The 70658-nt window shown below is 51.3% G+C and overlaps 1 protein-coding gene across 2 annotated transcripts; it reads right to left on the bottom strand.

The window, feature by feature from the left end:
* Positions 1–28546: 28546 nt before the first annotated feature.
* On the bottom strand, positions 28547–54966 carry PLEKHO2 (pleckstrin homology domain containing O2). Of its 2 annotated transcripts, XM_025390699.1 has the most exons (6): positions 54827–54966; positions 47915–48064; positions 41368–41484; positions 36196–36300; positions 34630–34728; positions 28547–31005 (listed from the first exon to the last, which is right to left on the bottom strand). In XM_025390699.1, exons 1-6 carry the CDS (start codon positions 54836–54838, stop codon positions 30016–30018), a joined length of 1473 nt encoding a protein of 490 aa, XP_025246484.1. In that variant the 5' UTR covers positions 54839–54966; the 3' UTR covers positions 28547–30015. The 2 variants fall into 2 exon arrangements, with proteins under 2 accessions (XP_025246484.1, XP_025246485.1); XM_025390700.1 differs by lacking the exon at positions 47915–48064 and having other exon boundaries at positions 54827–54950.
* Between the last annotated feature and the right edge of the window lie 15692 nt (positions 54967–70658).

The following is a 70658-nucleotide window of genomic DNA, read 5'->3' as shown; positions in this document are numbered from 1 at the left end:
AGGAGGCTCCTATCATCATGGGAGATACAAAGATGAATTAAACAGTTTCAGCCACTCAAAGGGCTGCCAGTCTGGAACTGGGAGCCACGGCGCTGGGAACAGAGTCTATCCCTACACAGAGGACCCAGCAAGCCTCAAGGGAGGGGCAGCATCTGGATTCCCAGTACACAATTGGCTCGTTGAATCAAAAAGTTCACAAGAGCCGGGCATGGTGGCTCAAGCCTGTAATCCTAGCACTTTGGGAGGCTGAGGCGGGTGGATCACGAGGTCAGGAGATCGAGACTATCCTGGCTAACATGGTGAAACCCCGTCTCTACTAAAAATACAAAAAACTAGCTGGGCGTGGTGGTGGGTGCCTGTAGTCCCACCTGCTTGGGAGGCTGAGGCGGGAGAATGGCGTGAACCCGGGAGGCGGAGCTTGCAGTGAGCCGAGATCACACCACTGCACTCCAGCCTGGGAGACACAGCGAGACTCCGTCTCAAAAAAAAAAAAAAAAAAAAAAAAAAGTTCACAAGAAATAGTGGGCACACAATATGAATTTTAAAAGACAAGTCCAGTTTACAAATATTTTGTCCCATTGTTTTATAACAGAGTATGAAGTGCCCCCAAAGAATCCATTCTTGTGGCACCTAAATGACCTCTCACAGCCAGGTGGATCACAAAAATCTATGTTAAGGCCGGGCGCAGTGGCTCACGCCTGTAATCCCAGCGCTTTGGGAGGCCGAGGCGGGCGGATCACGAGGTCAGGAGATCGAGACCACCCTGGCTAACACGGTGAAACCCCGTCTCTACTAAAAATACAAAAAATTAGCCAGGTGTGGTGGCGGGCGCCTGTAGTCCCAGCTACTCGGGAGGCTGAGGCAGGAGAATGGCGTGAACCCAGGAGGCGGAGCTTGCAGTGAGCCGAGATTGTGCCACTGCACTCCAGTCTGGGTGACAGAGCGAGACTCTGTCCCCCCCTCCCAAAAAAAAAAAAAAAAAAAAAATCTATGTTATACCAAACATCCTAAGCTTGACTTGGGGAAAGAGGATCCCCATTATGCTAGACACACAGATGCCAGCTGCCCCCAGCCTCAGCCTCATGGACATGGCACGTCCACACAGACTAATGTCAGCCAAGACAAAGGGTTACCCACTCTTGGGCTACTAGATTACTTGGTGACTTGAGTTAGTGCTCCCCTCCCCTTTACAGCAATGATCCTAACACCAGTGCTGGGCACTGTAAGGTCTGGAGGGGACTCTGGTATCCCTGGAGAAAAGAGACTCTGCTTTTGCATGCTTCTTGTCAGCATGAGAGGCAAGGCCTGGTCTAAGTGACACCAAGGTTGCAGCCAGGACGTCTCTGACAGGGCTGCTGTCCTCAGATGTGAAGGCTTTGCTTCTCAGCCTCTTGCTACAGACCTCCCTCTCACATTAACTCCTGCCAGGACTTTTGGTTTCGGTTTCTGAGAGCAGAAATAAGTTCTACCCTCCCCCTCCTCCTACCCTACTTCCTTCACCCTTCTTTCTCCCACCCTGGTAGGAAATCCATCCCCCTCCTCCCTACCCCCAGTCCCCACCCCCAGTCCCAGTCTGAGAGGGACAAAGAAGAAGAGAGGGATAGAGAAGGGAGGGAGAAAGGGAGCTGCCAGAGACCTCACTCCATCTTCAGGGCTGAGTGATCACTCACAAATCTGCAAATTGTGCCCTGTGCAACTCTAGAGTACCCTCAAGTCACCAAAATTTGCATATTTATTGGCACACTTTTCAGACAGATCGCAGTAAAGTGTCTTCAGAAGGAATAGTCTGAAGCTCTGGAGTGGGATTAAAAGGCTGAATGCCTTTCCGCTCTGATCTCCTAGAAGCCCCAAAGCACCCCCAGTACTTGAGCTGTAACCCACTTATCCCTCTTTGCTCAACTTCCCAGCTGGGCTAGAACCCCAGCTCAAAAGAGGCTCACCAGTCACCTCTAGGTCCATTTGTGGGGCCCCAAGCAAGTCTCTTCCTTTCTAGGCCTCAGTTTCCCCATCTGTAATATGTAAAGACAACAAAATCTGTATTTAACAGCTGAGTCTGTGCAGAGGGTGCTTGGAGGCAGACGATTACATTTGGGTTGCAGTCTCAGGGTCCTTCTGAAGGAAGGAGGTTGTTGGTTGTTCCCTTGACTGACAGCAGGGCTCAGAGAGGATTCTTTTGTTGAAGAATATCAAGAGGGACTGTGTGACCTGGGGCGGCTCCTCTAACCTCTCTAAACCTGTTACCTCCCCCATGAAATGGAGGTGGTAATATTCACCTTGCAGGTGGCTGTGACGACTGAAGGGAGTACTGTATGCAAAAGTGCTGGCGTGGAGGAGGCGGTAGAGGAGGGTGGCGGCGGGGCACTGCAGCCACTGCCTGAGCTCAGGCTCCAGGGCAGGAAACCCACCTGACAGGCCACTCCTTCCGCTCGCCTCCCGCGGTGGGCTCCCTCCCCTCTCTCTGCAGGGCCACACCTCTGGGAGGATGCCCAGGGCCTGCAAAGCGCTGAGGGAACCCCAAGGAGCCCACACCCCTTAGCCTGTCATGCCAGGCCCTCCCCTACCTACGCCCCCCGGCCACTCCCCACCCAGCCCCCTAACCTGCTCGACACCCCCAAACAAGCCATGCACACTTCCCTGCCTTTGCCCAGGCTGCGTCCTTTCCGGGTCACATGCCCTTCCCTCTCTCCCTCCTCAAGACAGCTAAATCCTGCTCATTGTTTAGGGCCCAGCTCAAATGTCACCTTCTGAGGGAAACCTTTCCCTGCCCTTCCAGTAAAGAAAATACTCATTCTTCCTGTTGCCTCCCTCAGTCCCGCACCCAGTCCCATCAGGAGTGCAGCGAGACTCCAGTCCGCCACATCCCCTCGCGGAGCCCCCGGTGCCTTATCTAGAAAATGGAGGTAAATCGTCCCTACTTGGGGGGCAGGACGAGTTCAATGGGACACGTCGGGCATCTAAACACAGCATGGGGCGCACACTAGAGACCGACGAGTCCAGCCAGTCAGCCCCACTGAGAAGGAAGCACGCGCCAGGCCCCCTTTCCAGCCTCCTCTAGTTCCTCCCGGAGGAGCAGCTCACAGCTCATTGGAAGATCAACCAGGATTGACAGGTTCCCAGCCCAGTGGCTGGCTGGAGCAAGTGGTCGGCCCCTTCCCCTCTCTGGGGCCTCTACCTGCGGAAGGCAGGGCCGGGGGCCTAGTCTCCACACGCTGCTTGTGTCGGTCTGTGGGGCCGACTGCCCCACTGATGACTCAGGTCTCCTCCCCGCCCTTCCCCTTCAGGAAGAGGCCCTGTCATAATCGCAGTTGTACTACATAAAAATAGCTTCGTTTCACAGCGACATGAGCACAGCCTTTTCCACTGAAGGAAGAGGAAGGCAGTTTCCCCCTACGCATCCCCCGGGTCCCTCTTCAAAAGCGGATCCTCTGGGGTGGGGTCTTCACACTTCTCAGCAATAGCCTCATCAGCGGCTTCCTCCCCGGCTTCGGCGCTGAAGGCTTTTTTTACTGCTTTGCGACCAGCTTCTCACCTTTTCTCATTTGGCCTTCGCGTCAGAGATGCCAGGCAGCTGAGGTTGCTGTACCCATTGTGCAGGTCTGGAAACCCAGGCCAGGAGAGGGGAGGTGACTGGTCTGAGGTCACACAGCAAGCTCGCGAGAGCCAAGTTGGGGGTCCCTGACTCCTTCACCGAGTTCCTTCCGCGCCAGCATCGGCCTCCTCCTAGGAAAGTACTGTGGCCACAGCCAGGGCAGCAAGAAAAAGGAGAGGCGAGGAAGGTTGAACGGAGCACAGATGTGAGGGGCAAGACGTTCATGCAACAAACATTCGTCTGGCCGGGTGAGGTGGCTCAGCGCTGTAATCCCAGCATTTTGGGAGACCAAGGCGCCAGATCACCTGAGGTCAGGAGTTCGAGACCAGCCTGGCCAACATGGTGAAACCCCATCTCTACTAAAAATACAAAACAAATTAGCCGGGCGTGGTGGTGCACGCCTGTAATCCCAGCTACTTGGGATTGGAGCCCAATGACAAACGGTTTCCCTGTCAGTCAGGCCTGCTGGACCGAGAGCAGCCTCTCCAGGCCTGAGACTGATGAGTCTCAGCCATGAGGCCCAGCCTAGGGTGTGATGGCCCTTGCTTCCCATTGAATCCCTGCAGTGAAGTCACTGAGGAGACACCTGCCTGGTCTTGTGGTCTCTGCTCTTCCCCCTCAAATCCACCCTCTGTTGTCAAAATGTAAGGCAGGTCAGAGGGCACAAGCTGGAAGCCTCCAAATAGGTATCTCATGGCACTAGAAAGAAAGGCACACTGTGTTCCCACCTGGGTGCCTGAATGCGTAGGAGTACGGGCAGGTGACTGTATGTGTGCACATGGTTGTGTACAAACTTCGGGTGTGTGTATCTTAGTCTGTTTTCTGTTATTTGTAACAGAATACCTGAAACTGGGTAATTTATAAAGAAAAGGAATTCTTTCTTACAGTGGTGGAGGCTGAGAAGTCCAAGGCTGAAGGGCGGCACCCTGTGAGGTCCTTCTTGGTGATGGGGACTCTGCAGAGTCCTGAGGCCCTGCAGGGCATCACGTGATGAGGGGGTTGAGCATGTTAGCTCACATCTCTCTTCCTCTTATTATAAAGCCACCAGTCCCATTCCCGTGATAACCCATTAATCCATGAACCCATTAATCCATTAATCCATGAATGAATGAATCTGTTCATGAGGGCAGAGTCCTCTGGCCCAATCACCTCTTGAAGGTCCCGATTTTCACTACTGCCATATTGGGGATTAAGTTTCAACATGAGTTTCAGAGGGGACAGATCTTTAAACCTTAACTGTGTGTGTGTGTGTGTGTGTGTGTGTGTGTGTGTGTGTGTGTAGCTGCTGTGGTTGTCAATTCAGAGTGAAAAAGCTCTCACTTCCTGTTAAGAATCAATTAGAGCATTTTTTATAGAAGCTCTAGCTCTCCCTGTGAGGATCACAGGAGCCTGGAAGGAGAGGTGGGAAGGTAGAGCGGGAAGAATGTCTTTCCTGAGCAGTGTTGGGAGCAAGGTCAGGACTGCACATCCGAGACTCCAAGTTCATGTCCCACTGTGCTGTCAAATGAACTTCTAAAGGTCTTTTTTTTTTTTTTTTTTTTTTTTTTGAGACTGAGTCTGGCTCTGTCGCCCAGGCTGGAGTGCGGTGGCCGGATCTCAGCTCACTGCAAGCTCCGCCTCCCGGGTTCACGCCATTCTCCTGCCTCAGCCTCCCGAGTAGCTGGGACCACAGGCGCCCGCCACTTCGCCCGGCTAGTTTTTGTATTTTTTAGTAGAGACGGGGTTTCACCGTGTTAGCCAGGATGGTCTCGATCTCCTGTAAAGGTCTTTTTTTTTTTGAGACGGAATCTTGCTCTGTCACCCAGGCTGAAGTGCAGTGGCATGATCTTGGCTCACTGCAACCTCCGGGTTCAAGCAATTCTCCTGCCTCAACCTCCTAAGTAGCTGGAATTACAGGCACCTGCCACCATACCTGGCTAATTTTTGTATTTTCAGTAGAGCCGGGGTTTTGCCATGTTAGCCAGGCAGGTCTCGAACTCCTGACCTCAAGTGATCCGCCCTCCTTGGCCTCCCAAAGTACCTAGATTATGGGCATGAGCCACCACACCTGGCCTGTTTTTTTTTTTCTTTTTTTGAGACAGAGTCTCGCTTTGTCTCCCAGGCTGGAGTGCAGTGGCCGAATCTCAGCTCACTGCAAGCTCCACCTCCCGGGTTTACGCCATTCTCCTGCCTCAGCCTCCCAAGTAGCTGGGACTACAGGCGCCTGCCACCTCACCCGGCTAGTTTTTTTTTTATTTTTTATTTTTTAGTAGAGACGGGGTTTCACCGTGTTAGCCAGGATGGTCTTGATCTCCTGACCTCGTGATCTACCCGTCTGGCCTCCCAAAGTGCTGGGATTACAGGTTTGAGCCACCGCGCCCGGCCCTGTTGGTTTTCTAATTTTTAAATTTTTTTTTTTTTGAGACAGGGTCTTGTTCTGTTACTTAAGCTGGGGTGTAATGGTGCAATCACAGCTCATGGCAGCCTCAACTTCCCAGGCTCCAGTGATCCTCCTACTTCAGCCTCCCAAGTAGCTAGGACCACAGGCATGCATCACCACACCCAGTTAATTTTTATATTTTTGGTAAAGACTGGGTTTTGCCATGTTACCCAGGTTGGTCTCAAACTCCTGAGCTCAAGCAATCCACCCACCTCCGCCTCCCAAAGTGCTGGGATTATAGATGTCAGCTACCATGTCTGGATGTGACTAGGCTAAGTTTTAAAAGGACTTGATTTAAAGGAAAATATTAAATGGATAATAGTTTAAATAGCAAAAATCTGGAAAGTGATGTATGAATGGCTGAAACTTTAGAAACAGGACTGGAAGACCCTTGGTCAGCGGCAGTAAATAGTGGTCTCTGGCCACGTTGGTTTGCAACACAAGGTGATTCCTGAGGTGGCCCCTCCTATCTGGTCCCCCTAGGGCAGGGGTTCCCAAACCCTAGGTCGCAGGGCAGGAGGTGAGCGTCAAGCTAGCGATCACTATCGCCTGAGCTCTGCCTCCTCTCAAATCAGCAACCGCATTAGATTCTCATAGGAGCAAGAACCCTATTGTGAACTCCGCTTGTGAGGGATCTAGGTTGTGCGCTCCTTATGAGAATCGAATGCCTGATGAAACTGTCCCCCAACCCCGATCCCCAGGTCCATGGAAAAGTGTTTTCCACAAATCTGGTCCCTGGTGCCAAAAAGGTTGGGGACCACTGCTCTAGGGGTCATGCAGCTCTGGGCCCTGGTGTGTGTGGTGTGTGTGGTGTGTGTGTGGTCTGTGTGTGTGTGTGTTAAGGAGGAAAGGCAGGCCTCAGAAGTGTGAGCTGCAGCCCCTGGAGTCAGCTCTGAGGTCTTGAAGCTCCCCCCCCTTGACCTGTGTGGGTGCCCTTCCTCTCTCAGTTTTCACTCCTTGTTTTAGGTCCCGGCTCCTATTCTCCTCTGTCCGGCTCAGTTTCAGCCTTGCTCATTGTCTGAGGAGCCATCTGACAGGAGGGAGACTCTGGGGCTCTCTGAGGAGGCGGCTGTACTCTGGGGCCCTTCCTCCTGGGCCTCCAGGCCTGGCCAAGGGGGCCAGTTCCATGCAGCTGAGCATCAGGCCTGGCAGTCGGTGAACTTCTTGGGCCCAAGGGACTGAAAGAGGTCACAAATCCCTGCCAAGGCTCTTGCCAGCTGACCCTGCGGTCTGGGGTCAGCTCCAGAAGAGGAGGCCATCATGGAGGTCGAGTACACACACTCTAAGGCCTGACTCAAAAGGGCCTTCTTCCTTCTCAGGGGGAAGCCCTGTGGTGCGGGAAGGGTTTGGAGGGGGTTCCATCTACCTGCAGCCCCCTTACTACAGTAGCCCTTGGCGCAGCCCAGCCCACCTTAATTACTCCATTCATTCACTCAGTAGGATTTGGATCCTGAATAATCATGATCATATATATAGATAAACTTTTTTGCTGTTTTGAGACAGGGTCTTGCTCTGTCACCCAGGCTGGGGTGTAGTTGGTGCAATCACAGGTCACTGTGGCCTCAACCTCCTGGGCTCAAGCCATCCTCCTACCTCAACCTCCTGAGTAGCTGGGACTATAGGCATGCACCACCGCACCTGGCTAATTTTTTTTACTTTTTGTAGAGATTGGAGTTGCCTAGGCCAGTTTCAAACTCCTAGGCTCAAGCAATCCTCTCGCCCCGGCCTCTCAAAGTGTTGGGATTACAGGCGTGAACCACCACACCTGGCCTAATAAACATTTTTGAGATGTTTCTTCCCATACCTCTGTGCTGAGTGCTCTTCACAGAGGATTTTATCTAATTTTCACAACAGCACTGGGGGTGCGTCCTGTTATTATCCCCACTTAACATATGATAAAGTAAGCCTCAAAGAAGTGGAACCATCTTGCTTAAGGCCAGATGTAGGGCATGGGGGAGCCAGGATTTAATCCCAGCAGTGTTTGATTCTGAACCTGTGCTATTTCTCCCATCCACGTAAAGGGAAGGGGGAGTTCACCACTGGAAAAGAAAGTCGGTCCTTTGACCTAGACTTGATCCCCAGTTTACATAGAAATAGTTATTTCTGGCTGGGCGTGATGGCTCTTGCCTGTAATCCCAACACTTTGGGAGGCCAAGGCAGGCGGATCACGAGGTCAGGAGATTGAGACCATCCTGGCCAACATGGTGAAGCCAGGCATGGTGGCGGGCGCCTGTAGTCCCAGCTACTGGGGAGGCTGAGGCAGGGGAATCGCTTGAAACTGGGAGGTGGAGGTTGCAGTGAGCTAAGATCACACCACTGCACTCCAGCCTGGCAACAGAGCAAGACTCTGTCTCCAAAAAAAAGAAAAGAAAAAGAAAAACAGAAATAGTTATTTATATTTACATGGCTTAGCCTACTCCGAAAAGCTATTCTTGAAGGATTATCAGTCACCTATACCTGAGTGTGAGTGAGTTTTTGATCCTTGTGACCTTGTACCACAAATACTTTCCCATTTACCATCTCATTTAGTGCCTGCCAACTAAGAGCAGCTATCATTGTCCCCATTTTACAGCTGGGGAGACTGAGACTCAGGGAGGTGTGGCGATGGGTCCTCAGCCACACCGGTGGGCAGTGCCCTGGCCAGCATCCCAACCAGCTCCGCTTTGGGTCAGCCACTCTGTCCTTAACACCAGCTTCTTTCTCATGGCCTTTCTCCCAGAGCACATTTCCATAGGAGGGAGGGGAGCCAGCAGGAGGACCCACGGTCCCGGGAGAAGTGGCTGAAAGAGAGAAGAGAGGCTATATGGACATACTGCCTGGAGTCCTGATTTCAAACCATGAGTCCTTGTCGGACTTCCAGATCTGCACACAGGAATGTAAGGTCCGCCCTTCGTAAGAACAAGACAGCTGTCTTGTGTCCTCTCCCTCAGCCCTCTACCGCCAGCCTTTTTTCTGGCCAAAAGACCCTTGGCCAGAATAGTCCTTTAACCATTCTTCTTACGACATTGTCTAATTATGATGATTAGACATAAGTATGAAGAAAAACATGCAGTTTTGTTTTTTTTTTTTGAGACGAAGTCTCGCTCTTGTCCCCCAGGCTGGAGTGCAATGGCACAATCTCAGCTCACTGCAACCTCTGCCTCCTGGGTTCAAGCGATTCTCCTGCCTCAGCTTCCCAAGTAGCTGGGATTACAGGTGCCTGCCACCACGCCCAGCTAATTTTTGTATTTTTAGTAGAGACAGGGTTTCACCATGTTGTCCCAGATGTTCTCAAACTCCTGACCTTGTGATCCACACACCTTGGCCTCCCAAAGTGCTGGGATTACAGGAGTGAGGCACCGCGCCTGGCCAACATGCAGCTTTTAAGTTAAACAATGTATATCCCTTTTGTGGGGGAAGACTTTTCAACTGAGGAGCTGTGGATTGCTCACTGTCCAGGGATGTCACTGAGTTGAATTTTACGCAATTAAGTGAAATAATCAGATCGGCACTTAACTTTCTGATGTGACTGGAAGATGGTCTCTAAAAAATCAGAATCTTTTTTTTTATTACTTTTGAGACAGAGCCTTGCTCTGTCACACCCAGGCTGGAGTCTAGTGGTGCAATCTTGTCTCACTGCAACCTCCACCTCCCAGGTTCAAGCAATTCTTCTGCCTCAGCCTCCTGAGTAGTTGGGACTACAGGCACGTGCACACAATGCTCGGCTAATTTTTGTATTTTTAGTAGAAACGGGGTTTCACTATGTTGGCCAGGTTGGTCTCGAACTCCGACCTCAGGTGATCCACCCGCCTCAGCCTCCCAACGTGCTGGGATTACAGGCGTGAGCCACCGTGCCCGGCCTTTTTCCTTTGAGGCAGGGTCTCACTCTGTCACCCAGCAGGCTGGAGTGCAGTGGCACAATCATGGCCCACTGCAGCCTCAACCTCTTGGGCTCGAGGCAATCCTCTAACCCCAGTCTCCTGAGTAGCTGGGACTACGAGTGCATGCCACTGTGCCTGGCTAATTTTTTATAATTTTTGGAGAGATGAGGTTTTGCTATGTTGCCCAGGCTGGTCTCAAACTCCTGGGCTTAAGTGATCCACCTGCCTTGGCCTCCCAAAGTGCCGGGATTATAGGAGTGAGCCGCAGGACCCAGACAGAATCCATTTTTTAAATGTGGGTATGTCCCAAAATACTGCAGGGAAGACCTAGATTAGGGGTTCTTAACCTCTTTTGTGTGTGCCATGACCTCCTTTGTCATTTGGTAAAAACTTGCAGACCCCCTTCTCAGAATAATGTTCTGAAATGCACAAAATAAGCTAGCATAGGCTTACAAAGAAAACCAGTTGTATTAAAATGTAGTCATCAAACAATTTTAAAAAAATATTTTGACATGGTACTAGATAGTGCTTCCTAATTAATGCATGAAAGATCAAGAGCTAACAATAGGTCCAAGAACTGCTATAATTTTGAAATAGTGATGAGTGTAAAGTGTAAACCATATTTTGAAATATCTTCAAAAATCATTATATGATTTGAAAATATCTGTAATTGCTAGTGACATCATCACGAGTCCTGCTAATACGGCTGTGGTTTGTTGCCTACATTCATCATTGAAGAGAATGCTAAAATTCAGGTAGAAATTAGTGAAGATAAAGATATATTTTTTTCTCTTCCAAATTTTTAGACTCCTTTAACTCCATCCTTTGATCTTTAGGGTTCCCTTAGATGCCAGATTAAGAACCCTTGGTCTAGTTCTATCTTTTATTTTATAGCATGTATATGTAACTATATCCAACAATTACAACAAATACAACAATCCAAATGTGTCCAGATTTTGTGGTTTTCAAAATCTGATTAAATTTACCAATAAATAAAGTGCCTGGCAGGTAGTAGGTCTCGATAAAGGGGTGTCTCTGTGCCCAGGGCCTGGGACTCCTGCTTGTAGTTATGCTGCCCATTCTTCTAGGGACGCCCACAGCCTGCTTGGCACTGGGCCAGGCCTTTCCCCACTGTTAGCAGCTTTTATGCCCCAATGCCACACTGCTGCCACTTGGCAGGTGAGAAATAACATTAAGTTTGAGGATATTTTGACTGCCCCTCAATCCTGGGAGGAGAGTGGCTTCACAGCCCAGCCTTGAAGAGCCCCAGGCTCTTTCCCCTAGGGCCCCAAGCTGCCTGCATCCTGGGAATCCCCTGGAAGCCCTTTGCGCCTGCTTCCCCTCTTGACTCATCTGAGGTCGCATGAGGAGCAGTCATGAGCCGCGTGACAAGGTCAGTGCTGACAGGCTCACAAGATACCCTGAGTGCCTCCCAGGAGAGCTGGCAGGTCCTCAGAGAGGAAAGAGCAGATAGATCCTAGAGGAGAAGTCCCCTCCAGCCCCTCAGGCTTCAGGACAGGGCCCGAACAGAACTCAGGCCCTGGCTCCAAGAGTTCATCCTCTACCTCTCCCGGCTGCCAGGCTACCCTTTCCCCTGCCCAGATCCTCGATTCCCTGGGGACTCCTGCTCCCCTCTAGCCAAGCTCTGCCATCCACCTCCTTCTTTAGAACCTTTCCCCCTTATCCATCTGCCTTCCTATCGAAATCTGCCTGTTCTGTGTCCCATCAGCATCTGCTCCCAAGGCAACCCCCAGTTATCAGGGGTGCATGCAATGTGGAGCAGAAAGACCTGTATTCAAGTGTGGGCTCTATTCAAGTGTGGGCTCTGATTGGCTATGGAATTCCTCTGCCTCTCAGGGCCTCACTCAGTGTCCTCATCTATTCCATGGACACGTTTAAATTGCTGCCCTAACTTTCATAGCTGTGAAATGGGTTTGTGAGGAACAAACCCATTTCTCGCTGCGAAATCACTTTATAAACTGTAAAGCACTTTCATAGCTGTGATTTGGGACTCACGGCTGGCCAAGTTGTTTGGTGTTTCACAATTACCAAGATCCCTCTGAGGAAATGATACAAAGGAATGGTTTTAGTGGTGGGGTTTCCGGCAGATAGAGAGATCCGTATAGCCAGAGGGCCCTGCCACATATTCCTACCTCCTCCCCGAACCACATCCCAAGATGTGGCCTTACAGGCAGAGTTTTGTCTTGAATATGCTGAGAGTTTGAAGTGACCCCTCTGAACCCAACACAGGAAATTGACTGGGGAAGTGTTGGGGTTCATGCAGACTTGCTTCTGCTTTAGATGTGATTCACCCAGTTTGTCTTCGCAACAATTGTGGAGCCAGTCAAGAGAACGGTAGGAGGATGAAACATCTGTTTCTGAGGAAGAAAGCCAGGAAGACACCCCACTGCAAGGCAGAGCCTGTGGCCCACAGGGGGGCATTTTCCTTTTTGTTGTTGTTGTTGTTTTTTGAGACAGGGTCTCACTCTGTCACCCAGGCTGGAGTACAGTGGCATGATCTCAGCTCACTGCAACCTCCGCCTCCTGGGTTCAAGCAACTCTCGTGCCTCAGCCTCCTGAGTAACTGGGATTACAGTCATGTGCCACCACGCCCAGCTCATATTTTTTGTATTTTTAGTAGAGATGGGGTTTCACCATGTTGGCCAGGCTGTTCTCAAATTCCTGACCTCAAGTAATCCACCCATCTCGGCCTCCCAAAGTGCTGGGATTACAGGCGTGAGCCACCACGCCCGGACACGGGAAGGCATTTTTAAATGCTTGCTTGGCTTGGGAGCCTGGAATGTGACCTGCTACAATCCTGCAAGGTTTAGCACCAGAAAGCTTGGATTCCACACCCTGCTCTGCCACATCCAAGCTGTGTGCCCATGGGAGGTCACTGGCCATCTGTGGGCCTAGGTTTTCTGTCTGTTACAGCTCTGCAGTAATTCCCAACTCAACAGGGTCTTATGAGGATTCATGGGCTCACAAGACACAGAAATGCCTACATTTATGTTGGGGAGTAAAGTGCCCAGCTGTGGCACTGCCACCCAGCCCAGCACGTATCTAGGTCTCTGGGGTGTCTGTCTCCCCACTGGGCTGACTCTTACAGAAGAGAGTCACATGCTGAGACCTGTGGGTGTTCACTCTGCACAGTGGCTAAACGAAGGGAGGGAGGGCAGTGCACCCGCAATCATCATTCCAGAACTCACGCTGTGTCAGGGCCAGATGCCTGGTAAGTTCCCTTTCTTCCTGTGAGGCTGTGATAGTGTGTCTACGTTTGTGATGTTTTCAGATATTTCACTTAGTTTTCCCCTGTGGGGGTCACAGAACATTCCGGCCCTGGCCAGCTGTTGCCCCAATGTCTGGGAGTGTTTCATCAGTGTCCTTTGTCCTTCTTTGGTGCCAATTTGGTTCAAATCCCAGCTCCGAAATGCGCTAGCTATAAGCTTGGGCAAGTCACTCAACCACTCTAGTTAGATGTATGTTCAGCTTGACATGAACATGTCAAATTGTTTTCTAAAGTAGTTGTGCCAATTTTTACTCCCAACAACTAAGCAAAAGAGAGCTCATGGTCCATATCCTTTGTCCCCTTCGTACTGTCAAAGTGTTTAACTTTTTTTTTTTTGAGACAGATTTTTGCTCTTCTCACCCAGGCTAGAGTGCAATGGCACGATGTCAACCCACTGCAACCTCTCCCTCCCGGCTTCAAGCAATTCTCCCACCTCAGCCTCCTGAGTAGCTGGGATTACAGGTGCACACCACCACACCCAGCTAATTTTTGTATTTTTACTGGAGACGGGGTTTCACCATGTTGGCCAGGCTGGTCTCAAACTCCTGACCTGAGGTGACCCACCTGCCTCGGCCTCCCAAAGTGCTGGGATTACAGGCGTGAGCCACCACACCCAGTCCAAAGTGTTTAACTTTTGCCAACCAAATGGATGTAAAATGATATTCACTATGGGGCTTATCTGTATTTCTCTTAACATTAAGGAGGTTGAACATGTCTTCATGTTTATTAGCCAGACATGTTTTCTGTTCAGTGAAATGCCTATTTTTTATCTTTTTGTTAATTGATTTGTAAAGAGTTTGCTCTGTCACATAGGCAGGAGTACAGTGGTGAGATCATAGCTCACTGCAGCCTCCAACTCTCAGACTCAAGTGATCCTCCTGCCTTAGCTTTTCAAGTAGCTAGGACTGCAGGCTCAAACTACCAGGCCTGGGTTTTGGGGTTTTTTTTCTTTTTTTTTTTTTTGAGACAGGGAGTCTCTGTGGAGTACAATGGTACAATCATGGTTCAGTGCAGCCTCAACTTCCTGGGCTCAAGTGATCCTCCCTCAGCCTCCTGAGTAGCTGGAACCACAAGCATGTGCCATCACGCCCAGCTAATTTTTGTATTTATTGTAGAGATGAGGTTTTGCTGTGTTACCTAGGGTGGTCTTGAACTCCTGGCTTCAAATGATTCTCCCACTTCAGCCTCCCAAAGTTCTGGGATTACAGGCGTAGGCCACTGTGCCTGACCTAAAGGTTTTAACCTTTAACTTTTTGAGTTATTGATCCAGCTAGAGTTGATTTTTTGTGTATAGTGGGAGGTAAATATTTCTTTTTTCTTTTTCATATGGGTAACCAAATTTCTAGTTCCATTTATTGAATAGTCTAGGGCCACTTTTTAAAAATTTTCTGGAGCCAATTTTTTTTTTTTTTTTTTTTTGAGGCAGAGTCTCGCTCTGTCACCCAGGCTGGAGTGCAGTGGCGCCATCTCAGCTCACTGCAAGCTCCGCCTCCCAGGTTCATGCTATTCTGCTGCCTCAGCCTCCCAAGTAGCTAGGACTACAGGCGCCCGCCACCACACCCGGCTAATTTTTTTCGTATGTCTAGTAGAGACGGGGTTTCACCATGTTAGCCAGGATGGTCTTGATCTCCTGACCTCATGATCCACCCTGCCTCAGCCTCCCAAAGCGTTGAGATTACAGGTGTGAACCACTGCGCCCGGCCCATGGAGCCAATCTTAACTGGGTCTTGAGGGGACAGGAGAAGGGTCTAGCTGAAATTTGACTGACACAGAATTCCCTATTAGCTTGACCAAGGACTACCTGGGAGGGTCACATTCAACAAGGCTAGAGACAAAAGTAGCCCCTGCCTGCCTCCAAGCTCAGCACTATTTTTATTTATTTATTTATTTATTTGAGACGGAGTTTCACTCTTGTTGCCTAGGCTGGAGTGCAATGGCGCGATCTTGGCTCACCGCAACCTCCGCCTCCCGGGTTCAAGCAGTTCTCCTGCCTCAGCCTCCCAAGTAGCTTACAGGCGTAAGCCACCATGCCTGGCCTATTTTATTAACAGATGTAACATATGTGTATGGCAAATAATAATAATTCAAATAGTATTGAAAAGTATCCAATTGTTGGTTGGGCGAAGTCACTCACACCTGTAATCTCTGCACTTTGGGAGGCCAACGCAGGTAGATTGCTTGAACTCAGGAGTTTAAGACCAGCCTGGGCAACATGGCGAGACTCCATCTATACAAAAAATACAATAAATTAGATGGATGTGGTGGCATTTGCCTATTGTCCCACCTACTCAGGAGGCTGAGGTGGGAGGATCGATTGAGCCCAGGAAGTCAAGGCTGCAGTGAGCCATGAAGGTGCGCTGTACTCCAGCCTGGGCAACAGAGACCTTGTCTCAAAGAAAAAAGAAAAAAAGAAAGAAAAGTATCCAATTAAAAAGTAAATTATCCTACCTCTAGAACCACTACCCAGAAGTAACTATGTTAATAGTGAATGATTTTTATATCCATGTAGTGTAGGAAACTAAAAAAAAAAAGGAATAATTTTTCTCCCTGACTGCAAATAACACACTCATGCTCCATTTCTTGATTTATCATTTCTAGAGTAACTCTAGTTATTCTCTGCTGGAAAAGTTCGTTTCCTTACATCTACCCCATCTCTCCTCCCTCCTCACCTTATTCCCAATACTAGATCTTTTTAAAAATAATGTTAGGCCACGGCCGGGCGCGGTGGCTCAAGCCTGTAATCCCAGCACTTTGGGAGGCCGAGGCGGGCGGATCACGAGGTCAGGAGATCGAGACCATCCTGGCTAACACGGTGAAACCCCCGTCTCTACTAAAAAAATACAAAAAACTAGCCGGGCGAGGTGGCGGGCGCCTGTAGTCCCAGCTACTCCGGAGGCTGAGGCAGGAGAATGGCGTAAACCCGGGAGGCAGAGCTTGCAGTGAGCTGAGATCTGGCCACTGCACTCCAGCCCAGGTGACAGAGCGAGACTCCGTCTCAAAAAAAAAAAAAATGTTAGGCCAGGCGCGGTGGCTCACGCCTGTAATCCCAGCACTTTGGGAGGCCGAGGCAGGCAAATCACCTGAGGTCAGGAGTTCAAGACCAGCCTAGCCAACATGGCAAAACCCAGTCTCTATTAAAAACACAAAAATTGGCCAGGAGTGGTGGCACGCACCTGTAATCCCAGCTACTTGGGAGCCTGAGGCAGGTGACTCGCTTGAACCTGGGAGGCGGAGGTTGCAGTGAGCTGAGATCGCACCACTGTACTCCAGCCTGGGCAACACAGTGAGACTCTGTCTCAAAAATAATAATAATAATGTTAAATGTTCTGCCAAATCCTGAAGCTGCTGCCACAGCTGTATTTCAGGAAGCCCAGTCCTGTGAGGATGCCGTCCCCCCTCCGCAGGAAGACGTCAGACAGGACACTTTCCATCACCCTGCTTCCTGATTCCAGGCATCGATGCTGAGCTGGAGAGAAGGAAAACAGCCTTTTGGTGTCTGAGACAACAGCACAAATGACAGGACTGGCCTTGTTTCCTGAATGGGAAGGGGGTGGGGAGAAGAATGCTGCAGTGATCCAGGCTTGTTGATGCCCTGCCATAGGCACCCTGTGTGGCCTTGGGCAAGTCCCTTCTCTTGCCTCTCCACCTGTAAAGTGTAGGTTACTGGGGTTCCTCCACCTTAGACTTTCTTGGGTCAGAATTACAGAAAGAGGCGGCTGTAGGAAGAACTTTCCAAAAAAGAGTAGAAAAGCCTCTCCTTACTCAGGAGGCTGAGGCAGGAGAATCGCTTGAACCTGGGAGGTGGAGGTTGCAGTGAGCCAAGATCGCACCATTGTGCTCCAGCCTGGGCAACAAAAGCAAAACTCCATCTCAAAAAAAAAAAAGAAAGAAAGAAAGAAAAGAAAAGAAAGGAAGGAAAAGGCTCTTCTGAGAGACAGAGTGATGATACAATGATAGTAACAGCGGCGGCTTCCTGAGGGCCTCCCGTGGGCACTGTGTGGGTGTCGTCCAGGTGCCACGCATGCGCGATCCTATTTAATCCTCCAAGCTCTCAGGTGGGCACAATTCTCCTCGTTTAACTAATGAGGTAACTGAGGAGCAGAGGTTAGGCGACTTGTCAAAGCTCACAGAGCCGAAAGGTCTGTGCCACCAATCCAGTCCAATCTGCTGCCTAGTCTTGTTGAATATCGTGGATATTTCAAAATGCTGAAAAACTCCAGGGTCCCTCTGGCCCTCCAGAAACAGACTGGAAGATACTTCCTGCGTTCATGGAACCCTGCCTCCCAGATCCACTGTAGAGACTGACCTTGGCCCAAGCCTGAGGGGTGATTTTGAGACAAATTCCTCTCCAGGGGAACCTTTTCATAGACAGAGAAAAGGGGGCTGTTTAGTCTGGGGAGACTTTTGCTCACCCATAGCAGGGACCCCAAATGTTCAGAATGGCTTGGGAGCTGTTCCTCTCGCCTAGCCTTCCCCAGAGACAGGGCTGTTTGCACTCTCCTCATCACGGACCAGCACACTCTCACCCACACCACACCCTGGGCACTCTGGGGACCCACAGGCCTCAGCCTCAGCATGGCGTGGCGCTGGCCACAGCTGGGGCAGGGTTGCTTCCCTTCAGACCCAAGGCCACAGGCTGGAAGGAAATGGAGGTGGGAGGGGCCCAGAAAAGCTGACTAGGCTGGAAGGCTGGTTGGTGGGGAGGAAGCACAGAAAGGCCAGCCCAGCAATTTGGGCAAAGCTGCCAAAGCTGCCTTGGCATCTCTGCGGATTCAAGGCCACAAGGGCCTCACCTTGGCCACCCAGCCCCGGCTTGTGGCCAGGAGGCTGAGGGGAAGTCCTGATTGGGTCACACTGTGAGAGACTGAATCAGAACTTGGCCCTGACTGCCAAGACTACTGGACTCTTTCCCCTACCTGCAGCTCAGGGGTGTGGCTAGTGGGCAAAGAAATGCATATATATATATATATATATGTTTGTTAGTTTGTTTTGAGACAGAGTCTCACTTTGTTGCCCACGCTGGAGTGCATCGACATGATCATAGCCCACTGTAACCTGGGACTCATGGGCTCAAAGGATCCTCTCACTTCAGCGTCCTGAGCAGTTAGAACTACAAGCGCAAGCCACTGCACCTGGCTAATTATTTTGAAATATTTTGTAGTGACAGGGTCTTGCTACATTGCCCAGGCTGCTCTCAAACTCCTGGCCTCACGTGCTCCTCCTGCCTCGGCCTCCTGAAGTGCTAGGATTCGCCACTGAGCTCAGCCCGCCTATATCTTAAGCCTCTTCCTTGAGGCTCCAACCTGGGTCTCTGCTTCAGAGTTCAACATCAAGAAATGAATAAAACAAGGGCCCAGCCTAGGCAAAATGGTGAGACCCCATTCCTACAAAAAATAAAAATAATTTTTACAACAGAGATGAATCAAACAAAGAGACACGAACAAAACAAAGCCTCTTTGAGGGCAAGAGCCCCACCAAACTGGGACAAATGTGATAAAACCAGAGCCTAGGTCTGGGCTGCTGCTGACCTCTCCTGACGTTATGGTCTGCCAGAGACAGGTGTCTTTGCACATCTATGGTGACTAGTCCACTCACTCTATACCCCGTCCTGGTTGTGGCAAAGAGACTACACGTTGTCCACCTAGGTCAGGGTTTCTCAACCTCAGCACTACTGATATTTTGGATGAGTAGCCCCCAAGATGTTGTGGGGGTGGGGGGCTGTCCTGTGCATTGCAAGGTGTTCAACAGCATCTCTGGCCTCCACCCACTAAATGCCAGTAGCAATGTCCCCATTTGTGACAAACAAAAGTATCTCCAGACATTGACAAATATCCTCTGAAGGCAACATCATCCCCAGTTGAAAAACACTGCTCTAGCTCCATTCCCTCCCTTCTTTTTTAGTAACAAGACTTGATTTTCAGCTGGCACGCAGTCAACAGGAAAAAAAACACTAGGCAGCTAGCTGCAAGACCACCCTTGCAATGAGGCAGAAGTACAACTTCCAGAAAGTGTCTCTAAGGGGAAGGTGTGCATCCTAAACCCCTTCTTGCTTCCCAAGGATGAGAACACTTATGCGGGGGCTGCAACTGTATCACCTCATGGGTCCAGAAATCAAACTCAAGGGGTAAGATGGCAGAGCAGTACGAGGGAAGGAGGCTGGGTCCCAGACGACCATGGAGTGCCATGATAGAGATGGCCTCTACCACCGGACTTAAGTCATGCAAGAGAAATGAATTTGTGTCACTGCTGTCTTGGCCTAACTTCCCCGGAGCTGAGGTTTAGCCTCTGATGAACTCTTCTGACACCATGGCCTCTTGTCAGTCGTAGTCAAATCTAATCTTAAGTAACATACGAGATACAGCTCAGCAGTGTTTGTGGCATTAATTACCCACCGTCCGGATGCCCATGACTGTCAATTTTTTGCCTCAGCTCAATTCTAGTAGATCACCAGACCCCTCCACATGGCCACCATCCTCTCCCCATCCCACCCCTCCCCTGGGGCTTCCTATCTCAAGAAAAGGTACTCCCACTTCCTTAGAACTCTGTGAGTCATCTCTGAATTCCCTCTCTCCCATTCCATCTCTCCCACATCCACAATGCCACAAAGTCCCCAATTCTCCTCCACTCTACCCCTAATGCCACCATTGCAGCTCAGGCCCTCACCACTCCTCCCCTGGTTCACTGTCACTACCTCCTAACTACCCTCCCTGCCTCCAGTCTCCACCCCACGGCCCACATCTGCCACGCCCCACCTCCTGAAACGACCCCCTCCCCAGACTCCCTTGGTCTCTAGAGCAAAGTCCAACCTTTCTGGGTGACCAGCATGCCCCCTGCCCTCTCCCACCTCATCTCCCAGTCCCCCATGTCTTATAGCCAACAGGAGACTATGCAAAGAGCTGACCACTGCTCCAGTAACCCGGTAACCCGCTGTGACTCTGTTCCCTCTGTCTCCAATGTCCTTCCCTGCTGCCTCTGTTCTGTGAACTATAACTCCTCCTTCCTTCAAGGCCCAGGCAAAAACATCTCCTCCTCAGGTTTCGATTGATTCCCTCAGCAAACACAGCCTGTTGATGTCTGCTCTCTGCTGCCACAGAATTTGCCTGTGGGTCTAACACAGAGCTTGTCCCATTGCATTTACTGAGTTGGAGTGCCTGTCTACCTGACTGGCAGTGAGCAACCTGAGGAAAGATCCCATTTAATTGTACTTGGAATCCACGGCACTTAATGTAATGTTGGCATGGAGTAGGTGCCCAGTACACAATATGATTACCCATTTACTAAGCCCTTGCTATGTGGCGGGCCCTGAGCAAATGCTTTATCTAAATTATCTTATTTCATCCTCAGAATCTCCTTGCCAGAAGTGATTGTTTCCCCTAAGAGATGAGATTACAATTCCAAGAGGCTGAGCAGCCACTCCAGGTGCCACGGCTTATGCACAGCAGTGTCAGAGACAGATTCTCCGTCTGCCACACCCATCTGTCCCTTGGGATCTTGCCTCCCCTGATGCCAACTCCAGACATTGTCTTCAGGGAAATGCTCCCCCCCAGAACTAACCAGAACTGGGTGCAGAAAAAGCTCTTTATCCTGTTGTTCAGTTAACTTGGGATTTCTTAAAAAGGAAGTTTTAATGAGAAACCAAAAGAAAGCCACACACACACACACACACACACACACATATATTTTAACAAAACAAATGGACAATACCAGGGTTTTTTTTTCTTTTCTGAGACGGGAGTGGCATGATCTTAGCTGACTGCAACCTCTGCCTCCCAGGTTTAAGTGATCCTCCCACTTCAGCCTACACCACCATGCCCTGCTAATTTTTGTATTTTTTTGTAGAGACAGGATTTTGCCATGTTGCTCAGGCTGGTCTCAAGCTTTGAAGATTGGCTTCAAGACATCTGCCCACCTCAGCCTCCCAAAGTGCTGGAATTACACATATGAGCCACCACCTCTCCTGGCCCCTCTGAGCTGTTATTTCCTCCTCTCTAAAACCAGCAGGTGAGACTAGACGTCTCAAAGATCCTTATCAGCCCTAATATCCTGTGATTCCATGGATGGAATAGTTTCTCAGACTGGATGGTGGGCTGATGAATTGTGCTGGGGAGGGCAGTCCCCTAGGGACACAGGCTTCACGGGGAGGAAGGTCGGGTGGTGCTCAAAGCCGACCAGCCCCACCTACCCTGCTCTTTAGGACTCCACCTTGGAGGTCCAAAGGAAGAAAGGGGCCAGGCGCGGTGGCTCACGCCTGTAATCCCAACACTTTGGGAGGCCGAGGCAGGTGGATCACCTGAGGTCAGGAGTTCGAAACCAACATGGCCAACGTGGTGAAACCCCGTCTCTACTAAAAATACAAAATTTTGGCCGGGCACGGTGGCTCAAGCCTGTAATCCCAGCACTTTGGGAGGCCGAGACCGGCGGATCACGAGATCAGGAGATCGAGACCAGCCTGGCTAACACGGTGAAACCCCGTCTCTGCCAAAAAAATACAAAAAACTAGCTGGGCGAGGTGGCGGGTGCTTGTAGTCCCAGCTACTCGGGAGGCTGAGGCAGGAGAATGGCGTAGACCCGGGAGGCGGAGCTTGCAGTGAGCTGAGATCCGGCCACTGCACTCCAGCCTGGGCGACAGAGCAAGACTCCGTCTCAAAAAAATAAATAAATAATTTAAAAAAATAAAAATACTAAATTAGCTGGGCGTGGTGGTGGGCGCCTGTAGTCCCAGCTACTCGGGAGGCTGAGGCAGGAGAATCGCTTGAACCCAGGAGGCGGAGGTTGCTGTGAGCCAAGATTGCACCACTGCACTACAGCCTGGCTCCAGCCTGTGCCACAGAGCAAGACTCAGTCTCGAATAAATAAATAAATAAGGGAGGCCAGGCGTAGTGGCTCACACCTGTAATCCCAGCACTTTGGGAGGCCGAGGCGGGCGGATCACGAGGTCAGGAGATCTAGACCATCCTGGGGCAGGCGCCCGTAGTCCCAGCTACTTGGGAGGCTGAGGCAGGAGAATGGCATGAACCCGGGAGGTGGAGCTTGCAGTGAGCCGAGATCGTGCCACTGCACTCCAGCCTGGGTGACAGAGCGAGACTCCATCTTAAAAAAAAAAAAAAAGCAAAGAGAGAAAGGGATGGCTGGCCTAATAGCCTTCTGGACCCTCTGATAGTCCTCCCCAGGGTGAGTGTGAGTTTGAAACCAGATATGCCTACGGCTTGGAGTCCAGATCTGCAAGCTTCCTGCTGGATGTTGAAGGGTCCTGTCTCCTCCCTAGGCCTCAGTGTAGGCATCTTCACTTCTGTGGACTACCCCCTCTGTTCCCAAGGCCTGCCTGGCCCCTCTTCCCATAAAATTATGACAACAGAGAGTGGAGGATTGTGGGCAAGTTCCTGAGGAGGCTCAAACTCAGCTGTAACCCTTGAAGCCACAGTCATTTCCCCTCCCCCCCTCCCCAGCTAGGAGGCTGAGAAGTTTCATCACAGCTGAGCTGTTGTCCTTATAAGGGAAAGTCCTCCGGAGCCTCTCCTTTGGGCTGTAGCCAGCTGGTGGAGAACCTGGCCAGGCCTTGGGGTATCCTCCCAGTGCCAGGAAAGGTGGGGGTGACCCAAGGACTCTGGGGTGAGCCTCCATCTGAAATCACAGACCCTCCAGACAAATAGCAGAAAGCAGCCAGTGGCTCCAGGCCAAAACCCCAGGAGGGTCAAATCTCAGGTCCTGACACTAACTTTGGTCCCCTATGTAAGTTGCTTAAGCCTCAGTTTCTAAACCTGTAAAATGGAGTGAAATTACATCTTCCTTGTGAGGCCACTGTGGTGACTGTGAGAGGATAACAGGCCTGGCAAACAGGTGCTCTGTGAGGCCAGGCTGCTGGAGTTTATTAAGCATTTTATTTTTTATTTATTTGTTGTTTTTTGGGTTTTTTTTTTTTTTTTTTTTTGAGACTGAGTCTCGCTCTGCCGCCCGGGCTGGAGTGCAGTGGCAGGATCTCGGCTCACTGCAAGCTCCGCCTCCTGGGTTCACGCCATTCTCCTGCCTCAGCCTCAGGAGTAGCTGGGACTACAGGCGCCCGCCACCTCGCCCGGCTAGTTTTTTGTATTTTTTTTAGTAGAGACGGGGTTTCACCGTGTTAGCCAGGATGGTCTCGATCTCCTGACCTCTTGATCCGCCCGCCTCGGCCTCCCAAAGTGCTGGGATTACAGGCTTGAGCCACCGCGCCCGGCCTATTTGTTTATTTTTTTGAGACTGAGTCTCACTCTGTTGCCCAGGCTGGAGTGCAGAGGCGCGATCTCAGCTCTCTGGAACCTCCGCCTGCCAGGTTCAAGTGATTCTCCTGCCTCAGTCTCCCAAGTAGCTGGGACTACAAGCGCCCGCCACCACGCCTGTCTAATATATATATATTTTTTCTTTTTTTTTTTTAATTTTTTTAGCCGAGATAGGGTTTCACCATGTTAGCCAGGATGGTCTCCATCTCCTGAGCTCATGATCCGCCCACCTCAGCCTCCCAAAGTGCTGGGATTACAGGTGTGAGTCACCACGCCTGGCCTTTTTTTTTTTTTTTAGACTGCACTCTGACTCTGTCTCAAAAAAGAAAAAATCCTGCACTGCAACAACCCATGGGACTACGGGACTTCAGTTCACTGAGATATGGCAGCTTGTGTTCAAAAGGAGGGCTCCCCATCTCTGCACAGGCCTCCAGCCCCAAGACCAGAGGGAAAGGCACTTCTTTTTTTTTTTTTTCTTGAGATGGAGTCTTGCTCTGTCGCCAGGCTGGAGTGCAGTGGTGTAATAGCTCACTGCAAAACCTCTGCCTTCTGGTTTCAAGCGGTTCTCCTGCCTCAGCCTCCCCAGTAGCTGGGACTACAGGCACGCGCCACCATGCCCAGCTAATTTTTGTATTTTTAGTAGAGATGGGGTTTCACCATGTTGGCCAGGATGGTCTCGATCTCTTGACCTTGTGATCTGCCCAGCTTGTCCTCCTAAAGTGCTGGGATTACAGGCGTGAGCCACTGCGCCCAGCCAGAAAGGTGCTTCTTACCACATCCCTCCCCATGGCTGGCCAACACCATCCCAGCAGCCACTCTCTTCAAGGTGGCCTTACAGAGGGGACTCTGCCATCAAAAAGACTCCTCTATGATGAAGGGGTCTGGGAAGATGGAGTGATTCACCTGAGGTCCCTCAGCTTCTGCAGGCCACTCCACTCAGTATAGCTGTCACATGCCAAGCCAGTGGCAGGGGAATTCAGGAGCGACATGAGGGTCATTGCCACAGTTGATAGGCCCCGGTTCAGGTGTTTCCTGTTGTGTTGGCCCCGGGGTCTGTCCATGGTTCTCACAGAGAAGGAAGGGAGCCAGCCTTTCGTGAGCACCGTGGTACTTTCCCACATGGGGGACGGGGGGTGGGGGGAGGGTGTGACTGTAATCCCCTTTTGTGGGTGAGGAAACTGAGGTCTCCTAAAACTGAGACACACCCAAGGTCCTTGGGTGAGATTTGGACCTTGGCAGCCTGGTTTGGAGCTGTCCACTGGCGTAAGGGTTTCCCAAGAGTGTTCAGGGAAGCCCTGGAATTCTGCTGAATTTTGTTTGTGTTGGGAGGTCAGGAGCCAAAGACAGGACCCAGGCTCACCCTGAACAAGGACCAGGCTCTGACGGTAAAATAACGGCTGGAATCATCATTTGGGAACCACTTTAGGAAACACCTGTTCAGCAAGAATCATCAATGGATACTAAATCTGGGGAAATTTGTGGTGAGGTGCAACATATTTAGATGATCTTAAGTTGTCTCCCAGATTATTAACTGCAAGAGGAAAAACGCAAAAACATTAACAGTAGAAAAATCAGACACCTGGACCCAGTAATCAAAATGAACATTACCCATGAGGGCCAGATGCAGGTAGTCCATCTCCAGAGTAATGCCCTGAGAAGGACCCAATTGCCCGTGCAGTTTCCAGCTGAGAATCCATAACCTCAATTAACTATCATAACTAAGCAGGCGAAAACCTCAGACAAACCGCAAAGGAGGAATCAGAAAGGGAAGGACTGTATTCTTCAAACATGTCAATGTTGTCAGGGACAAAGAAAGGCTGGGGAAATGTTTCAGATTGAAGGAGATGAAAGAGAGATGACAGTTGTATGCCTAACCTGACCCTAACCAGAGGAAAAATATAATAAAGGATATTATTGGGTCAAATGACAAAATGGGAATATGAACAATAAACTATTGTTATCAATGTTAAATGTACTGATAAATGTACTACAGTTACATAAGAGAATATACTTGATTTTAGGAAATACACAGTGAAGTATTAAATATTTAGGGATAAGAAGCCATGATAACCGGCTGGGCGCAGTGGCTCACACCTGTAATCCCAGCACTTTGGGACGCCGAGGCAGGTGGATCATGAGGTCAGGAGATCAAGACCATCCTGGCTAACACAGTGAAACCCCGTCTCTACTAAATATAGAAAAAATTGGCTAACACAGTGAAACCCCGTCTCTACTAAATATAGAAAAAATTAGCCAGGAGTGGTGGTCGGCGCCTGTAGTCCCAGCTACTCAGGAGGCTGAGGCAGGAGAATGGCATGAACCTGGAAGGTGGAGCTTGCAGTGAGCCGAGATTGCACCACTGCACTCCAGCCTGGGCGACAGAGCAAGACTCCGTCTCAAAGAAAAAAAAAAAAAGAAGAAGCCATGATAACCAACTATCCAATGATTCAGAAAAAAGTTATGGGCCAAGTGTGGTGGCTCACGCCTGTCATCCCAGCACTTTGGGAGGCAAAGACGGGTGGATCACAAGGTCAGGAGTTTGAGACCAGCCTGGCCAACATAGCGAAACCCCATCTCTACTAAAAATACAAAAATTATCAGGGAATGCTGGTGTGCGCCTGTAGTCCCAGCTACTCAGGAGGCTGAGGTAGGAGAACCACTTGAACCTGGGAGGCAGAGGTTGTGGTGAGCTATCGGGCCACTGCACTCCAGCCTGGGCAACAGAGCAAGACTCCATGGCAAAGAAAAAAAAACTATATGTGGCCGGGCGCGGTGGCTCAAGCCTGTAATCCCAGCACTTTGGGAGGTCGAGACGGGTGGATCATGAGGTCAGATCGAGACCATCCTGGCTAACACGGGGAAACCCCATCTCTACTAAAAAATGCAAAAAAACTAGCGGGGCGAGGTGGCAGGCGCCTGTAGTCCCAGCTACTCGGGAGGCTGAGGCCGGAGAATGGCATGAACCCGGGAGGCAGAGCTTGCAGTGAGCTGAGATCCGGCCACAGCACTCCAGCCTGGGCCACAGAGCGAGACTCCGTCTCAAAAAAAACCAAAAAACCAAAAAACAAAAAAACAAAAACAAAACTATATGTATGTGTGAAAAAGAGAAAGTGCTCAAAAGAGAAAACAGGTCAATCTTGCTAGAGTAAATGGGTGTTCTTTGCACTGTTCTTTTTTTTTTTTTTTTTGAGACAGTCTTGCTCTGTTGCCCAGGCCGGAGTGCAGAAGCATGATCTCGGCTCACTGCAACCTTCACCTCCCAGGTTCAAGCGATTCTCATGCTTCAGCCTCCGGAGCAGCTGGGATTACAAGCACGCACCACCACGCCCGGCTAATTTTTGTATTTTTAGTAGAGATGGGGTTTCACCATGTTGGCCAGGCTAGTCTCGAACTCATGACCTCAGGTGATCTGCCCACCTTGGCCTCCCAAAGTGCTGGGATTACAGGCATGAGCTACCATGCCATGGCCTTTGTACTATTCTTATTCCTGCATTTTTTCTCTAAGTTTAAAAGTATTTCCGCCCGGCGCGGTGGCTCAAGCCTGTAATCTCAGCACTTTGGGAGGCTGAGGCGGGTGGATCACGAGGTCAGGAGATCAAGACCATCCTGGCTAACCCGGTGAAAACCCGTCTCTACTAAAAAAATACAAAAAACTAGCTGGGCGAGGTGGTGGGCACCTATAGTCCCAGCTACTCCGGAGGCTGAGGCAGGAGAATGGCGGGAACCCGGGGGGCGGAGCTTGCAGTGAGCTGAGATCCGGCCACTGCACTCCAGCCTGGGCCACAGAGCGAGACTCCGTCTCAAAAAAAAAAAAGTATTTCCAAATGAAAAGTTTAGTTTTTGAAAAGCATTGTTCCTTGTGACACTTAGCCCCCAGCCGTAGAAACACTGGGGGTGGGGGTATATATCAGAAGGGCCTGACTTTAGCAAGAACAGAATGCTGGACAAGGTGGCTCATGCCTGTAATCCCCTTTGGGAGGCTGAGGTGGGAGGATGGTTTAAGGCCAGCAGTTTGAGACCAGCCTGAGCAACATAGCAGGACCATATCTCTAATAATAATAATAATAATAATAATAATGGGGGCCGGGAGTGGTGGCTCATGCCTGTAATCCCAGCACTTTGGGAGGCCAAGGTGGGTGGATCACGAGGTCAGCAGTTCGAGACCAGCCTGACCAACATGGTGAAACCCCATCTCTACTAAAAATACAAAAAATTAGCTGGGTGTGGTGGCGGGCGCCTATAATCCCAGCGACTTGGGAGGCTGAGGCAGGAGACTAGCTTGAAACCGGAAGGTGGAGGTTGCAGTGAGCCAAGATTGCGCCACTGCACTCTAGCCTGGGCATTAAGAGCAAAACTCCATCTCAATAATAATAATAAGAAGAAGAAGAAGAAGCAATAATGGAGCACCAGGAGCAGGCAGTATCCCAGCCCAGCTTATGGGATGGGGGCCCTAGTACCGAGTTTGGGGGACTGGTGATGCCAATCACCAACTGCTGTCTTGGAGAAGGGCAGCCCTGGAGCTGACACCCACAACAACAAACAGGCTTGAGGCAGTGAAGTTCCATAAAAATGGATTTATTGCCAAACTTTAAGAAAGGCGCTTCATAAGCAGAAGACACAGAATGCCACCCTCTTCAAGGAGGCAAGCACAGAATGCCACCTTCCTCAAGGAGGCAAGCTAGGCAGGCCCTGCATGTTCTCACTCCTCTCCCGGAAGCCAGCTTCCTGCCTAGGGCCCAGGCTGCTAAGGGATGGAAATTAATAGCATTTGGTCACTTGAGGTGGCCTCAGGGAGAGTGGCTAGGCCTAAACTTGTGACCTACATGCAGGGTCTCTGCACCCACAGACTCTGCCCTCAGTCCAGCTGCTGCAGTTAGCTACTTGACAGAGGAGGGAACTGAGGCTCCAATTCCTGGCAGTAGTTGGCTTGGTTAAAGCCCCAGCCAGCCATGGTTGCTGGTGGGGGAAGGGAAGATGGCAGGGGATCACATGATTGGGCACCTGATGTCCTTCTTGCTCTTGTCCTGGAGCAGATGGAGGGAAAGGCAGACTGTGGCATGGGGGCCCAGTTTGTGCAAGGAGGCCGATGGGGGTTCCCAAGCCAGCGCACTGCTGCTCACCTCTGCTCCTGCCCCATGCAGCCATAGAGGACATCTGCCCCTCCTGATCCTTGATTACTACCTCAAAAACAAAGTGACAGTACAATAACGAAGGCATTGACCTGTGCAGCAAGCCTCAGCGGGCTCGGGGAAGGGGGCAGAAAGACCAGGGCATGTTGCTGTGACCCTCCCTTTCTCTCTTTCAGTAAACAAAAGTGCACATTCAGAAATCTGGGCAGGTCCTATCAGAAGCTGCTCCCACCCCACAGGCCCCAGGGAGAGTGGCTGGACCTCGGGAGCCAGGGCATCTGCACCTACAGGCTCTGCCCTCAGTCCAGCTGCTGCAGCACGATGGAGACTGGATGTGCCCCTCAAGTCAGGGACAACGTGGGGGACAGGCTGGGAGAGGACCAGGGTGCAGGGATGGACCAGGAAAGGAAAAGAAGAAAATGTCTCTTCTCCTAGAAAGTTACAGGAAAGCAGCCCATCTGGGGCTTGAAGGCGGGGAAGTGGCTTCAGACACCAACATACCCCTATCAGCATTTGAAGAAATGACTGGGATACTGGACCTGTTTCGGCTGAGAAGGACCTACAGAGACCCAGATAAATCCCCATCTGAGGAGGCACAGAAGTTGGTGGGGATTCTCTTCTGAAGGCTGACATATCATTACAAGTAAGGTTTTCTAATGTGGACATCAGGGCCACTGTGGGATTCACCTCTTCAGAAATATACAAGGCTGGACACTATCTAGGGGCAGAGACTAGACTAGAGGACCCTTTAAGTTTCTCTTCTACTCTTGAATCCTCCAGACCTAAGCCCTCCAATCACAGCTCACCTGAGAGGAAGGGGCTGCAGAAAATGTCCTTGTTTTGCAAAAAAGGAAACAGGGCCAAAGAGAGAGAGGTCACACAGCTAACGTCCTCCTCACAAAGAGGCCTCTCCAGCTCCAGCTGGGTCCTACATTCCCCGCAACTGAGGGATGAACCTAGAGCCTGGACCCAAGGCCTCTGCAGCTACTCAGAATAGGTGGGAGGGGGCTAGCTTTGAGGCTGCCTTAGCCATGAGGCTCTTTGCCTGGAAATAGTTGGAGATGGGAGCTGCAGGGGGCTCAGCTGTGCTCTATTCAGAAGTCAGGAATGTAAACTACTGGGGATGGGTAACAGAGATGATGTCATTCCCAGAAACCCCAAGTGCCGCCCCCAAAGCCCTGGGGCAGTTTGGAACACCCACACAAACACATAGGTCCCAGGGCGTGTGCTCCCAGCCCCAGCCCAGCGGCCAGGCCAGATAGCCAGGTGGTAGCCCTGGATGGCACCTGGCACCACTGGCCAGAGCAGAGTAGGAAGGACACCAGGAGTCTCTTCAGGTCATGGCCAAACCCTGACATGCCCGATGGCCCTCCTGCAGCCATTGCTGTAGAAGCAGAAGCACATTTCTCAGCAGGGTCGGGCCTTGATGGACTTGACGGATGGCCAGGAGGGATGGTGCCTCTGGCCCAGCAGGCCCTAGGGTGCACTTCTCCTGTAGAGGGTCACCAGCTCCTTCCGCTTCTCCCTTAGCCCAGGTGCTTCCTGGTTCCGCTCTCCCGAATCTCTCATTTCCTGCAGGACCTGGGTGGCCTGCCTCAGCTGCTCCACAGCCTGGCTGAGCAATGTTTCGGCGCTAACAGGGACTGGCTCACTGCCCAGCACCTTGTTTAACAGTTTCTCTGTCTGTTCCGAGGCCACCTTCACCTCCAGCTGGGCCCGATATAGCCGTTCCCTGGGCTGCAAAGGACGCCGCGGGCCTTCCCCAAGCAAGTCCCCAAGGGAGGAACAGCGGGGATGGAACTGAGGTTGCAGGTCCCAGGGGGGCAGTGCTGTGGATGTTGTTGCATCCTTTGGGGGAGTTCCTGGGGTGCCCTCAGCCTGGGAGGGCTTGGCAGGTTCAGGACTGTCATCCATGCCATTCACTGAGACCTGCGCTGTGCCTGGAGCAGGTGGCCCAGAAGCCTGCATCTCACCCATGCAGGCTTTCAGTTTCTCCGATAAGATCTTGGGTGGGGGTGTAGGGGGCTTCCCACCCTCCCTGGGGGCAGCCTCAGAAGTCTCTGAACAGGGTGCCTGGGACGGTTCTGCACTCTCTGCAGCAGGGGGCTCCTGGGAGCTGGGGTTCTCCCAGCTCACCTTCAGTTTGTCAGGCAGGACGCTGTTGGGAGGCTGCTCAGAGCCACTGTCTTCCTCTGCTGGGGTCTCTGAGTCTTCTTGGCTCTCAGGGGAGACCTCAGAGCTTGCTGAGACAGGGGTTGGGGCTCTCTCCCCTACAGGGGTATCCACCCTGTCACCAGGGCTGGTGGTCTCAGGTGCTAGGAAAGGCTTGGTAGGAGGCATGAGGGGCCGGGGTGTCTCCCGAGGTTGGGCTTCACTGACATCATTGCTGGGGGCAAACACCTGTGGCCCACTGTCCGGAACATCAAGATCCAGGCGCAGAAGCCCGTCAGAAGCTGCGCTGGCCACCTGGTGGGGGGATGGTATACGGGTGTCATCTTGGCTGATGAGCCACTGGGTCAGGTGTGCCCACTGACATGAGATCTTACCCTCTCCCATCCAGGTTGTCCAGGCCCCCAGCCCCCCAGCCTCCCTCTGTCCTGGCTTCTGTGGCTACTTGATTAGAAGCAAAAGTGATTTCTTGATGAATCTTCCTCTCCTTTCCCTCACCACCAAAAATTCCCTGTTTTGGAATCACAGGCCAGGAAAGTCACAGCCAGGGTCCTCTTGGAGCCCCAGGCTGGTTTCTGGTATACTGGACCTAGACTGGACTATACTAGCCTGGGTGTCAGGGGACAGAGTTCCAGCCCTGTATCTAACCCCTACCTAGCTGTATGGCCTTCAGAGGTTCCCTTCTCTGCAACCCACCTATCCATCATCATACCTAGGGTCCCCACAACCAGTTGGCCAGTCAGAGACAGGACCAGGACTCAAACATCTTCCAGTTCGTCTTAAGCTCACTGACTTCTGCTTGCTCTTCCTGGAGACCTCTGTTCCGTCTGCCAGCTTCTCTCCAGACTTTGCCTGTCCAGCTGCTCGGCAGCCTGTGCCCACTCTCCTCGTGTCATCAGATGGGGTCCCAGACCACAGCTAACCGCCACAGAACAGCTGCACCAGAAAGCAGCTACCCACCCCCACCAGGCACCCAGGACCAATAGGGATATACAGCTAGCCCCACAGTCATGAGACCCTCCCAGAGAGCCTCAGAGGTCCCAGCAGGGCTGGGAGGAGGCCTTTCCCAAGGTCCCTCAGACGGTGGCGGTCCTGGCTGGGATCCTCACTCTCCCCTGCCACCTTATTTTTCTTAAGAGATGGGGTCAGTTGGGCGCAATGGCTCGCGCCTGTAATCCCAGCAGTTTGGGAGGCTGAGGCGGGCTGATCACCTGAGGTCGGGAGTTTGAGACCAGTCTGACAAACATGGAGAAACCCTGTCTCTACTAAAAATACAAAATTAGCTGGGCATGGTGGCACCTGTAATCCCAGCTACTTGGGAGGCTGAGGCAGGAGAATTGCTTGAACCCGGGAGGCAGAGGTTGCGGTGAGCCAAGATCATGCCATTGCACTCCAGCCTGGGCAACAAGAGCGAAACTCTGTCTCAGAAAAAAAAAAAAAAAAAAAGGGGGGTCTCGCTCTGTCACCCAAGCTGGAGTGCAGTAGCATGATCACAGCTCACTGCAGCCTCAGCCTCCAGAGTAGCTGGGACCACAGGCATGTGCCACCATGCCCAGCTAATTTTTTGTTAGTAGAGATGGGGTCTCCCTTTGTTGCTGTCACTCCCTTTTACACATACACAGGATCTGGCTGACACATGATATCAGGCACTGAGGACCACCAGAAAGTCACCTCACCACACACACACACACATACATACATTCATACACACACACACACACACACACACACACACACACACACACATACACATACATACACACACACACACACACATACACACACACATACACACACACATACACACACATACCCACATACATACACACACACATACACACACACACATACACACAGCTGCCTCCCTGAACTCTTCTGTGCAGAGGGCCCCTCCCTCCAAGGCTAGCCCTCCCCACACCCGTCCCCGGCCCCCCTCAGGCATTCCTTTTCTCTGTGGCCACCTCAGTGCTCCCTCTGCAGGATCCTATCCCTTAGCTGACAGACAGGCACAGGCTGCTGCAACTCAAAAACAAACCTCCCATGACCTTGGGTCCCTCCCTCTGGCAAACCCAGCCCTGCACCCCAGGACAGCCTTAAATTGACTCCTTTTAGAAAATATGCTGCAAAGCCGGGCGCGGTGGCTCAAGCCTGTAATCCCAGCACTTTGGGAGGCGGAGATGGGCGGATCACGAGGTCAGGAGATCGAGACCATCCTGGCTAACACGGTGAAACCCTGTCTCTACTAAAAATACAAAAAACTAGCCGGGCGAGGTGGCGGCGCCTGTAGTCCCAGCTACTCGGGAGGCTGAGGCAGGAGAATGGCCTAAACCCGGGAGGTGGAGCTTGCAGTGAGCTGAGATCTGGCCACTGCACTCCAGCTCGGGCGACAGAGCCAGACTCCGTCTCAAAAAAAAAAAAAAAAAAAAAGAAAATATGCTGCAAGGCTGGGCGCAGGGGCTCACGCCTGTAATCCCAGCACTTTGGGAGGCCGAGGCAGGCAGAACACGAGGTCAGGAGTTCAAGACCAGCCTGGCCAAAATGGTGAAACCTCATCTCTACTAAAAATACAAAACTCAGCCGGGGGTGGTGGAGGGCGCCTGTAATCCCAGCTACTCGGGAGGCTGAGGCAGAGAAATTCTTGAACCCGGAAGGTAGAGGTTGCAGTGAGCTGAGATTGCGCCACTGCACTCCAGCCTGAGCGACAGAGCGAGACTCAATCTCAAAAAAAAAAGAAAAAGAAAATATGTTGTAAATGGCACCGCCTTTCTTGTCCTTGGTCCTGCCCTTGTGACTTGCGGCTGCCAACCTAGCTGATGCCCACCAGGTCTTGTGCCCATCTCTCTCCAGATGTGCCACTTGTCTCTGGCTTCCTCTTTCTTGGCTCCCTGCTGGCTGACCTCCCTCCAATCCCTAAATGTAGCACTTGCTGAGGTTCTTTCCTGGCCTCCAAAATCCTCCCCTGCAGCATTAGCTCCACTGGTCTAAAAGAGGCTCCTCCCTTCCCCCCTCCCCCTTGCCCATACCCTCTCCAAATTCCCTGTGCCCAGGGCCTCCATACTCCCAGTCTCCAGGCTTGGGGAACCTCAGACAACCTTCCCGTGGTCCAATCCCTGGATTCAATCACAAGGCCAGGTGGCTCTTGCTTCCTAATGTCCTCCCATCAACCCCTCCCTCTTCATCCCCTCCAGGGGCCTGGAAAGTCGCCTCTCCCATCTACTTCCTGGCCCCTGCCTCTCTCTCTCAACCCAACCCATCCTACCCAGAGCCTCAAACTGACCTCTGGAATGCACCCTCCCTTCCTGTCCCCAGCTTCTTCATCCAAGGCCTCCACAATTTCCTCCCTATAACCCCCTTCTCAGACCAATCTCCCAGGCAAATGGAGCTGCTCTGCGTACCTCAAACCCTCCCGCTGTGCCTCAGCTCACAGCATTCCCTCCACAGAGAATCCCCTGACTCCAAGTCCACCAAGTGAACCCCTGCCATCCTTCAAGGGTCAGCTAAAATGCCAGTGGCTCCTTGTGGTCTCTCCTGCCCTGACCTCCTAGAGCCTTCCTCCACACAAAAATCAGACACAGCTCTGCTTGGAGCAGTCTGTGGAACAGGCCTATTTTTCAGCTGGAAGCTAAGCTCTGAGGGGCAGGGACTGGCTTCAAGGGCTTCAGTTTCCCTCTGGCACCAACTCTGGCTAAGGACAGATTCAACATTTGTGTGTGGATTGAACAAATGGAAAAGGCCACAAGCTCAGGGACGTCCACACCCTGAGCACATATAACACAGGTGCCCCATCACTTCCTGTCTACTCAGGAAGCCCCAGCTCCAGGTGTCCTCAGGAAAAATGTGGCCCCAAGCCTGGCTGCCTCCCAGAGGAGCTGAGGTCCTAGGCTCAACTAATCCCCCAATCCACACTGGGCAAGGCCCTACCTCCTTCAGGTGGACTCTTGTTGGCGGCCGGCGCCGCTGGCCCCCTCGCACCCGGTCCCGCGTCACATGCTCCAGGGCACAGCTCTTGTCCACCTTTACCTGGAGGGAGGGGGAACCAGATCAGCCCCTGCCAAGCCTTGGGGAGTGCGGGAAGTACCCAGGCTGGACCTGGCTTAGAGGCAGGGTCAGTGCCCCACCGCTGTCTCTCTGGGCATCTCCCTACCCTGGCCTCTGCTTCTCTGACTCTGCAATGCCCCTGGGGTCTCTTGCAAAGTCTGAGGCTCTCCCTCTCTGCAGCTGCCGTTTTCCTCAGTCTTCCTGCCCAAATATGAGCCATCGGTCCTTGCCCCTGAGTATATCACAAATATATAAGCAGCCCTGAGGTGGCTTTGGGGCTTAGGTAGGAGAGAAGGTAGAAAGCAGCCCATGCTCCCCTGGTACCTGGTTTCTGGAAAAGGTCTGCCCTGGCCTCTGCCACTCTCCCAGGACCCCTGGGGAGAGCCCAGGAGAGAGCAGGGCCTCTGCCCCTTGAGCCTGGAAGCCTGGAGGGCAGCATCTTCTCTCTGAGGGTAACAAAAGGGGTCAGGATTGGCTGGGAAGCCCCAGAGTAAGAGTCACATGGGAGGTCCAGACTCAGAACCCTGGAGCAGCCTGGCCCTATGATGGGGAGGGGGGCTCAGGCCCACATGTGACTCCAACTGTCTCTGTCCCTCCGTGGAGAAGCGGACTGTGGGTTGAGGCCCAGCCCATGGCTCCTATGGCCTCTGCCAATATCTACGATATGTCCCATCATCTCTCTCCCATGGAATGGGGACAGTTTTCTCCCAGGTAGTGAAGGGCTGAGCATGACATGTAACACAGGATACGACATAGGAGTTACGGGCTGGGAGTCGGGGGACCTGGGTATTAAGAGGGGACTTGCTTGGAAAGATATGCTCCTTAACATAATCCAAGGCATCACTGTAGGGGGCCCCTAGGTCCATTTTAGCCCAAATAACCAAAGATTCACGATGTCAAAGACAAATCTCCCTAGGAGATCCTGGCCCTCGGGATGCTCTGCCTGCCCCAAGCCAGACTGTGGCTACTGCTGCCACAGTCCCCAGTACAGCACAGGGAGCAGAGGTCTGCAGGGCTGAATGGTCATTGCAGACAGAGAGGGAGGCCCAGAGCTGAGAGCCAGCCTGCCCTGGACCTCATGAGCAAACTGAAAAGGGAGCTTTCGGGTCACTCTGTATCGCTGTCTGGCCTGGGCCCACCTGCTGCTTCCAGCTGAGGCCAGGCTTAGAAAGGATGCATGCTGCCACCAGTCCAGTTCCAGCCCACCACTTATCTGCTTTCCAGTTTAAGACAAGTTACTTAATTTCCTTAAGCCTCCATTTCATCTGTAAAACAAGGACAGCACCACCTACTATGAGGGGCTGTAGTGAGGACTACAGAAGGTAACAACAATGCCCTATAGCAGTGACATAATCAAGGGGTGGTCTGTGGTGAGGAGGGGCAGGGTCCTCTCCTAGATCACATGCAGTGGGAAAGGAGACACAGAGCTGTCCACAGACTGCATCGCACCTCATCGAAAGCCTTGTTTTTGCCTCGGTTAATCCCTTCATTGAGGGCTTTGATCCAGGATTCCTTCTCCTCCCCGGTGGGTGCCTGGAATTTGATGTCGCTGACCTGCGGGCAAGATGGATGGAGTAGATGGCAGATGTTTAACAAAGCTCACATTTGGCATGTTAAGGAGGCTTCCTAACCTAGATCCCAAAGTCAAACCAAAATGACCCCACAGTAAGTATGACACTGGGACTTTGGGCAAGGAAAGGGAAAGATCTCACAGAGAAGCCCTCCCTACTGCCCACCAGCATGCAGCTGGGTCTGAATTCGAATCAGCCTGGCCTTGTGGAATCAGCCAGGATCTGGTCCAGCTCCATGGGACTCCCCCAGGCCAGCTGCCTGGGCTCCGGGCTTCCGTTTACTCTGTAAAGTAGGAATAGCCCCATTCTACATTCAAACCCACCCCACACCACCCCTGAGTCCATTCCCAATTCAGGTAGGAGCTCTGAGCTCCTGTTAGAATCAGAGGGTGGCTCAGAGAACCCTGACCCTGCCAGGCCCAATGGCCAGACAGGAAGTGAGAGGAAGGAGTGAGGCCATGGAAACTGAGGGGCTGCCCCATGCAGTGGATATGGCAGTAGGGCCTCTGAGTGAGACAGTCCACCACTTACAGGTGTCTGACCTCAGGCCTCAGTTTCTTCACCTGTGAAAGAGAATACCACCAGAACCTGCCTCATGGAGCCATGGAGATCATTTTTTAAATGATGTATCCAATTTGTACACCCATGCTCATAGCATTGTTCGCAACAGCCAAAAGGTGGAAGCAACCTCAGTGTCCATTGACAGACGAATGGATAAGCAAAGTGTGGTCCATATGTACAATGGATTATCAGCCAGCCTTAAAAAGGAAGAAAAATCTGACACATGCTACAACAGGGATGAACCTTGAAAACATTGTGCTAAGTGAAATAAGCTGGACACAAGAAGACAAAAACTGCCCGATTCCACCTATATGAGGTACCTAAAGTTATCAAAATCATAGAGACAGAAAAGAGAGTGGTGGTTGCCAGGGGCTGGGGAGAAGGGCAATGGGGCATTATTATTTAATGAGCATAGAGTTTTAGTTTTACACGGTGGAGAGTTATGCGATAGATGGTGGTGATGCTTGTACAACATCATGAATGTATTTAATGCCACTGAATTGTGCAATTTCAAACTGGTAAAGATGGTATATTTTTTTTGACCACAGATGTTTTTTTTTAATTGGGGGAAAAAAGATATATCTAAAGTACTAAATCTGGAGCTGGGCAGTGAATACTCAGTAATAGGAATTAGCACCATTGCCTTCCCTCTGGACAAAACAGTTGCAGTTTCCTCATCCATAAGATGGGATAACACTGCCTACTACCAAGCAATGCTGAGGAAATTAAACATAGTAGGTGCTCAGTAAATAGTTCTTGAATGAATGAGCCGACAAATTAATGAACTGGCCCAAGTTTCCTTCCCTCACCGTTTTTGGACCACTGCCTACTCTCTGACCGCAAGATGCCCTAGTCCTTTGTTGGCAGTCGCCAGCTTGCCCATCCTCCGCCCTGGTGTTAGATAGTACCTCCCCTCCCTCCACTCTCCAGTTATGTAACACCGAGGTCGGCCTGGCCCCCTCAGCATCCTCATTATATAATTTCCTCCTGGCTGCCACTGCCTCCTCCTCATACAGGGCCCTGGGTCCCACCCCCACCACGCCAGGCACAGCCAAATGCTCATTTGCATGACCAGGGTAAATTCGATCCTGGAAGCAGATCTTCAGTTAAGTCAGAAACCCCAGGGCACCTTGGCAACTGCCTCAGCTCAGCCATCAGGGCTGCTGGGGGCTCAGGGAGGGACCACACTGCATCCGGGGTCGCAAAGGCTACCCAACTCTGTGATGGGACCTGCTAGAAAGGAAGTCTGGGGCCAGCCCTTCTACCCAGCTGCTGCTCCTATTCACAGGCTGTGACCCCTGCATGGTGCAGGATTTAGCATCCAGGGAGCTTGAGAAATCTACAATTGAACTCAGGAGCCAACGGAACAAGAGGAGGCCAGAGAAGAGCAGGCCTAGAAGTCCGATTACCAAGTTCTACTTGCTTCACTACTCTGGACCTCAAGGGGACAAGAACAGAACCACTGGACCCAGCCCAAACTGCAGCTCCTTCCCCACTGGCCCAGCCCACCTGAAGCAGACTGCCTCAGCTCTCTTCTGCTCCCTTGTGAGAAGCAGAAATGGCCTCAGGGAAGACCTATTGTGCAAGCCAAAAGGTTCCCACAGGAGAAGGAAGACAAGGTTAAACAGGACCCAGCTCTACCCTCCTAAGGAACCCTGTATCTGGCTGAACGAGCCAGGCATTCCACAAGGATGACCAGAATAGAGACAATTAGAATACCAAGAAGTTACCAGCCTGGGCAACATAGCGAGACCCCATCTCTACCAAAAATATGAAAATTAGCCAGGCATGATGGTATGTGCTTGTAGTCCCAGCTACTCAGAAGCTGAGGTGGGAGGATCACCCGAGCCTACGAGGCAGAGGTTGCAGCAAGCTGAGAAAAGGCCACTACACTCCAGCCTGGGTGACGAGTGAGATCCTGTCTCAAAAAATAAGAATATCAAGAAGCTGCGCCTCTCCCCCAAAGTCATGCTGAAGGGCCACAGGCTGTACAGGTCCCTGCCCTGAGAACTTCCAAGAAGCCCCAGGACACAGGCACTTCTAGGAGCTTAGATGCTAACAGGACTGGCCACAGACTAGGCCCACAAGGCCTGGGAAAAGAGGAAGGACAAAATGGCAGAGAGGAAAAAAGTGGGAGGGGAAGAGAGGAGGCAGGAAAGAGGAAAGGGCCAAGCTGGCTGAGACCAGCAGGGCAGCAAGGCCCAGCAGTGGCCACCCTGCTTCCTGGCAGCGTCTGCCTGTGACCTCATGGGCCGGGGTGTGGGGCTGGAGAAACAGGGGGAGAGGGGCATGTAAGACATTGGAGTCTTTGTTTATTTGATTAGAGGGGAAAAAAGGCGGCCTCAGGACCAGACAGCCAGGGTCATGTGACCTCCTGGCCGGCTGGAGGCCTCACTGAGGATGGGGAACACCCAGGCCGCTGAGAAAGGAGGGTGAAAGGATGTGGGAATGCGGTGCCCTGGGCCAGGTCCACCAACTGACCTCTGGAGAGCCCCAATCTGTGTGAGCTCCTGGGGTGGGGAGGGTCAGGGGCCCTTGAGCTGGAACCAGGATGCACTGTTTCATCCGCAGCACCCACCGCTTGCTCCACAGCCCCATCTCCCAGGTGATTGTCCTGTTCTCAGAGCCAGCCTAAATTCTTACAGGGTTGGGGGCTGGGAAGGAGGATGTTGGCTGAAGCAGCTGAGAACACAGCTGCACAAACAGGCTTCTCTGAAGGTGATGTCCCACCCTGAGCTGAGTCCAGCCCACCTAGTCTACCAGCTGATTCTCGGAGCTGGGGAAAAGAGATGGCCCACAGAACAGCACAGGCAGAGGCCAGAGAGGCTAGCTCTCCCTCCACCCCACATCCACATAGCACACTAAGACACACACCCAGACAGACACACGGCCAGGTGAGCACTCAACTGCATTTAAAAAAGGTACACGCAGGCCGGGCGAGGTGGCTCAAGCCTGTAATCCCAGCACTTTGGGAGGCCGAGATGGGCGGATCACGAGGTCAGGAGATCGAGACCATCCTGGCTAACACGGTGAAACCCCGTCTCTACTAAAAATACAAAAAACTAGCCGGGCGAGGTGGCGGGCGCCTGTAGTCCCAGCTACTCGGGAGGCTGAGGCAGGAGAATGGCGTGAACCCGGGAGGCGGAGCTTGCAGTGAGCTGAGATCCGGCCACTGTACTCCAGCCTGGGCGGCAGAGCAAGACTCCGTCTCAAAAAAAAAAAAAAAAAAAAAAAAAAAAAATCTTCACACAGAACATAGTTTGCATCTCATCTCTCTCAAACACACATCTACATGTACAGCGCCCACTCAGGAAGGAAGTGGGTCTCCAGGACAGGGTTGGGGCTCCAGGGCTTGAAAAGATTAAAATGTGACTCCTTTTGTCCTCAAAGAGCCCTAAGCAGCAGATGGTCAAGTGAAATCTGGGCCCAGTCCCATAAGCCCTCAGAACACTATAATTACACCAGCCCCTACCCTTGGACACACTTCCAGCTCCCAGTATCACAGCTCCACAGCCCCCTCCACTGCTATCTTGGTTGCTTCTGTGCCCCCACCCCCTGCAGAGTAGGACAAAGGGTCAATGAGTAAAGCATCTTGGTATTCAGGGTCTGCAGAGGACTGGGCTCCCATTCCCTAAAGCTGGGGGACAATGGCCTCCAGCAGGCCCAGACCAGACTTGCTCCCCAACCCCCAACCTCTGTGACTCAGCCCTATTCTGCAAGGCTCCACATGACATGCAGAGGACAAGGCAAGGAATGGCCCAGCCGCAGATGGGTGCAAGCTGGCGAGAGGTGCTGTGCACGCCAGCCTCAAATCTGAACTCGCTCCTGACATCTGGTGGGTGTCAACACCCACCAGACTCCCTGCCAGAGAAATGTGGTGCAAACAGCAAACTTCATCTGCACACACAGCATGTCCCAAGGAAAGACTCTCTCAAACCAGGGACCTTTCCCAGCTACAGCCACAAAAGGAAAGTGCAAGGGGAGGAAAGCTGGAGGGCTGCAGGCCTCCCAGTCCTGAGTCCAGGATGGGCCCACCCAGAAAGGCCTGGGATGAAGGGAGGCCGCACCCTCCCGCTCTGCCCCAGGCTACATCAAGGTGTTGAGGCCTGGCAGGGTGGAGGCCTCATCCACAGCTCTCCTGCCTCAGCCCTGGGCCTCCCCCAGGGTCTGGGGTAAAGCCAAGTACCCCACCTCCCAAACGCTACTTTCCAACTACAGCCTGGGATGGAGGGCCTGGGCCTGCAAGGGGAAGACGAGAGCAGAGCTCTTTCAACAGAGCCCTAAGTGCATCTCTTATCAACTAGGGGCTTGGAAGACTCCGAGACAAAATGAGTAAAGGTCTGACCTATGGTGGCTGCTAGGGCTGAGCCTCAGCCACATGCAACAGAAAACAGGCTTTTTAAAGGGGCCAGGCCTGCTAAACCTGCTTAGGCCTCCCAAGGCGACTCTGGCCTAGAGGGAAATGGGGCAGCAGCAGGCTTCTTCCTACCTTGTTCCCTGGGGATCGCAGCAGGATAAAGCGGTGTTTCCGCTTGAGGAGGGCACGAAGGTCCTGGCACTTCTCATAGCTGCCCAGCTCCACGGTCTCCACACACTTCTGATCATCCTGGGGAGGGAGACAGAAGGGACATGAGCTGGTGACAGTCAGACCCACCACCACCCTCAACCACTCACGCCCCAGACCCTGATCCCACTCAGTGAGGACATCACTTGGTCAGAGCGAGGACCTCAGGCTGCCAGTCAGTCACCAAGATGTGGTGTCCAGACCCTGGCAAGTGCATGCTGGCTGGAGGGATGCCCATGAGGCTCCCCATCCAGATGGGAGACGGGCACATAGCCCAGAGGCGGATATGTGCCTAAGGCCAGAGGAGGAAACAGGGGAAGCTAGAGAGGCTAAGAAAAGGCTGTCTGGGGCCGGGCGCGGTGGCTCAAGCCTGTAATCCCAGCACTTTGGGAGGCCGAGACGGGTGGATCACGAGGTCAGAAGATCGAGACCATCCTGGCGAACACGGTGAAACCCCGTCTCTACTAAAAAATACAAAAAAAAAAAAACTAGCCGGGCGAGATGGCGGGCGCCTGTAGTCCCAGTTACTTGGGAGGCTGAGGCAGGAGAATGGCGTAAACCCGGGAGGCGGAGCTTGCAGTGAGCTGAGATCCGGCCACTGCACTCCAGCCCGGGCGACAGAGCGAGACTCCGTCTCACAAAAAAAAAAAAAAAAAAAGAAAAGGCTGTCTGGGGTCCAGCCATGCCCAGAGGCCAAGCAGAGATCTCTGGAAGAGACAGCCAGAGGAAGAATGCAGAATGCCACAAAATGGCAGGCAAGGAGTGGGATGGGGACGAGGGACAACAAAGACTTTCCAGGAAGAGCCAGAGGGAAGTGTGAACAAGGCACATTTGGGGCTACATGCCCTGCCTTCAGCACAGCCATCCTGAATTGTGTTTCTCACTCAGCATCATCCCCTGCTGAGCCTTGGCTTGAGAGAGCAGCACCTCATCCAAGGCTGCAGGCTACATACAAGCAAGAGGCAAGGGCTCCTTCAAGCGCATCCCATCCCCACCCCACCACTTGGAGGCCTCATCATTAGAAGGGCCAGTGGCCAGGACAGTGTCCAACCTCTTCCTGGCCATCTCTGGACACTAGCCAGGCTGTCTTCCTGCCCACCACCCCTGATATTTGAGTGTGTTCTCTACAGGCTCCACCCATCAGGTGCCTGTCCAGCAAGCTGCCTGGAAAAAGCTCTTCCCTCAATGGTGGTCAACTGGTCCTCTTCCAGGGAAGAACCAACTGGAACAATTTCCTGGGTGTGGCACTCTCATCCAGGAGAGTCTAGGGAAGCAGAAGCAGATCCTTTGGCGGGGGAGGGTACGCCACCCTGGGACTGGCCAAAAAGTTAAGGAAACTCTTGCTGATGTTTAACAGAAGGAACCTGACACTCATGAGCACTTCTGCATCCCTGAGTCTCTGAACCTCATGATAACCCTGAAAGCCTACAGCCCCGTATCTGCCTCATTTTAGAGAAGGAAAGAATGAGGCCTGGAGGTGAAGGGATTTGCCCTAGGCACACAGACCCAAATACAAGGGGCAGGGCCCCAACTCAAACCACAGCCTCTGACTCCCAGGCCAGGGCCCTTTCCAGCACAGCACACTCCTGCCAGTCACAGGCAGTAGGTTGCTCTGCACGAGGGGTCCTCCAAGGGTGGGACCTGGGCCAGTAGCATCAGCACCACCTGAGAGCTTGTTAGAAATGCAAACTCCTGGCCAGGCGCGGTGGCTCACACCTGTAATCCCAGCACTTTGGGAGGCCGAGGCGGGTGGATCACGAGGTCAGGAGATCGAGACCATCCTGGCCAACATGGTGAAACTATGTCTCTACTAAAAAAAAAATACAAAAAAAAATTAGCCAGGTGTGGTGGCGGGCACCTGTAGTCCCAGCTACTCGGGAGGCTGAGGCAGGAGAATGGCGTGAACCCGGGAGGTGGAGCTTGCAGTGAGCCGAGATTGTGCCACTGCACTCCAGCCTGGGCGACAGAGCAAGACTCTGTCTCAAAAAACAAAAGGAAATGCAAACTCCCAGGCCTCATCCCCACTCAATCATAAACCTAGGGGAGTGGGCCTGGCAATCTGTGTTCTAACTAGCCTTCAGGGATTTTGATGGATGCAAATTTTGTTTGTTTGTTTGTTTTTTGCTTTTCTGAAACAGAGTCTTGCTCTGTCGCTCAGGCTGCAGTGCAGTGGCATGATAACAGCTCACCGCAACCTCTGCCTCCTGGGTTCAAGCGATTCTCTGGCCTCAGCCCCCCAGGTAGCTGGGATTACAGGTGCCCACCCCCACACCCGGCTAATTTTTATAGAGATAGGGTTTCACCATGTTGGCCAGGCTGGTCTCGAACTCTTGACCTCAAGTGACCCACCTGCCTCAGCATCCCAAAGAGTTGGGATTACAAGCTTGAGCCACCACCCCTGGCCTGGATGCGAACAGTTAAGAACCACTGCTACTAGCCTGGCCAACATAATGAAACCCTGTCTCTACTAAAAATACAAAAATTAGCTGGGCATGGTGGTGTGCGCCTGTGGTCCCAGCTACTCAGGAGGCTGAGGCAGGAGAATCGCTTGAACCCAGGAGGCCGAGGCTGCAGTGAGCCAAGATAGCACCACTGAACTCCAGCTTGGGTGACAGAGTGCAACTCCGTCTCAAAGAAAAAGAACCACTGCTTTACATCAGAGGTTCTCAGTCTTGGTGGCACCTGGGAGCTTTTAAAAACCCCAATGCCCAGGCGACATCCCAGACCAATTATACCAGGATCTCTTGGGGGGCAAGGCCCAGACCTCAGGATTTTTTAAAGCAGATGACTGTACATCTAATGTGGATAACCACTAATCGACTCTCTCGTCAGCCCCTCGGAGAAAGGGGAACAGATGGCCAAGGTGGCCTTATCTCTCCCAACCTGGTTCAATCAAGTATCTTTTCTTTTTTGCTTCCATCCATACATCCCTTTCCAATCTCTAGCCTCCAATACCTTCCAGATTCCTCAACTAAACACATGGACCAGAAAAATCCTCCTGCTCTGAGAAGCTCCCCATCATGAACCCCTGAACTTGAGTGCTCTCCATCCCATCACTTACTGCTGGGGGGATGCAAACATCTACAAAGCACCTGCAAGGTGCAGACACCCTACGAGGTGCTAGGAGCAGAGTCCTGCCATGGGAAGACACAGTCCTGACTCCCCGCTTGGCCATCTTTCTCTACCCCATTCTCTATCTATCTGCACATCCTTCTGTTCCCCCAACTGCACCCTACAAGAAGCAGCCCCCAAGCAGAACATATAAAGGACCAGTTTTCTGAGTGCCTGGTTCAGATTGAGAACTCAGGAAGTCTCCTCCTCCCCAGGAATCTGGAGCAGGGAAACTGCCCAGGGAAGAATCCTTGCTTGAGAGAGAGCAGCTTACTTGCCCCGTGTCCACAGGCCTCCACTAACTGGATCACCACTGGCCCGAATACACCCTCCTTTGCCTGGGAACAAAAAGTCCATCCACCTCCACCACTGAGCTCCCAACAACTGCCTGTCCTGGGTCTCCTCTCCACCCCACCCAAGACGCTGAATCATCCCAGCTCTTCTGCAGCTCAGAAAAACGGATAAACCAGCAGGCAATGGGTGAGGGAAGCATCTTTGGAATGTCAGCCTCTCTGACAGCAAAGAAACAGCCAAGAGCCATTCGCGTTCGTTCGTTCGCCTAGTTCCTTACATCAGAAAGAGGAATTGAGCTAATAAGCATTTCTCAATTCCTACTCCCAGGCCAAGCTCCCCCACCCCCGAGTGCTAAGTTCTTGAAATTGCATTTACATTTTTAATAGCAATATTTTTCAAAAAAGGAAAAAAAGCGTGATTTAGATTTTTCATGTTTGGGAGATGTGAAATCCTTCCTGCTTCCCAGCTGTGGCCAGATGTGGAGAGGCAGTTTAGGACAAGTGACAGTACCTGACAGGCTGACAGCTGAAAGCCTGTCACTTAACTCTCATGGCAGCTGGCACTGGAAGAAGCTGTGACACCCCCCTTTATTGGTAAAAATATCCCCCTGCTGCCTCATTCCCAACTGTGGCACATCCTATTTTGGTGGGAGCAGCAGTAGAGAACATCTGGGGGTGCTGTCTACGCACCCTCATTCCCTTGCCCTCTTCCCACCTCTTCTCTGACACCCTAACTCCATGAGCCAGCAACTCAGGCAGGTCAGACAAGGTGCTTCTCCGGGTTGCCTAACCTTTCTTGTCCTGGGACAACTGTGAATTTGCCAAGATAGCCTGAGGCAGGCTGGGAGAGGCCAATGAGGAAGAGGCAGGCTCCCCCTTCTTTTGCCCCCAGGCCAATTCCTCCCCAGGTATTTCATCTGTCAAAGGCATATTGTGCTACCCTGTTTTCAGTGGATGGGCTCTCCGATAGCCTCAACCACAGCACACAAACAGCATCTACAAGGAAAAACCACTTTTCTTCCTCAAGTCTTCACCTACATCTTAATTGACTCTTATTTAACACGCAAGCTTAGCATCCTTGGTTGTCCAAATCCCAAGCCTGCTGAAATCAGAAGGGGAACAAGCATCTGAAGTGGGAAGAAGTGAGGGCTATTAGAGGCACAAGGACAGCAGAATTGCAACTTGATGTTAAAGGAGAAAGAAAAGCTGAGAAGTACAGCCTCCTGCCAGTTCAAAACAGAGAGGCAATGTGCCTCTCTACCCCTATGCATCTAGAGAACCCACTCTGCAGGTGGGTCTGACAGGTGATGACACTGAGCCTCCAGGGAAAGGTTTTATTTAGGCCAGCATCTTCTCTTGAAGAAAGCAGAGAACATTTAACATATTTTAGAGATTTTCTTGCAAAAATAAGTTCTGGGGTTTACTCGCTGGTGTCTCTTGGTAGAAAGCATGCTGGATTTGCTTCTAGACCTAACTCCTCCATTCACTGAGAGATGCTGTACAGTCATCTTGTCACCCTGAGCCTCAGTATCCTCTTCTGTAAAATATAATATGATGACCACTCTCATGGGACTATTGAGATTTGTCACAGGGAGATACCTAAGAACGTATCTCCAAACAAGTACAAGTGCTACTTATTATTTCTTTTTTGTTTTTTTGAGATGGAGTTTTGCTCTTGTTGCCCAGGCTAGAGTGCAATGGCATGATCTCAGTTCACTGCAACCTCCACCTCCCAGGTTCAAGTGATTCTCCTGCCCCAGCCTCCCGAGTAGCTGGCATTACGGACATGTGCCACCACACCCAGCTAATTTTGTATTTTTAGTAGAGATGGGGTTTCTCCATGTTGGTCAGGCTGGTCTCGAACTCACGACCTCAGGTGATCTGCCTGCCTCGGCCTCCCAAAGTGCTGAGATTATAGGTGTAAGCCACCACGCCCAGCCCGCTAATTATTATTTCTACTACTACTGTTTAATGGAGCAGGCTTCAGTTTTCTACAACATTCACTCATACAGAACCTTGATCAGGGACAGGAAAAGACTTGCACACTAGATGCACATACAGTTCAAAGAACTCTCGGCCGGGCGCGGTGGCTCACGCCTGTAATCCCAGCATTTTGGGAGGCAGAGGCAGGCGGATCACCTGAGGTCAGGAGCTCCAGACCAGCCTGGCCAACAGGGTGAAACCCTGTCTCTACTAAAAATACAAAATTAGCCGGGTGTGGTGGCTGACGCATTGATCCCAGCTACTTGGGAGGCTGAGGCAGGAGAATTGCTTGAACCTGGGAGGCAGCAGCAGCAGTGAGCTGAGACAGTGCCATTGCACTCCAGCCTGGGCAACAATAGTGAAACTCCATCTCAAAAATAATAATAATAATAAAAAAATAAGAGGGCCAGGCGTGGTGGCTCACACCTGTAATCCCAACACTTTGGGAGGCCGAGGTGGGTGGATCATGAGGTCAGGAGATTGAGATCCTCCTGGCCAACATGGTAAAACCCCATCTCTACTAAAATACAAAAAGTTAGCTGAGCATGGTGGTGCGTGCCTATAATCCCAGTTACTCTGGAGGCTGAGGCAGGAGACTTGCTTGAACCAGGACCCAGGAGACGGAGGTTGCAGTGAGCCGAGATCACGCCACTGCACTCTAGCCTGGGCTACAGAGCGAGACCCTGTCTCAAAAAAAAAAAAAATAGCTGGGCATGGTGGCGTGCATGCCTGTAGTCCCAGCTACTGGGGAGGCTGAGAGAGGGGAATCACTTGAACCAGGAGGCAGAGGTTGCGGTGAACCGAGATCCCGCCACTGCACTCCAGCCTGGTGACAGAGCAAGACTCCATCTCTGAAAAAAAAAAAAGAAGTCTCATCTTATCTAGAAACCCTAGAATTGCCCCCGGATGTATTGTCCCCATATACAGAGACCCAGAGAGGATTAGGTACTTGCCCAAGGTTGCACAGCATGGCAAAAGTGGAGCAGGTCTCCTGGCCCCAAACCCAGGGTCCTCTTACTAACTTGACTGCCCTCACTTTGCCCCTGTCCCAGAACCCCCAACCTCAGGGCCAAGCAGGTCCTCACCTCATTCTCATAGACCAGTAGCTGGGCCTGGCAGAGGAGCAGATATCGGTCTTTCCAGAAACCCAGGAGGCCCCCACTGCTCTTCTTGATCCAGCCAGCCTTGTCCACCGTCTGTGCTCCTCGAGGCTTCTCACCCGCTTCCTTCACACCCTGTAACATAGCACCAGGACATACCATGAGGGCTGCTACCATGGGGTCACAGGTCACAGGTTCACAGGTCACACAAGGGATGTATCCCTATGCTAAGTACCTAATGACATCATCCTATGTGAGCTTTCCCGCAACCCCCAAGGCAGATATTCCTAACCCAGGATCAGAGCTAATAACAGCAATAGCAGCAGCCACTTTACTCTGAGCCACTGTATAACATTTGATACACATAGTGTCATTTAACTCTTACAACTCCCCTCCAAGATGGTAGCCTCATTATCCATACGTTATAGCAAACTAAAGCTCAGAACGGAGAGACGACTCAACAGAGGTGCAAACCACGGCTAGAGGACAGAGCCAGAATTCTAAGCAGGTCTCTCTGACCCCATGTTTTTCCCACTCCACCATTCTGCTTTCATGTGTTCATTCAGTCAACATAGGTACTGAGTGCTTACAACATCATAGGAGAATAAAAGTAAGGCAGTCTCTGTCCTCAGAGCTCACAGTGCGGGAAAATAGGAGTTGAACAAATAAATACCCAGGCATACCCATTAACCTGTGTGAAATGCTATACCAGAAATACACAAGGGGCAGTGAGAGGACAGTGGGGGGACCCAGTTCAGGTTGGGGTGGCCCAGGAAGGCCACCCAGAACAAAGATTGGAAGGACAGGCAGGCTGAGTGGAAATCTGCCTCTCTACCGCTATGCTTCTAGAGAACCCACTCTGCAGTCCCTCCCGCTTCCCACCCAAAGCAGGAGGCTCCTCTCCCCTCCTGCCCACTCCAGGCAAGGACCTTAGGGTGGCCACCACATCTAGTGAGGGTTCCAAGTACTCTGTCTTTGACCACAGGCTGGCACAGGAGTTAAATTCAAGCCCTTCTCCTGGACTTGGGTAGACACTCTGGAGCCTTGGAGCCAGTGACATCTTGTGCCTCACCAATTGCCTGCTTGGATGGCTGGGTGCCAGGTACACGCCTACCAGATGAGGTTGGGGTCAGATCCACTTCTAGGTCCCCAGCACCCAGCCCTGTTCTTTTACACATAATGGGTGCTCAAGAGGTACCTGTGAAATGAAAATAAAAATACACCCCCTTTGCTAACCACTTTGCTTCACTGATAGGTATCCAGAGTCTTGAGTGTGAAGCTGGGGGTGAAGGAGAGGGGATCAAGAATGTGTCAGAATCGGCCGGGCGCGGTGGCTCAAGCCTGTAATCCCAGCACTTTGGGAGGCCGAGACGGGCGGATCACGAGGTCAGGAGATCGAGACCATCCTGGCTAACACGGTGAAACTCCGTCTCTACTAAAAAATACAAAAAACTAGCCGGGCGAGGTGGCGGGCGCCTGTAGTCCCAGCTACTCGGGAGGCTGAGGCAGGAGAATGGCGGGAACCCGGGAGGCGGAGCTTGCAGTGAGCTGAGATCCGGCCACAGCACTCCAGCCTGGGTGACAGAGCAAGACTCAGTCTCAAAAAAAAAAAAAAAAAAAAAAAAAAGAATGTGTCAGAATCTAGAGCCTGCTAGAAGGAAATTAGCACTGACTAATTTTGACTACATTATCATTTACATAAAATTCAAAAAAGGGGCCCCAGTTAAAAGAGGTGTGCCTCTCCCCAGGGATATCCTGTGGCCACAGCTGCTTTTGGAAGAACAAGCCCAAACAGATGTAAGCGTGGTGCACTGTCAGGAGCTGGGCAGACCTGGCTTCCCTGGTCTCTGTCATGGCAGGGGAGCCCCAGCCTTGTTCTCACTGTGGGCCCCCGCCCCCTTTTGAATTACACATTCTAGTAGTGGGGAATCTGGGCTTAGAAGCTGCAGTCATACAGACTGAGGCAAACCACTTAACCTCTCTGAGCCTCAGTTTCTTCATCCGTGAAATGCAGCTACTAACAGCAGAAGTTGTAAGGAATCCAACTCCATGAGGGCAGGATTTTTGTTTTGTTCACTCCAGTACCCTCATTACCTAGACAGTGACTGGCACATAGTAAGTGCTCAATAATCTGTTGCTGAATAAAGGCAAAGCATATAGAGCAGTTCCCAGGATGCCCTAAACCTAGTAAATGGCAGCTGTCGTTATTGTTACCATTGTCACTGCCATCCCCTCTGGCACTCAGGGACCCTCTCCCTGGGCCCAGTTCCCAAGTCAGGACAAGCCCTTTCTGGTCTATAACTGCTGGCCTCAGATCTCCAGGAGCTCCAGGAATGTGGGGTCCCCCCTTGGGGTCTCCCTAACTTGTAGATGGCAAGAGAAATGGGGAAGTGAGGTGGTCCAAATGGTCTTCCCGGGGCCAGGTATGGTGGCTCATGCTTGTAATCCCAGCACTTTGGGTCGAGATGGGCAGATCATTTGAGGTCAGGAGTTTGAGATCAGCCTGACTGAAACCCCATCCCTACTAAAAATACAAAAAATAGCCGGGTGGTGATGGCGCACGCCTGTAATCCCAGCTACTCAGGAGGCTGAGGCAGGAGAATCGCTTGAGCCAGGAAGACACAGGTTGTCGTGAGCCGAGATTGCACCACTGGACTCCTGTATGGGTAACAGGATAAGACCCTGTCTCAAAAAAAAAAAAAAAAAAAAAAAAAAGTCTTCCCGGATATAAGACCAAGGAAGCAGGACGCTGGCTTCCACCCTGTCCAGGAGAAGAAGGATTTCAGCACCCTTTGACAAGGAGAAGGCTCTCCCATTCTATCATGCACTCGACTCCCATTCCCCACATCACCACTGACACCTCCAGGGCCCTAACACCTTCAGCAAGCCCTACAGGCTGTCACAGGCCCAGGGCTAGAAGGGAAGAACAGGGAAATGGGAAACCCCACCCCCACGTTTCACACTGACAACCCTCTGACTGCAACAGCAACAGCAAGCACAGCACCACCAGCCCCTCCCAGGCCTTCCACATGATGGGCAGACTCTTGGTTTCTCTTAAACAAGGCAGTGAGGTCTGTGGAGTGTGAAGCTGTTGCCTAGTCACCCATCTCTGAGCTCCAAGCCTCTTGCTTTCAGGGGACCCACCCACCACCCTATAGGATCTCACACCCCTTTCTAAACTCTCTCCACTCATGACCTCTCCTGAAAACTTTCTACCCTCTGGAAGCTCCCTAGGGCCACAGCTGGAACCTGTGCCTAGATCACTGTCACTTCTGGGCTGGTGTAGCCCAGAGAATACCGTGACAGGATTACCTACAGAAGCAAGTCCAGGTCCTTAAAGGATGAATGGGACCAGGGCAGGACTAGGCGAAACCGCACTTTGGGATGGAGGAGGGGACAACTGACGGGCTGCAGATGGTATGACCCACAGCCCAGCCACAGAAACAGCCACCCAGGGGAGGCCTGGCTGGAGGCCAGAGTCCTACTTGCCTCCAGCCAGCCCCCTTCCCTGCCCCTCAGAACCCCTCCCTCCAGGGGGCCTGGCTATGCCCCAGTAAGTTTTAATAAAGGGCCCCTCCCCTTGGCAGGGCTCACAGGGGAGGTTTTGTCCTGCTCAGCCCAGTTTCTCGGCCTCCTCTCCTCACTGAGCAGCTGACCACTGTTCTTCCTGTTTTGCCCTCTCCCCTCCCATCCCTCCTCACCCAGGCCCTTTCCTGCCCACTGTGAGCAGCTCCTAGGCACCCCTAGGCACCAGCCTGCCTCCTTTGGATCACTCATTTAAAAAAAAAAAAAAAAAAAACCAAGCCAGGTCACCTCAACTGTGTACACAGAAGGGGACAGATGAAACCATAACACCAGTTATGAGAGACAGAGACTAGAAGAAACCTGATTGGCACCTCACATCCCAGGAAGTTTATGACAACCTTTGCTCTTTGACTAAACCCAGCGATGTTCTGACCCAACTCTACTAAGAATCCACCGTGTCACAGTCCCTTGCCGGGGCATTCAGAGAGAGGAAGCACAGGCTCTGCCCCAGGGCAACTTCCAGTCTGAGGTGGGTAACAGATACCCCGCATAAGTCCCCTGTCTGGTGGGGAGCGGGTAATCTCCTGCTTGAGAGGCTCCAGCCTATTGGCAGAGACATAGCACTTACCCAGAGGGACGTTCCTAGCTCTCTGATGAGGTAAGGGTTTGGGGTTCATTTGGGAGACCCCTGCAGAAGGTAGGGTTTGGGGAGGGCTCTGAGGAGGGGAAGAGACACACGCCTTGGTCCAGAGAAGGCAAGGCACGAAAGGTTATCAAAGCCCCTGCCCTCTCAACCCCTTTTCTATAGAAAGAGAAAGTACAGCCCAGAAAGGGCAAGAGATTACTCCGTGGGACAGAAACAGTACTGGGACAGGACACTGCCCTGCTTGTCTCTAGATGGTGAGTGCAAGTGGACAGCCTAGAAGCCAGGGAAAGGCATGACTGCTGGCAGAGGACAGAGCCCCAGAGCAGAGAAGAGAAAGCCTAGGTCCATGATTTCTACCCTTACTCCAATGGCAGCAATAATACCCCCACTGATACTCGCAGTTTTCCCAGCTTTTGCATATACATCATCACATTGCTCAATCACCCACCCTTTTCCTTTTACAAATGAGGAACCGAGGCCAGGAGCATACAGGTGGGCAGATGTCCAGTACCCAGACCAGCACCTCCTCCCCAAGCCTCAGCCTGACAAGAGCTACCAGCCCATTGCATAGAGGAGGTCACTGAGACTGAGGGACCTTAGCCCAGGGTGGCTGGGCACAGGGAGGAAGCTGAAAGCTAGCAGGAGGGCTGAAAGTAGCCATGTGAAAGTGAGATGATGAAGATGGCCTGGGATCATGGGGCAGAGCATGTGGCTATGACATAAGAGGTGTTTTAGAGAAACAAAGATGGGCACTGAGGCCTAGTGCAACAAGCGGAAACTACTGGGAGAAGTGGGAGGAAACCAGAGTTAGGGATGCCAAAGGGGAGTTGGGATAGGAAGCCCCTGCTATGGGGGTGAGGCTTGCAGGGGCTTGGGTAAAGCGGACAAGACCTTAGACGGCCCAGATATTTAGATAGCTTTGAGCATCTGGGAGTCAGAAAGTGGCAATATAGGCTGGACGCAATGGCTCATGCCTGTAACCCCAGCACTTTGGGAGGCCAAGGCAGGTGTATCACCTGAGGTCAGAAGTTCGAGACCAGCCTGACCAACATGGAGAAACCTCGTGTCGACTAAAAATACAAAATTAGCCAGGCGTGGTGGTGCATGCCTGTAATCCCAGCTACTCGGGAGGCTGAGGCAGGAGAATCACTTGAACCACGGAGGTGGAGGTTGCAGTGAGCCAATATCTCGCCACTGCACTCCAGCCTGGGCAACAAGAGCGAAACTCCGTCTCAAAAAAAAAAAAAAGAAGATAAAAAAAGAAAAGAAAGTGGCAATGTGAGAGATTCAGGACCAAGGGGAGTACAGAGCTGAGCTGGGCCCAGGAGGTGTCCGGAGAACTTCCCTTAATTAGGGGCCAGAGCAGATCAAGAGATGGAGTAATCCTGACCCACATCCTCTGGGAGCAGGGGAGGGGCCCTGGCCAGAGAGCCCAGTCCTTGCAACAGGGGCCTGGGGAGGGCAGATGGCAGCCCCACCCAACAGCACGAAAGAAACCGCAGCAAATCACAGAGGCCTGACTTTGCCCCCTACCTTCACCTACTGAGAGAAGGGGCCACTGTCAGGCCAGGAGTAGGAGGAGGACAGGCACTATATTTTGTAGAAGAGGAAATGAAGGCCGAGAGGGGAAGTGACTTATCTACCACCCCACAGAAAGGCAGGGCCTGGCCTAGAGGGAGCCCTGATGGAGGACCACTAGCTGCTCCTATCCATGGCCCCGGCAAAGTGGGAAGTGGGCACTGAAGGGACACGGGCAGCCTGGTCCACTCTGTGCTTCCCAGCTGGCCAGGGTTCCCCCAAGGCAGAGAGCTTCATCTTTCCTTCCCATCCAAGGAGGCAAAGATATGCCCCTTCCCTTGGCTGGGAGGGCCTGAAGCTGGGACCCCCTCAGGGGATAAGAAACAAATTCACCTTCCTCTAGACCCAACAGGCCCCTCCTTTTAACTTAATCATTCCACAGGCACATATTAAGTGCTTGCTGCGTGCTGGACCCTCGGATAATGGGGCTGCTGGGAGAAATGAGTTTGCAAGTAAAGGGCAGAGGCAGGGGCAAGACCCGATGCCAGGCCAAGAGTGTTCTGAGTGGTTAGAAGGAGGCTCCAGGGACACAGCTGGTCCAGCCCTCGGGTGGGGAAGGCAGGGACCAAGATCAGACCCTAGGTGGGCCTGACCCCTGATTCCTTCCCTACAGCTGCTCAGATGGATGTGGGGCGGGAAGAGAGTGGGGGAAAAGGAGATACAGACTTATACAAGGGAGAAAAAAGCAACTTCTCCAGTCCTCCTGTCACCAAGGCATGGTCACATCCTTGAGACAGGAATCCCCCAACACACACACACACATACACACACACACACAGAGTCAGGATCCGACCTGGCCGGTACAGGGAGTCAACGGTAATCGGGGTTCGAGCCCAGTCACCCAGGCCACTTTCAGCAAGTCATCAAACTCGCTGGAGTCTCAGTCTCCTGGTCAATCCAATGGGAACAGTAACAACCACGACGCCCCACAACTGGTGAGACAGTCAAAGAGAATGAAGGAGGACGCAGACTGCGAAGTCCCCGATATGGATCCCGCTCCCCGCCCCTGTCCCATTTGCCCAGGCTCTTCCTGAGGTGAGACTGACGGGAGTGGGGCGGGCAGGAACGAGGGCCTGAGCCCAGGACCGCTAATCCCCGTGAGGGGCTCGAGGACCCCAGCCCAAGGCCCTGCCGGGCCCCGCCCTCACCTCCTCCTCCATGGCCAGTCCGCCGAGATCCCACCGCTCAGCCGCTCGCTCCCGGCGCCGCGCGGACTCTGCCACCGCGTCCACACCCGGCCGGGAAGCGACTCTTTGCGTTCTGTCCCGCCGGCTGCCGGGGGCCCAAGAAACTTCGGGGGGGCGGGGCCGGGGGGCGGGGAGAAGCTTCCGGGGGCCGGGGCGGGGCCGGGGAGGGGGCGGCTGGTCGCGGGCCCGGCCCAGGGCGGGAAATGGGTGGGGCGGGGGCGGGGCGGGGCGTGGGTTGGAGACTGGACGTAGGAGCCGGGCGGAGCTGGAACTGGAGGAAGAGGGCGGGACGGGGCGGAGAAGCTTTCCTGCACCCGCGGAGGGAAAAGGACTAGGAGGGGGCTGCGGTGCGGGAGGGGAGGGGGCTTCCGGCCCAGAGACGGAGGCGAGGGTGGCGGGAGCGGCGCGCCGGCAGGGCTGGGGTGGGGCGCACAGAGTGAGCGCTGGGGGCGCTAGCGGTGGAGCCCTTGAGGTCTCCTGAACCAGTGGGCTGGGGTTGCGAGACCGAGCCGAGCTGCCCTGGGCGGCCAGAGATGTGGGCACACAGAGGCTCCTCCTTTTTCCTCCCAGACGCCAGGCTGTGGGCGATGGCCTGGTCTTCTCTCTGGAACCTCTGAACGGGGCCGGGCCTGTAGCTTGGGTCTCTGTCCGGAGGGTGGTGTTACAGGAAGAGCTGGAGCTGAGAGTAGGGACTCCGGGGTCCCTTTACGGGGCGGCCCGCCCGTGGCTCTCAGGGGTCTCCAAGCGTAGTGTTTTCCTGCCCTCCTTGGGCATCGCTCAATCCTTCCCGTATCTGAGGGTCGATCATCCCCCCGATCCCGCGGTGATCTTGCAGCCCTGACAGCCTTGCTGGAGAGTGGAAGTGTAGGGACCAGCAGAGAGTAATGATTTTAGTTATACCATGAGCCCTCATTTTACACTGGAGAAACTGAGGCCCAGAGAGATAAAGTAACTGGCTGCATCGCAGCCTGCAGCACCGCTCCCCACCACAGACACATACTCCCTCTTAGCTCTCCTGGTCAATCCTGTCCCATGCCAAGGAAGGGAAAATTAAGTGCATGTGAGATCAGCGGTGACCACCTTCGGCTCAGGCTGCCTTAGCAGCGGCTGTGCCAGCGACCAAGCTCTCCTTTCACGGCCTTCTGCCAGCCCTCAGGCTCCCAGGCCACTTTCAGCCCTGTATGGAAAAGGGCAGCCTGGGGCTCCCAGGACAAGGGGGAAGGAGATGCAGGTACACTTCTCCCTCATGCCTGGGCCTGGGTTCCTTTATCTAAAGGAATGAAGAAAATTGAGGCTGATATTATCACTGGTCAAGAAAAAGAAAGAATAGAAAAGAGGAAGGAAGGAGAAAGACAGGAAGGAAGGAGAAAGACAGGAAGGAAGGAGGGAGGGAAGGAAGGAAGGAAAAAAGGAAAGAAAAAAAGAAAAAGAAAAGGAAGGAAGGAGAGAGGAAGGAAGGAGGGAGGGAAGGAAAGGAAAGAGCTGGGTGCGGTGGCTCACCCCTGTAATCCTAGCACTTTGGGAGGCCGAGGCGGGCGGATCACCTGAGGTCGGGAGTTCGAGACCAACCTGACCAATGTGGAGAAACCCTGTCTCCACTAAAAATACAAAATTAGCCGGAGAGGTGGTGCATCCCTGTAATCCCGGCTACTAGGGAGGCTGAAGCAGGAGAATCGCTTGAACCCGAAAGGCGGGGTTTGCAGTGAGCTGAGATCACACCATTGCACTCCAGCCTGGGCAACAAAAGTGAAACTCCGTCAAAAAAAAAAAAAAGAGAGAGAAGGAAGGAAGAAAGGAAGGGAGGGAGGGACGGAGGGAGGGAAAAGAAAGAAAGGGGGGGAGGGAGGGAGAGAAGGAAAGAGAGAGAGAGAGAGGAAGGAAGGAAGAAGGAAAATTGAGGCTGAGGATCTGAGATAGTCTGTGTATGTAGCAACCTCTTTCAGCCACCATATGGTTTTATTCCCTCAATCTGCAGAGCTGTGCTGCATTGTACTCCAATGCCCCAGGACTCGGAAGATCTTGTTTCTGGAAACTCATGCTCTACCTGCAACAGAGCGGAGACCCTGGGGAAATTCATGTTGTTATGCAGAAGCAGCCCTTTGTAGGGAGAGAGCGGTGAGGTCAGGTTGGTTTTGACATCCAAATAGTTCTGTCATTTTGGGGAATGAGCCATTGAGAACTACTCTGGCCTCAGTTTCCCCGTCTAGCTCATGCTAGCCCTCTGGTTTTGACTCTATACCGTGTGCATTCATTCAACACACGTATTTTATTTTATTTGATTGTCTGTCAGGCCCTATGATAGTGGCTAGAAGATAATGGCAGAGCTCAGGATCCCTGTCCTCTATTGGGGAGAAAGGCATGTAAGCAGATGAGAATGCCAAGTGTTAAATGAGAGGGTAAATGCACAGAGGAGGGGCACCAGAACCAGGACAAAGGGGTAGGACAGGCATTCTAGGGAGAGGGGACAGGGTGTAAGCAATGGCATGGAGGCATGAACAGCACAGCATGTGTGTGTAGGGCGGCCAGTCTGGAAAAGCAGACAGCTTTGTGCAGAGGGCCTTGTAGGTTGTGTGGAGGAGACCACATTTTAACCTCAGGGCAATGCGGAAGTCATTGAAGGTTTTAGGGTGTGGGGGTCTGTTTTGCATGTGTACCATTTAATCATTCTGCAGTGTACTGAGTGCCCCTTAAGTGAGGGTGCTTTCTAAGACATCATCCTACAATTATTCACTCAAAAGAATGTAAGGACCCCCTGTTATCTACTCACTATTCTAAACTCTCCCTGTATATCATTTAATCCTCACCAAAGTATCCAGGAAATAGATACAATTGTTATCCTTATTGAACAGATCAGGAACCTGAGGCTTGAAGAAGTTAGATGACCCGGTTAAGGCCACTTGACTAGATTCAAACCCTGCTTGACTCCACAGTCCATGCTCCCTACTAAATGACTCCTTTGGGCAGCATCGTGTGACCACGCCATGCAAGATCCGGGTCCTACCTTGGAGAGCTGATGAACCAAACCAGTAGGAAGGTAGACAAGTCCTGATAAGGGCACTTAAAAAAATAATAATACGGGTCTTGCTCCGTCACTCAGGCTGGAGCGCAGTGGTGCAATCATGGCTCAGTGCAGTCTCAACCTCCCAGATTCAAGTAATCCTCCCACCTTGGCCTCCCAAAGTGCTGGGATTACAGGCCTCAGACATGGTACCCAGCCCTGATAAGGACTTTGATGAAAAAGTACATGTTGCATGGTGAGAGTGGCTCCCAGAGGAGGGGCTGAGTTGTATTCCAGCAGGATTAGTTGAATGGGGGCAGAGGGAAAGTTCAGGACAAGAAAACATCTCACAAAAGTGAGAACTTGTAGAATATCCTGACTTGTTAGGTGAATTGTAGGCAGTCTTTATGTAGTCATATGTGTGGGGGGCAGAATGGGGAAGGTGAATTCGGTCAGATGCCGCCAAGGAGGCAGCAGGAGCCAGAGTGCTAAAGGCCTTGACTGCTGACCTACGGGATTGAAATACCTCCTGCAAGTAGCAGGGGGCTACTGAAGCTTGAAGTGAGGTATGACACAATTTCATTTTCATCTTACAAGCTCATTTTCATGACTGCAATATGGGCAAGAAAGACAGGGTAGTCCATTGAATAGGAGATTATTCCAGAAATCCAAGTTGGAGGTAATGCAACTTGCTGAACCACTGAACCAGAGCAGTGGTTACGAAGATGTGGAGGATAGATTCAAGAGCTAGAAAAGAGATAGAGGGATCGGGACTTGGAGTGGTTTCTTTACTCATTGATTCATCCATTCAAAAAATACCTGTTGTGGCTGGGCGTGGTGGCTCATGCCTATAATCCCAGCAATTTGGGAGGCCTTGGCAGGTGGATCACCTGAGGTCAGGAGTTCAAGACCAGCCTGGCCAACATGACAAAAACCCTGTCCCTACTAAAAATACAAAAATTAGCCAGGCATGATGGCGTGCACCTGTAATCTCAGCTACTTGGGAGGCTAAGGAAGGAGAATCACTTGAACCCAGGAGGCAGAGGTTGCAGTGAACCTTCATCACGCCACTGCACTCCAGCCTGGGTGACAGAGGAAGAATCTGTCTCTCAAAAAAAGTAACAAAAAAAAATACCCGTTGAGAGTTTCCCATATATCAGGGACAAAGCCATAAACATGACAGGCATGATCCCTGTCCTCATGAGGCTGAAAGAGAGGGACCACAGGCAAGTAAACAAATAAATATGTTAACAACTCAATGTGTTAAGTTCTGTAAAGGACATAAATAGGGTAATAAAATAGAAACTGGGCAGCCAGGTGTGGTGGCTTACACCTGTAATCCTAGCACTTTGGGAGGCTGAGGCAAGCGGATCACAAGGTCAGGAGTTCAAGACCAGCCTGGCCAAGATGGTGAAACTCCATCTCTACTAAAAATACAAAAATTAGCCAGGCATGTTGGTGGGCACCTGTAATCCGAGCTACTCGGGAGCCTGAGGTGGAGAATTGCTTGAACCCGGGAGGTGGAGGCTGCAATGAGCCGAGATCACGCCACTGCACTCCAGCCTGGGCAACAGAGTGAGACTCCCTCTAAAAAAATAGAAACTGGGGGAGCCCATTTTTAGATATGGTATGTGTAGTGGGGGAAGCCTTTCTGAAGAGTGGATATTTCAGCTGAGACCTAAACGATGACTAAAAAGACAGCCACACAAAGAGGTGGGGAGGAAGGGGGAGGGCATTTCCTGCAAAGGAAAGAGCAAGTGCAAAGACTCTGGCATAAGAAAGGGCTTTGGGTATTAAGAAACATCGAGGCCAATGTGACAGAAGCTTAGTGAGCAAGGGAGAGCAGTAGGCTTGAGGTCACATTGCACAGAAGGGGGAATTGACTTCAGGCTACGGTAAGGACTGTGGGTTTTATTCTAAAATGAATAGTCTTAGGGAGGCATTGAGGGCTTTTAACTACACCAGCTGCAAAATCTGATTTATACGTCTTGAAAGACCCTACCTTCCAACTTGGGCAACATAGTGAGACTCTATCTCTACAAAAAAAATTGTAAAAATAAATTAGCCAGGCATGGTGCTGCACACCTTTTAGTCCCAGCTATTTATGAGGCTGAGGCAGGAGGATTGCTGAAGGCCAGGAGTTGGAGACTGCAGTGAGCTACAACAATTGCCAGCCTGGGTGACAGAGCAAGACCTTGTTAAAAAAAAGAAAAAAAAAGGTCGGGCGCAGTGACTCACGCCTGTAATCCCAGCACTTTGGGAGGCCGAGGCGGACGGATCACCTGAGGTCGGGAGTTCGAGGCTAGCCTGACCAACATGGAGAAACCCCATCTCTACTAAAATTACAAAATTAGCCAGGTGTGGTGGCGCATGCTTGTAATCCCAGCTACTCAGGAGGCTGAGGCAGGAGAATTGCTTGAACCTGGAGGCGGAGGTTGCGGTAAGCTGAGATGGCGCCATTGCACTCCAGCCTGAGCAACAAGAGCAAAACTCCGTCTTAAAAAAAAAAAAAGAAAGAAAGAAAAAAAAAGACAAGAAACATCAAGTTTCAATGGTTGGTTGGATGTGGCAGTTAAAGAAACAAATCAGGGATATGGTGTGGGTTTTTTAACTGAGTCCAAACTGGTGGTGCCATTTACTGAGATGATAAAGACAGGAGGAAAACTGGGGAAGGAGATTAAAACCTCTGTTTTGGAGAAAGTGAGTCTGACATGCCTATTGGCATTCATGTGGAAATATCAGGAAGACAAATGGAGATATTGTTTGGTGTTCCGGGAAGAAGGGCAGGCTGGAGATAGAATGTTGAGAATCATCATGTAGTTGATAATTGAGTCACCGAAGAAGAAAGGAAAGAGGGAGGGAGGGAGAGATGGAGGGAGGGAAGGAAGGGAGGGAGGGAGGGAAGGAAGGGAGGGAGGGAAGGAAGGAAGGGAGGGAGGGAGGGCAGGAGAGGAAAGGGGAGGGGAGGATCAGTGAGAGGTCTAATGAGGAAGAGGTGTTAGCAAAGGAGATTAACATGGAGCAGCCAGTAGACAAGAAGAAATGAGGGGAGTGTGAAGTCGTGGAAGTTAAGAGAGGATCAGCTGTAGGAGAGATTCAACAAAATGAGTAAATGAGTGTCCGCTGCCCGGTGATGACAGTGCAAGGTGCCGTCTTGCTCTGGAAGCTAGAAGAAAGTAAAATAAATACCGTTTCCCGTTCAGCTCCTCTACAGGCTGTCCTTTTAAGCTTCGGGCTGCGAAAGCGGGAGGGCAAAAAGCTTGGAGAGAAAGGATCCTAAGGTGGAGGGGACGGGGCCTTTTGAGTATCACATGAGATAATGCCAAAAATGCATTTTGTAACCCCCTCTGTGCTAATGTCATTGTAGCTGTTATTAATGAGCCAGGGACTGAACCGAGACTTCTCAATGAGAGCGAGCAGATAAGACGTGTGGAAGGATATTCCGAGAAGGAAATTTCAAAATGAAGAAAACCCTTTCCTCTTGAGATCTTGCCTCCAAACCAGGCTTTGGGTTGGGCGAGGAGATCCGAGAACAGCGTTGCACCTCAATCCAGACTGACCTTACGGCGGCAGCAGTGAGCAGAGTGCCGGGCGGATGCCGAGAACTGCCCGAAGCCGAAGGGAAGTACAGCCCCAGGAATAAGGGCTCCCTCTGGCCCCGCCTCCCTTCGCCGCCGGCCAATCAGGATGCAGCTGGTAGGACCGCGGCGCGGGCAGCGGGGAGGAGCGAAGACCCGAGGACCATTAATCCACCACCAGGCGGTGTCTAGTTGCACGTTCGATACCTTTCTGTTCAGGGAGTTTGTTGCTCAGACAAAAACCTGTGCGGGGAGTACAACCACTTTGGAGAAAGATCTTGCAGTTTCATATAAAACTAAATATACAACTATTCTATGACCCAGAATTTCTCACCTAGGTATTTATTCAAAGTAAATTAAAACATAAATCCCGGCCGGGCGCAGTGGCTCACGCCTGTAATTCCAGCACTTGGGAAGGACGAGGCGGGTGGATCACTTGTAAGGAGTTCGAGACCAGCCAGGGCGACATGGCGAAACCCCGTTTCTACTAAAAATACAAAAAATTAGCCGGGCGTGGTGGCAGGCGCCTGTAGTCCCAGCTACTCGGGAGGCTGAGGCACGAGAATGGCATGAACCCAGGAGGTGAAGGTTGCAGTGGACCGAGATTGCGCCACTGCACTCCAGCCTGGGTGACAGAGCGAGACTCCGTCTCAAAAAAATAATAATAATAATAATAATTAATAAATATAAAATAAAAGCATAAATCCAGCCGGGCTCAGTGGCTCACACCTGTAATCCCAGAACTTTGGGAGGCCGAGGCGGGCGGATCACCTGAGGTTGGGAGTTCAAGGCCAGCCAGACCAACACGGTGAAACCCCATCTCTACTAAAAATACAAAAAATTAGCCAGGTGTAGTGGCACTTGCCTGTAGTCCCAGCCACTCGGGAGGCTGAGGCAGGTGAATCGCTTGAACCTGGAAGGCGGAGGTTGCAGTGGGCCAAGATCACACCACTGCACTCCAGCCTGGGCAACAGAGCAAGACTCCATCTCAAAATAAAAAAAAATAAAAAATAAATAAAAGCTAGAACAAGCTAAACTAATCCACTGTTGAAAATAAAATCAGCCGGGCGCGATGGCTCACGCCTGTAATCCCAGCACTTTGGGAGGCCGAGACGGGTGGATCACGAGGTCAGGAGATCGAGACCATCCTGGCTAACACGGTGAAACCCCGTCTCTACTAAAAAATACAAAAAAACTAGCTGGACGAGGTGGTGGGCGCCTGTAGTCCCAGCTACTCGGGAGGCTGAGGCAGGAGAATGGCGTAAACCCGGGAGGCGGAGCTTGCAGTGAGCTGAGATCCGGCCACTGCACTCCAGCCTGGGCAACAGAGCAAGACTCTGTCTCAAAAAAAAAAAGGAAAAGAAAAGAAAATCAGAACAGAGGTTGTCTGAGGACTGAGGGTGGAGATTGTCTGAGAAGGGGCACAAAGGAAGTTTCTAGGTGATAATAATATTCTTACAATTTCATGCAGTGAAGGAAATTGTTCCCTATCTGTGCTATCCAAATGTAACAGCCACTAACCACATGTAGCAATTGAGCACTGGATTTGAGTTTCACTTAATTTTAATTGATTTAAGTTTAAATTAAAATAGCCACATGTGGCTAGTGGCCACTGTATTGGACAGCACAGTTGTAGATCCTGATAGGGGTTTGGGCTACACAGGTATATTAATTTGCAAAGGTCCTCTAATGATACCCTTAAGATTTGTGCGTTTCACTGTATGTGAAGTTTACATTAAACATGTAAACATGGTCGGGTGGGCGTGGTGCCTCACGCCTATAATCCTAGCACTTTGGGAGGCCAAGGCGGGCAGATTGGTTGAACGCAGGAGTTTGAGACCAGCCTGGGCAGCATAGTGAGACCTCATCTCTACAAAAAATACAAAAGTTAGTTGGGCATAGTGGTGTGTGCCTGTAACCCCAGCTACTTGGGAGGCTGAGGTGGGAGGCTGTCTTGAGCCCAGGAGGCAGAAGTTGCAGTGAGTGAAGATCTTGCACTCCAGTCTGTGCGACAGAGCCAGACCCCGTCTCAGATAAAAGAAAAAGCAAAAAGTCTGGCACAGTGGCACGCACCTGTAATCCCAGCACTTTGGGAGGTTGAGGTGGGTGGACCACCTGAGGTCAGGAGTTGGAGATCAGCCTAGCCAATATGGCTAGAAAGCAGGTTTCTTACTAGAAACCCTGTCTCTAGTAAGAATACAAAAATTAGCCAGTTGTGGTGGTGCACACCTGTAGTCTCAGCTACTCAGGAGGCTGAGGCACGAAAATCACTTGAACTCAGGAGGGGGAGGTTGCTGTGGGCTGAGATCAGGCCACTACACTCCAGCCTGGGCAACAGAGTGAGACTCAGTCTCAAAAAAAAAAAAAAAAAAAAAAGTAAACATAAGGCTGTGTGCAATGGCTCATGCCTACAATCCCAGTACTTTGGGAGGTCCAGGCTAGCAGGTTGCTTGAGCCCAGGAGTTCCAGACCAGCTTGGGCAACATAGTGAGACCCTGTCTCTGCCTGGGACATAGAGGTTGCAGTGATCTGTGATTACACCACTGCACTCCAGCCTGGGAGACAGAGTAAGACTCTGCCTCAAAAAAAAAAAAAAAAAAAAAAAAAAAAAGGCAGGGCTGGGCACAGTGGTTCACACCTGTAATCCCAGCACTTTGGGAGGGTGAGGCAGGTGGATCACTTAAAGTCAAGAGTTCAAGACCAGCCTAGCCAACATGGTGAAACCCTGACTCTACTAAAAATACAAAAAATTAGCCAGGTATGGTGGCGCGTGCCTATAATCCCAGCTACTTGAGAGGCTGAGGCACAAGAAAGGCTTGAAGAACCTGGGAGGCGGAGGCTGCAGTGAGCCAGTTGCAGTGAGCCACGATCGCAGCACTGCACTCCAGCTTGGGTGACAGAGCAAGATTCTGTCACACACACACACAAAAAGTAGGCTGGCACAGTGGCTCACTCCTGTAATCCCAGTACTTTGGAAGGCTGAGGCAGGCAGATCACCTAATGTCAGGAGTTCAAGACCAGCTTGTCAACATGGTAAACCCCGTGTCTACTAAAAACACAAAAATTAGCTGGGCATGGGGGTGCACACCTGTAGTCCTAGCTGCTCCAGAGGCTGAGGCAGGAGAATCAGTTGAACCTAGGAGGTGAAGGCTGCAGTGAGCCAAGATCACCTACTGCACTCCAGCCTGGGTGACAGAGCAAGACTCTGTCTCAAAAAAAAAAAAGGCCAGGAGCGGTGGCTCATGCCTGTAATCCCAGCACTTTGAGAGGCCGAGGTGGGCGGATCATGAGGTCAGGAGTTCGAGACCAGCCTGGTCAACATGGTGAAACCCCATCTCTACTAAAAATACAAAAATTAGCTGGGTGTGGTGGTGGGCGCCTGTAATCCCAGCAACTTGGGAGGCTGAGGCAGGAGAATGGTTTGAACACGGGGGGCCAGGATCGTGCCATTGCACTCCAGCCTGGGTGACAGGGTAAGACTCCATCTCAAAAAAAAAGTAAACATAGCCAAGCATGCACCTGTTGCACCAGCTACTAGACAGGCTGAGTCCAAAGGATCACTTGAGCCCAAGTATTTGAGTCCAGCCTGGCGAACAGAGTGAGACTCTGTCTCTAAAAAGATTTTTAAATGTAATTCATTATTTTTTTTTTATGAGACAGAGTCTTGCTCTGTTGCCCAGGCTGGAGTGCAATGGTGTGATCACAGCTCACTGCAGCATTGGCCGCCTCAGTTCAAGTCATCCTCTAGCCTCAGCCTCCCAAGTAGCTGGGACCATAGGCATGTGCCACCACGTCTAGCTATTTTTTTTTTTTTTTGGTAGAGATGGGGGTCTCACCTGGATGCCCAGGCTGGTCAGGAACTCCTGGGCTCAAGTGCTCCTCCTGCCTTGACCTCCCAAAGTGATGGGATTACAGGCGTGTGCTACAACACCTGGCCTTTTTAATTTTAGAAAAAAAAAAAAAAAAGCTGAGCGTGGTGGCTCATGCCTGTAATCTCAGCACTTTGGGAGGTCGAGGTGGCAAGATCACCTGAGGTCAGGAGTTCAAGACCAGCCTAGCAACAGGGTGAAACCTGGTTTCTACTAAAAATGCAAGGGCTGGGCATGGTGGCTCACACCTGTAATCCCAGCACTTTGGGAGGCCGAGGCAGGTGGATCACGAGGTCAGGAGATCGAGACCATCCTGGCTAACACAGTGAAACTCCGTCTCTACTAAAAATACAAAAAATTAGCCGGGCATGGTGGCAGGCGCCTGTAGCCCCAGCTACTCGGGAGACTGAGGCAGGAGAATGGCTTGAACCTGGGAGGTGGAGTTTGCAGTGAGCCGAGATTGTGCCACTGCACTCCAGCTTGGGCAACAGAGCAAGACTCCATCTCCAAAAAAAAAAAAACAAGAGCAAAACTGTCTCAAACAAACAAAGAAAAAAAATTTTTTTTTTTGAGATGAAGTGTGCTTTGGTTCTGTCACCCAAGCTGGAGTGTGGTGGCGAGATCTCGGCTCACTGCATCCTCCGCCTCCTGGATTCAAGCGATTCTTCTGCCTCAGCCTCCCGACTACCTGGGATTACAGACGCATGCCACCACGCCTAGCTAATTTTTGTATTTATAGTACAGACAGGATTTCACCATATTGGCCAGGCTGGTCTTGAACTCCTGACCTCGTGATCTGTCCGCCTCAGCCTCCCAAAGTGCTGGGATTACAGGTGTGAGCCACCGCACAGGGCATAAACAAAAAAATTTTTTAAAAAGGTAAACGTAAATTCTAGTTAATGCTATGTATACTAAAGTGTTAGAAGTGAAATGTACTCATCTCTATAACTTTGAAGTATATAACAAAGAGATGGATAGATGTATGGATGTGATAAAACAAATACCGCAAAATATTGTAGATTGGTGATGAATATATCAGTGTTCACTGTACAATTCGTTCGATCTTTCTGTATATGCTTGGATTTTTTTTTTTTTTTTTTTTGAGACAGAGTCTCGCTCTGTCACCAGGCTTGAGGGCAGTGGTGTGATCTCAACTCACTGCAACCTCCACTTCCTGGGTTCAAGAGATTCTCCTGTCTCAGCCTCTCGAGTAGCTGGGACTACAGGCGTGCACCACCACACCCAGTTAATTTTTGTATTTTTAGTAGAGACAAAGTTTCACCATGTTGGCCAGGATGGTCTCGATCTCTTGACCTCACAATCTGCCCGCCTTAGCCTCCCAAAGTGCTGGGATTACAGGCCTGAGCCACCGTGACTGGCCTGGATATTTTCATGATAAAATGAGAGAACTAAGGTGTGAGAGGAGGTAGGAATGATGAATTACTGCCTAATGGATGAAGTTTCATTTTTCTTTTCTTTGAGATGGAGTCTCGCTCTGTTGCCTAGGCTGGAGTGCAGTGGCATGATCTCGGCTCACTGCAACCTCCATCTCCCGGGTTCAAGCGATTCTCCTGTCTCAGCCTCCCGAGTAGTTGGGATTATAGGCGCCTGCTACCATGCCCGGCTGATTTTTGTATTTTTAGTAGAGATGGGGTTTCACTTTGTTGGTCAGGCTGGCCTTGAACTCCTGACCTCAAGTAATCCACCCACCTTGGCCTCCCCAAATACTGGGATTATAGGTGTGAGCCACCACACCTGGACTGGATGAAGTTTCCACGTGAAATAATGAAAACGCTCAAAAATAAATTGTGGGGGGAAGTGAAAAAAATAAATAAATTGTGGCCAGGTGCAGTGGCTCATGCCTATAATCCCAGCACTTTTGGAGGCCGAGGCAGGTGGATCGCCTGAGGTCAGGAGTTCGAGACCAGCCTGGCCAGTATAGTGAAACCCCGTCTCTACTAAAAATACAAAAATTAGCTGGGCATGGTGGCAGGTGCCTGTAGTCCCAGCTGCTCAGGAAGCTGAGGCAGGAAAATCGCTTGAACCCGGGAGGCAGAGGTTGCAGTGAGCCAAGATTGTGCCATTGCACTCCAGCCTGGACAGCAGAGCAAGACTCTGTCTCAAAATAAATAAATTAAATTAATTAATTAATAAACAAATTGTGGTGATGGTTATACATTTGGAAGGTACTTAATGTCATGAATTATATACTTAAAAATAATTAAAATGATAAATATCATGTATATTTTTCCACAATTTTTTAAAAAAACTTTGAAAGCCAAAGCAAAAAAAATATATTAAGAGAAAATATGTTGGGACATTCTGTTGCCTTTCCTTGAAGCAGTCTGGGGTATTGCACACAGAAACAGGGTAAGAGATTTGGCTTCCCCTGTGTGTAAGTGCGCTAGGCCTATTGTAAGCAGAGGGCAGTGGAAAGAGAGAGCACAGGCTTTAGAAACAGACCTGGGTTCATAATCCTAGCTCTTTCATTTTCTCTCTATGTGACTGTATTTGTTTCTTATTGCTGTGGCTGCTATAATAAATTATCATACATTTAGTGATTTCAAACAACACAAATTTATTATCTTGTCATTCTGGAAACCAAGAGTCTGAAACGTGTCCTACTGTGCTAAAATCAAAAGCTGTTTTCCTTCTGGAGACTCCAGAAGAGAATCCATTTCCCTGCCCTTTCCAGCTTCTAGAGGCCTCCTGCCTTCCTTGTTTTAGTCTGTGGCCCTTGCCTCCATCCTCAAAGCCAGCAGTAACATCTTCATGTCTCCCTCTCTCAAGTCTACTTCCTTTGTCATATCTTCTCTGATTCCTGTTTCCTTCTTTCCCCTGTGATTACATTGGGCCACTCACATAATCCAGAATAACGTCTTCATCTCAAAAAACTTAATCATGACTGGACGTGGTGGCTCATGCCTATAATCCCAGCACTTTGGGAGGCCGAGGCGAGAGGATCACCTGAGATAGGGAGTTCAAGACCAGCCTAACCAAACATGGAGAAACCCCGTCTCTACTAAAAATACAAAATTAGGCGGGTGTGGTGGCACATGACTATAATCCCAGCTACTAGGGAGGTTGAGGCAGGAGATTCGCTTGAACCCGGGAGGTGGAGGTTGCGAGATCGTGCCATTGCAGTCCAGCCTGGGCAACAAGAGCGAAACTCCATCTCAAAAAAAAGAAAAAAAAAAAAAAAAACTTAATCATACCTGCAAAGTCCCTTTTGCCAACATAAGATAATATTCACAAATTCTGGGGATTTGAACATGGACATTTTTGGGAAAGGGGGTCATTATTCTGCCTACCATAATGACCTTGAAAATTTTTCTCTCCTTTTTTTTTGAGATGGAGTCTTGCTGTTGCCCAGGCTGGAGTGCAGTGGTGCAATCTCGGCTCACTGCAACCTCTGTTTCCTGGGTTCAAGTGATTCTCCTGCCTCAGACTCCCGAGTAGCTGGGATTACATGCACCTGCCACCACACCTGGCTAATTTTTGTATTTTTAGTAAAGATGGGGTTTCACCATCTTGGCCAGGATGGTCTTGAACTCCTGACCTCGTGATCCACCTGCCTCAGCTTCCCAAAGTGGTGGGATTACAGGCGTGAGCCACCACACCCAGCCAAAAATTTTTCTTAACCTGCTCATTTACTCATATACAATGACGCATGCCACTGATATTCAATGTATGTCAAGACAACACTGAAGAGGAAAAATATCTCCCAAGATTTCTTTCCAGCCAGGTATGGTGGCACACGCCTGTAATCCCAGCACTCTGGGAGGCTGAGGCTGGCAGATCTCTTGAGCCCAGGAGTTTGAGACTAGCCTGGGCAACATGGTGAGACCCTAGTCTCTATAAAATATACAAAAATTTGCTAGGCATGGTGGCAGTCACCTGTAGTTCCAACTACTTGGGAGGCTGAGATGGGAGGATCGCTTGAGCAGGAAGGTCAAGGCTGCCATGAGCTGTGACTGTGCCACTGTACTCCAGCCTGGGTGGCAGAGTGACAACCTGTCTCAAAAAAAAAAAAAGATCTCTAAAAGATTTATGGAGATATAATTCACATACCATACAATCTAAGCATTCAAAGCATTTGATTCAATGGCTTTTAGTATAGTCACGGGGTTGTGCAACTATCACCAATCAATTTTAGAATATTTTTATGTTTCTCCCATTTTGAGAAAACAGAGGCTTGAGACATGGAAACCTGCTTAGGGTAGCATCCACTGGAAAGGCATTGCAGTGGCTGTTATTAGCTGACATTCTAGTCCAGGTTATAGCTTTCATGAAGCTAGGCCAGTCACCTTGAGGCAGAAGAATAGGGTCTGAAGGCAGAGAACCCAAGGCTGTTTCACGCCGACTTCCTAGAACTAAATTAAAAGGAAAACCCGGCTGGGCACAGTGGCTCACGCCTGTAATCCCATCACTTTGGGAGGCCTAGACAGGCAGATCATGAGGTCAAGAGATCGAGACCATCCAGGCCAACATGTTGAAACCCCGTCTCTATTAAATATACAAAAATTAGTTGGGTATGGTGGCATGCACCTGTAGTCCTAGCTACTTGGGAGGCTGAGGCAGGAGAATCACTTGAATGGGGGAGGCAGAGGTTGCAGTGAGCCAAGACAGCGCCACTGCACTCCAGCCTGGTGACAGATGGAGACTCCATCTCAAAAAAAAAAAGAAAAGAAAAGAAAAAGAATACCCTGGCTGGACACGGTGGCTCACGCCTGTAATTCCAGCACTTTGGGAGGCCGAGGCAGGTGGATCACGAGGTCAGGAGTTCAAGAGAACAGCCTGGCCAATATGGTGAAACCCCATCTCTACTAAATATACAAAAACTAAATGGGCTGGTGGCACACACCTGTAATCCCAGCTACTTGGGAAGTTGAGGCAGAAAAATCGCTTGAACCTAGGAGGCAGAGGTTGCAGTGAGCCGAGATCCCGCCACTACACTCTGGCCTGGGTGACAGAGCACAGAGTGAGAGTCCATCTCTCAAAAAAAAAAAAAAAAAGGAAAACCCTAACTTTCCTTGCCTGAGTAACAAAATGACCAAAGGCTACTCCCTTTGACCTTTCCTACATGGCAGATGGGAGATTGGCTGTCTGCAACAAATCATACTGAGTGTGGGTCCAGTCTTTGTTTGCAACTTTGTGACTTCACTCTGGCCTCTGAATGGTTGCTGTCTGCAACCAATCAGACTCATTGTGGCTACCACTTCAGTTACATGAAGTAAGCATAAAGTTGCCAATGGGAAACTTCCAGCGGGTATTTGAACCCAAGAAAATTCTGTATCTCAGGTCCCCTCCCACACTGTGGAGTGCACTTTCGTTTTTGATTTTTTGTT

Source organism: Theropithecus gelada, chromosome 7a, assembly GCF_003255815.1.
Source record: "Theropithecus gelada isolate Dixy chromosome 7a, Tgel_1.0, whole genome shotgun sequence".
Lineage (NCBI taxonomy): Eukaryota > Metazoa > Chordata > Mammalia > Primates > Cercopithecidae > Theropithecus > Theropithecus gelada.
The sequence above is the reverse complement of the archived record's forward strand: the minus strand, read 5'-3'. Positions and strand labels throughout refer to the sequence as shown.

Bases quoted from the DNA above. Each gene is read 5' to 3' on its own strand.
- PLEKHO2 (XM_025390699.1), bottom strand. The intron at 41,485-47,914 runs GTGAGGACCTGC...CTCCCTCCCCAG, and splicing joins TACTGGTCTATGAGAATGAG to GATGATCAGAAGTGTGTGGA. The intron at 34,729-36,195 runs GTGCGATGCAGT...CCCTCCCTCCAG, and splicing joins AAAACAAGGCTTTCGATGAG to GTAAAGGTGGACAAGAGCTG.